The following is a 71,759-nucleotide window of genomic DNA, read 5'->3' as shown; positions in this document are numbered from 1 at the left end:
ATCTTAAAACCAACCATATGAGCACAAATCACTGTGACATCGTAAGCACTTAACCAACTTCACAACTAATGGAAATTTAGCACAGCTAGCGATTTTTAATTGCCTGTGTTTAGAAGGTAGGAGAAAACCAGAGAACCCTGAAGTATCCCACTCAGATGGTAACGCTATGCTCCTGGATCGAACCAGGGTCCACAGAGCTATAAGACTGCAACGTTGCAGCTCTTGTGTCACTGTAGCTGTTTTCCAAACTGTAAATGTTACAAAGATTATTGAACCACAAATTTTCTGTATTCTTATTATTAATCAAAGAGGAGAAAAAAAGTACAGAAGAACTAATCTTTAAAATGTTTAGTAAATCCTAGCAGCATGTCTCTACACTTAAAACCTGTATCCTGCTAGGAAGGATTCCAAGTAGAGTTGTTTCTTGGAAGCTAAGTGGCCCTAATTATTCTGTAAACACTTAACGGCGATATTTTATTTTATAAGTACCAAAGAAAATACCCCATTTTAAGCAAACCTATCAGCTACAGCACATATTATTGATTTAATTTTGATGTTTTACGGTTGTTGTTTTCTACTGCTATTCTGTTGTTATGAATTAAACACCAGCAAACTGGGGACAGGATCGTGGGCCCAAAGAAAAGCCAGTGCAGCACAAACCGCCAAAAGGTCAATCCTGGATATGTTAGAGAGGTATGAGAACACTCAGCGCACCATAACCTTCTGTCTTAAATCTAAATTTCAGTGCAACCGAGTATCCACAGAATGCATCAGACAAACAAATACAATCCATGGAGGCCACACCCTGCAACCCACAGCACCCAAGACACCACAGCACACCCCCTGGAGGTCCTGTGGAAGGGACCAGAGCTGCCCAAATGGCACGAGGGAGACCTAAACAATATTGTGCTTACTGTACTATGTTTTAATGTTCTTATAAACCTTCTTTTTATAATAACATGTTCTTTCCCAGTTTCTTCAGCAAATCCTAATTTCTCTTTTTACAGCTTTCACGTGCAAATGATCATTAATGGTACATAGTAAATATTAAAAAAAACAACCTATGATGACATCTGGCAATTTGTTGTGACTTTGTAAACGTGTTATATACAAGAATGCCACAGTCCTTTGTTTTCTCACTCAGATGACGTGCAACAGAGATTAAACAAATATGTTTTTGTGCAACATCACATCTAAGACAGTAGTTCCTACTGTAATGTGAATGTTTATACGTTAACAAGCAGGTTAAGATTAATATGCTTACTGTTTTCATAGTAATAGATTATACACAGGGACTTTCATGTTGAAGGCTTTACACAATCCAAGACTACTAAATTTATATTTAGACATTTGGCAGACGTAAGAAAATAATAATAACTAGAATATAATAACTATATATATATATATAGTAATAACTGATAATTAACATGTTTAACTTTTAAAAATTGTAAAAATGTATAGAAGATAACAGTTATGATCTCAGATGTTATCCCTTTGCAACAGTCACTGTCAGTGTCTTAGAACAAGAGAAATTCTTTAGGGCAGAAATTTACTCTCTGGTTTCTTGGTAAAATTACAAAAACAAAAAAAATGTTTTTGAGAGAGAGAGTGAGAGACAAAAGCTATATACTGAGGAAAGAACTGTTTATTGCTGTTATAAACCAAGTAAGTACAATAGCTATCTCCATAACATTACACAACATTAAATGTTAACCATAAATTGTTAAAAATGCATGACGTTTTTTATTCATAATTTCAACACTGTACTCACTAATAAACTTCTCTGGAATAAGTGGAATAACACTCTCCAGACTTTAGGAAGCCTGTGGAGCTTACTTCAGGGGACACTGGTTCACCCTGGACTAAGTGCCAATCCATCGCAGGGCACTCACTCACTCTCCCTCTACAGGCAATTTGGATGCATCAGTCAGCCTCATCTGCATGTCTTTGGATGGGTGGGGGAAACCCGCCAAGTACGGAGAGAACATGCAAACCCCACACAGACGCCATAAGGCAGGATTCAAACCCCTGATCGTGGAGATGCGAGGCACAAGTTCAAACCCTTACTCTACCGAGCCACCCCCCAGACTGTACTGTTATACAAGCTTGAATTATTTCTATATAACCACACTACCTGTCTATGTGTTGTCTGTACTGTAGAACCTTACACGATCATGTTCACAGAATTGTCTTGATCATTTACATATTTCAGTCAATATGAAAATGAATCAATGATAGTATCTTTTCTCTTTTCATTCCCCTTGGCAACGCTGTCCACAGCGTGCATTCTTTCATTCCTGTACCCCACCCACAACTTCTCTTGCACAATCATGAAAAACGTTAAATAAAACGCAGCGTGTACAAATGGGTGGAGCCATTATGAAGACGCGGCTTGGGTTTGTGACATCTTCACGCATATCCGATCCAGTGAGAATGCCTCTGACCAGACATGTGCTCGTGTGTAACTGTTTAATTAAACTGAACAAACTCTCGAAAGAAAGTGAGGGATCATAAAAATAACACCCGAGGTAAAAGAATCTACACTTTTGAAAAAAGAAAAGGTAGTTGTGTATACAGTGACTGTAAGTGTTAGGGGTGTGGATCTTTACAAGGTGTTTAAGGTCATCACATAGCATTCAGCCACCTTCTAATGGACTTCCTGAAGAAATGAAGTGCAGTCTGTCTCACTTTCGTTTTGATTGTTAACCCTGTAACCTTGGAATATATTGTATATCACAACTGCCTTCCCTTCCCCCAGCCATTCACACACCCACCCACCCACCCACCCACCCACACACGCACAGTCCCAATGAGGCCACTTTAACTGCTTCTGATATGGTTGCCATAGAGATAAGGCACCAGAGATCAAAAAGAATAGTTCCTAATGGCCTGGGTGTGTGCAGTCATAGACTAGTTTAGAGCTTTTTAGAGACGTGTCTGTCTGTGGCATTTTCAATCTCTTTACTTTATATGTCATTTAAAATTTACAATTATTACATTTAAACCTTTTTACGGTATGGGACATACATGAAACTGCTTAGTTACTGTTCATTGCTTGTCACTGCTTGTACAATCATCTGTCCTGAAGACTTTCCACTTGTGAAGATTCACAGACTGTTGCAAAGTTCTGACACTGGAGACTCCTTCCATAAATGTTACATTAATGTATTCTAATGAAAAATTCACCGCATTTACAATTATGCATTTTACTTTATACCACATATCTGTTGAACAGCAGCTCTAAAAGAAGTGTCGTTCAAATCATGACTTTATCTTTTCCCGCATTGGAATGTTTAATGTGAGAAGAACACAAAAGAGCATATCTATTGTTTGCTCTGTCAGAACACATAAAGCTAATAAAAGGCTATTTTCGGTGCAGGTTTACAGTTAGAGGCCTGAGGGGCTGCTGATTCTGTTCTGCTGTAGTGAACTTTAAACATTCATGCAAGATCCTGAACTGAACAACAATAGCGAGTAGCTTAGCAACAAGTTAGCCAGTCAACAACAGTGAGGAGCATAGCAACAAGTTAGCCAACAAACAATGCCCATGTTTGAGTGGTCCAATGTAGTCCTTACCAGCGCTCCAAAAGAAGCTTTTGGTCACTGAAGGCAAAATCAGCTTCCATCACTCAGGGTTTTTTTACATTCGACTGAAGTAAAGGCAAATTGCTTCTCTCATTTGGAAATGAAAAAGTTTTGACTATTTTTTACAGTGACAGTTCCCCCAGCCCTGTAGCTTTCTTCAACTTGTCGCCACTTTTGAGCATTAGTATTCACTTCTACTGACTGATTCATTGTAGCATTATACAGTAAATCAGTTGGTTCTGACCCAGTAATCTGATTGGACGAGATATATTCCATGAGTGGTGGTAAAAGACAGTAACACCACTTGGATGTTTAACTATATATATCACTCCAGTACTGAGGAGAGAGCGGCTGCCTACCAAAACCCACATTCACAAACCAGTCACAGAAGCACTTTCAGCAAGCATGTCAACTTAAACAACGCTTTGTCTCTATAATAACTGCTTCTGTGTCATTCTGAATTGCCTCTGAACCACCAGTGTTCTTTTATTTATGGCTACAATGCTAACTAGCTTCTAAAAGATGGCAATATATATATACAGTATATATATATATATATATATACTGTATTTACATCAATCACGGGTCTACATACACTACTGTTCAAAAGTTTGGGGTCACTTGCAAATTTCTTTGTTTTTGTTTAGTGATATATTTTCTACATTCTACAACAATACTGGGGATTTCAAAACTATAAAATAACACGTATGGAATTAGGTAATTATGTAACGACAAGAAAAACGAACAGTTAGTTGTTATTTTAAGACACAGAGGTCAGCCTTTCTGTAATAGTTCTTGCAAGAACAGTATTGTCAAGTGCATTTGCAAAATCCATTAAGCACCATAATGAAACTGGCTCTCATGAAGGCCGTCCCAGGAGGACGAGACCAAAACCTACCTCTGCCACAGACGAGAACTTCATTTAGAGTTATCAGCCTGAAAAATGACCAATTAACAGCACCTCAGATTAGAGGCGTTATGAAGTCTTTACAGAGCAGAAGTAGCAAAAACATCTCACCATTAACTGTTCAAAGGAGATGCATCTTTTGGATGCCTTCAGCATTCCTTTACAATGTAGAAAGAAATAAAAATCAGGAACCATCAGTTAGAAAGTGACCCCAAACTTTTGAACGGTAGTGTGTGCATGTATATCTCCTCTTAACAGTTGTTCTAGAGATGGGTCTGCTCCTAGAACTCTGTGTGGCATTTATCTGGTCTCTGATCTGAACTGCTGATAACTTGCGATTTCTGAGGCTGGTCACTCGGATGAACTTGTCTTCAGAAGCAGAGGTTACTCTTGGTCTTTCTTTTCTGGGTCGGTCCTCATGTGTGCCAGTTTCATTGTAGCGCTTGATGGTTTTTGTGACTTCACTTAGGGACACAATTAAAGTTTTTGCAATTTTCCTGACTGACTGATCTTTATTTCTTAAAGTAATAATGGCCACTCGTTTTTCTTTAGTTAGCTGATTGGTTATTGCCATAATATGAATTGTAACAATTGTCCAATTGGACTGTCGGCTGTGTAGTAACCTGACTTCTGCACAACACAACTGACGGTCCCAACCCCATTGATAAAGCAAGAAATTCCACTAATTAACCCAGATAAGGCACAACGTTGAAGTGAAAACCCTTTCAGGTGACTTCATCTTGAAGCTCATCGAGAGAATGCCAAGAGTGTGCAAAGCAGTAATCAGAGCAAAGGGTGGCTATTTTAAAGAAACTAGAATATAAACCATATTTTCACTAATTTCACCTTTTTTTGTTAACTACATAACTCCACATGTGTTCATTCATCAATGCCTTCAGTGAGAATCTACCAATGTAAATGGTCATAAAAATAAAGAAAACATTGAATGAGTGAAGGTGTGTCCAAACTTTTGGCCTGTACTGTATATATTGACCTGTGATTGATGTAGTGGTGCGTGCCCACTTCATGCACCCATCATGGAGCCACCAGTGATCAGACCACAAATGTTGGATTGGACCATTTTATTTTCAGGAAATCATGTGGTACAAAATAAAGTGCCCATGAATCTTGTGTTTCTGGTGGTGGTGGGGGGGTTGCACCACAGCACCACCTTATTGTTTAGCCCTGTCTAGTTTGTTGAAATCATTATTATAAATCAGCAACATTTATTTGAGGATGAATAAATGAGGTGCTTGATCTCTTGCATTATTAGAGATGTTTGATAAGCTAACAGACAAAAGGAGAGCCACTTTCGAACATACAATGTTTTATATGTTTGTTCAAACACCCTGGTGTCATGTACATCTGTTACTTCAAAGAACATTTTATCATGTCCTGGTGAAACCCGGGAGAACAAAGAGTGGAAGTTGTATAAATGTCTGTCTAGAGACGAACCAGGAAGTGTTAGCACAAAGGAGGAGAGAGAAAGATAGGGAAAGAGACAGAGAGAATGAAATAGAAAATGTGGGAGTGTTAGCATGTTAATATCAGAACCAAGAGGAAGACATATATATGTATATATAGTTACACATGTCGACAGTGTGCCTGGCCAAGTAGACCTGAGGCCACTCTGAAAAGGAACTGGGAGGTGAAGACTACCCCAAGTCAAATATTGAAAATTGCGATGGTGTTTTTTTCATCTGTACGTAAAAAAAAAAGAAAACTCGCAAGTTCACCTTAGACAGGACTGCAGATTGTCAATTAAAACTAAGTCTATAATGAAGACTTGAAAAACATTTTTAAATGATTGATAATTTAGAAAGCTGAAGCAACAGCAGCACAATGAACTACGGATTGAAATAATATATTTATTTTTGAATCCAAAGATTTAAATACAAAGAGCAGAAATTTAATTTGCCGCACCTGAGCAATACGCTGACTCCATGTAAATGGAGTGATGTGTAGCCATAGTCCACTGTGAGAGAGAGAGAGAGAGAGAGAGAGTGATAAGGTTTGGCTTCTGAGACACACATGTTGTAGAGCATGAACTTGAACTTGACACCAAGAAAGCTGTGAGTCTGGGATGGACTTTTTTTGGTTTTGGTTTTGTTGAGTTTTTTAAATGGTGCTTTTAAAGTGTAGACTAAATAAACACAATAGCAAAGTTGTAAAACTATAAATCCATCTGTCTCCTAAATATTCCTCCAAATACACACAGATGTTTTCCGGTTCCCTCCCACAGTCGAATAATTACCTGTACTAATTGTGTGTGTGTGTGTGTGTGCGTGTGTGTGTGTGTGTGTGTTTGTGTGCCCTGTGGTAGATTGGCCCCCTACATACGTACATCCACCTAATGATGATCAAATGAAGATTTATCATTATCTCACAGTATACAATAGAAGTTGATGAGGGCTGATGCTACTGTTACATTAGTTAAGGAACATCTTTGATGCTTTTTTAAATCAAATTAAACGGGTTCTCTTCCAATTCCCATTATGTGAATTTTGATCCTGAGGTGGTATCACAGAGAATGCGCGTTCTCATGTTGGTTGACAGGGTTTTTGGCTGGACGTACTTCCAAAAAATGGATACTTTGACGCAAGCGTTGAGTTTGTCTGCAGGTGTTTCTCATGGGATAAAGGGTGGCGTTTGACTAGTCTCCAGTGAGCAGGACAAAAGCTCCTCCGAGATCACGCATCATTTGGCAAGTCTCATTTTCTACCTCAAACTAGCCTGATACCTCTGAATCTATCTTCACCTGAATGGTTCTTCTGTCCAAAACATCTTTAACCCAATTAAACAGGTTCCCTCCAATTCCCAATTTGGTTCAGGATTCCACCTAATGATGATCTGGTAATCGAACTAAGATATATTTTTCTATATAACATCAATTGGAATATATAATATATATAACATCAATTGGAATTGAGTAGGTTGGTTAAATTCCCTGTCCTTTAAAGCTGTCTAGTATTTTTCAAAAACAACATTAAGTGCTTCCTTCCCTCATGAGTGACTCCCCATTCTAAAAAATGCATAACGTTTTCCCTAGTTCTTGGACCTGTGCCACCTTATTTAGCCTCTCCTGCATATATTTCCTGCACACAGTATGATAAACGTTGATGATGACCCTGCCTACTCTTACGGAATGCCTGTGATAGGAACTACCTGCGCAAACACTGGCCAAGTGTAAACATCGGCTACTGCTGTTTACCCACGGCTTCACCCATGTACATCCACCTAATGATGATCGGGTAATCAAATAAAAATATCTAATTTCCTCACAGTATGACATAAAAGTTGATGACAATGCTGCCTACTGTTACATTCATGTGCTAACATGGGTGAAACATTATTTTATTATATATAAGAAAGATTGAAAGTAATCTACAGATGAGTTAATGTACACAGGAGCATCTGTGATAGTTCTGAATGTGAATACTGAGCCATCTTATGTAAGAGACTAGAGAGTACCTACTCCGCCTGCATGCATGCAACCATTACCTGTGAATGGTGTGCACGGTCAACTCACTCACGTTCCTCATGCTGTTTAAATGTTTCAGCAGATATATTATTACCTCACAAAATAAAATAATGGTGATATAAAATAATGAAAAAAGTGATGATGACACTGCCTACACTGGCCACCTGCAACACCAGCCACCGGTGGTGACAGGCCAAGCAGAATTTCTGTTTATATATATAGATTTGAGAAAGGGCCATTGGTGGGTCAGTGGTAGGTATCATGTTGGCCATGTGGAAGGCCCGGGTTCAATTCCCAAACTCCAGCCACTGGATGCAGTGCCAGTCCTAAGCCCGGATAAAATGGGAGAGTTGCATCAGGAAGAGCATACACCGTAAAATTTATGTCAAGTTGTTGTGCGGATCGGGTGGTCGACTGTGGTGACCTGTCGACAGGAGCAGCTGAAAGACTAACATATACAGATTAGAGATTCTGAGGATTTGGATATCTCCATTGGTGACTGAAACCAATCCACTATGGATACCAAGGGAATGTACTTAGTAAGCAGTGCCAGTCCTTAGACAGGATAAATTAGGAGGGTTGCGTCAGGAAGAGCATTCACAGTAAAATTTGTGTCAAGTTGTTGTGGGGATCGGATGGTCGACTGTGGTGACCCCTTAGACAGGTGCGGCTAAAATACTAACATATACAGATAAGAGAATCTAAGGATTTGGGTATCTCTATTGGTGACTGGAACCAATCCCCTATGGATAACAAGGGAATGTAGTTAGTAAGCCATTAGGTAGCTTAGATGATGAATAAAAAATAGATAAATAAACATGGTTTTCTGTTCTGGGAAATAAATTATGGGAAATTATACTTTAGGATCTTGGAATTTTCCTCTAACTCAATTACGTTCCTGCACCAACAATGCTTTTGAACATTCCTATATTGTTTTATTTCAAGAACTTTACAAATGTGTTTATACATGATATAGACAAAATTATTTGGCCAAACGTGCAGTGACATTGCATTGTATCCACACCACCCCACTTCTCCTAAAGATACAGAAGCATTCAGGCACGCACAGCCAGACTGTGCAACAGCTTTATAACTAGGCCAATAAACAGCTAATAACTAGGCCTCTTAGTTAGCTAGTTTAGTTTTTCTGTTAATTTATGTTGTAAATTAATGTTGCATATAGCACCTAGGTCCTGGAGGAACGTTGTTTTGTTTCACTGTGTACTAACTGTATATGATTGAAGTGACAATAAAGCCTAATTAAACTTGAACTTCTCCACTCTCAGTTCTAGCTTCCTGTAGCTGCCCGCATCAAATTCAATATGGAGTCGGTCCCCGTTTTGCAGCTATAACAGGTTTTACTATTCTTGAAAAGATGTCCAAAAGATTTCAGGGTGTTTCTGTAGAAAATCATGCCCATTCATTCTGTAGAGCAGTGGTCTCCAAACCTTTTTGCACCAGACCGGTTTTATGCAAGACAGTTTTCCGTGGACCGCCCATTACGCGCTTGAAACAGAGCATATAATAAATTGCATAATATATACAACATACCATAACACAGAATACGTTTGAGCTCTGAGTCTATTTTTCTGTAACGAGGTGTTACCATTTAGGAGTGATGGTACCGGTCTGCGGCCTGGTGCTGTAGAGCATTTATGAGGTCAGGCACTAATGTTGGACAAGGAGGCCTGGCTTACAATCACCCATTTCAATTCATCCCAAAGGTGCCCGTTGGAGTTGAGATCATAGGGCTCTGTGTTTGAGCCCGTCAAGTTATTCCCCACCAAACTCAATTCAATTCAATATTTTATTTGTATAGCACTTTTAACAATGGCCACTGTCACAAAGCAGCATCTTTACAGAATCAAAAGAAAATTATGAAAATGTGTATGAAATAGGAGAAAATGTATATGGACCAAAATGATCAAATTACCTCTGATGAGCAAGACGAGGGTGAGGGTGGAACGGAAAAACTCCCCGAGATGGTGTAAGGTACTATAATCAAATGTGCCCTCAGAACAGCTCCTCATTATGCTTCCTGACTCCTTATATGTTAACAACTTCCATGGCCTGTATCCAGACGAATATACATACAAACAGCTCTTGTCCGCTAGAAGCCTTTTGTTTACCCAGGAGAATGCAAATGTATTTCCCATCTCCTGTCTGTCTCTGGATCTTTCTATGACTGACATGTTATTGACTGGTTCTTTTGACGTTTGGGACACAGCACCTAACCCAATGCTTTAAAAGTGCTCTCTTTGCTGAGATCTTCAGACATCATGCCTGCGTGTACACTATCGTTCGAAAGTTTGAGGTCACTTGCAAATTTCTTTGTTTTTGTTTAGTGATATATTTTCTACAGTCTACAACAATACTGGGGATTTCAAAACTATAAAATAACACATATGGAATTAGGTAATTATGTAACAACAACAACAACAAAAACAACAGTTAGTTGTTATTTTAAGACACAGAGGTCAGCCTTTCTGTAATAGTTCTTGCAAGAACAGTATTGTCAAGTGCATTTGCAAAATCCGTCAAGCACCATAATGAAACTGGCTCTCATGAAGACCATCCCAGGAGGGCGAGACCAAAACCTACCTCTGCCGCAGACGAGAAGTTCATTTAAAGTTATCAGCCTGAAAAATGACCAATTAACAGCACCTCAGATTAGAGGCGTTATGAAGTCTTTACAGAACTTTTCAAAGGTGATTAATGCATTTTTTGGACGCTCTCAGCAGGAAATAAGAATCAGGAATGATCATGGAGTTAGAAAGTGATGCCAAATTTTTTAATTAAATATGTTTATCTCTCCTGGTTGATCGGGCCCTGACCGGTAAGTGTATCAATGTGCGGCCGACACAACAAGGAATAACGCTTCTTCTCTTAATTCAGCTTAAACCTTATTTCAGACGCTCTACTTCTTTTTACACCTTATACCCCTATCTCACCTACACGGTTTCACGCAGTGGCCATAAGTTGAAAGGAACCAGACTCAACAGGGAACCCATCCTCATTCGGGTGATAACGGATAGCAGTGATTTTTGTGCAGCTTGGAAGGTGTTTATGCCGAACGCAACGAATCAAACCATGTCTTTATAGTCCTTGCTTTGTGCACTGGGGCTACAGTCATTTTGGAATAGAAAAGGGCCTTCCCCAAACTGTTGCCACAAAGTTTAGTGAAGCCGTAGCATTGTCCGAGAATGTCTTGGTACATACAGAATGCTGAAGCATTAAGGTTGCCCTTCAGTGGGGACACGGGTCCTGATTGAAATTCTGTAATTGACAGGTTTTGGCCAAATCCTTTTTGTCCTTAGAGTGTGTATACTATAAACGTGTGTGTGTGTGTGATTCAGTGTCGTGCTGCGCTGATCCGATTCCCCCTCCTCCCTCCCGCCGTGTGGAGTTCGAGGAGAAGAGAAGAAAAAGGGAAGAGAGAGAGGGAGAGGGGTGGGAAAGGGAAGGCTCGCGCGTGACGTCACGCGACGTCAGGCTCGGTAGAAGGGGGGGAGCGGGGCGCGCGGACGGGCGGAATGGCGACGCGGTGCTGCAGCGCGAGGTGTTCGGCGGAACGGAAAGGGTTCCGGCGCGAGCTCGACTCCTGGCGGCACAAACTCATCCACTGCGTCGGTAAGACGGAGAGCTACACTGGGTACACGCGGAAGCACGTAAACCGCGCAGCGTCCCGGTATTTGCGGTTTTTAATTTTGTTTTTAAACACGGAAAGCGGCGGCGTTGCCGCGGAGCGCGAATTACATCAGCGGCGGATTAACGCTTTTTCTTCTTCTGTTGCTTGTTGTTGTTAATGAGCTCGAGTGCTAACGTGCTAACAGGCTAACGGGCTTGGCTAATAATAACGGCTAACACGAACGCGACGCTTATTAAAGCGCTAGAAATCATTGAATCCGGTTTCGACTTCGGCGACACGTAATAATGCTAAAGCTGTGTCGTGTTGTTAAAGCGTTATTAACGCGTTATAACAAACACTAAGGCGGCTAATGCTAGAATAGCATAGCATAGCGGCGCTAGCTAACAAATAAAGGCCGCAGCTAGCTCCGGGTGTGTGTGTGTGTGTGTGTGTGTGTGTTTGCTTGCTAGCTTGCTAGCATAACCGCTAATTAGTTTTCTTTAGCATAACCGGCATTGTAGATTGGTTAGGATTAGCGATAGTTAGCTTTAGCATTAGCTGTCCACTGCTGGCTCCATTTTCTTTTGTCCCTCGGCTTTTGATCCTCTGATTGAACAAATTGCATTTAAGTCGTTCCTAGAACGGAATGAATTTAAGCACTGCGTTTTATCAAAGGAGTTCTGGATCCAAAGTGTTTTTAAACATTAACAGAGTGACACCTTTGGGAATATATATATATATATATATATATATATATATATATATATATATATATATATATTCTATTTCCCTTTTCTTTGCTTTGCTAAATGCTACTAAATGCTCAGTGCTGTACAGTTTAATATTAACTTCTGTAATGAGGAGCAGAAATTAATCTCCATGCATTTATCTAAAACTTTATACGCCTTGCCTGAATGTGTTAATGGCTGAAGGCAGTGTTATGTCATGTTTCTGTTTTTATTAGGGAAATCTATACGCTTTATGGAAATATGAACATGCAACTTTAAAACATTAACACGCAGTTTAGTTTACCGGAGCGTCGCTTTAAAAGCATCATTAGGTTTTATTATAGGTCTAATATTTCACACCTCAATCTAAAATATCTATATTTCAAATGCTGCAAAAGCTATGACACACACACTCACAATGCAACATTGTGTAAAAAAATATATAGTTTTAATAATATATTTGGGCTGATGTGCACAACATCAACAACAAAAAATAATAGGAAATTTAAGGAAATGGAAATCTTTCCTAAAAATCTTTAATAGTTTAGTTTACTGCAGCATCTCTTTAAAAGCATCACTAGGTTTTTCTATTAAATTTCACACTTAAAATATCTATATTTTAAACGCTTTAAAAGCTATAACATAGACTCACAATGTGACATTGTGTAAAAAAGAAAAAAAAAAACTGTTTCAGCAAAATATTTGGGCAGATGTGCCTACCAAAAAAAAGAAAGAAAGAAAGAAATTAAAGGAAACGGAAAATTTTCTTAAAAATCTTTCATGGCGTATATATATATTTAGTTTTTTTACCATTATTTTGTTTTTTCGTTATTACAATCTGATATGAAGTAGATATAAAGAAAGAAACAGACTAGCGCATTTTAAAGGAAAGGTAGATTTAGTTTGCGTTATTTTATTTTCAGTATTGTTGTGTTCTTCTGTGTCTTCAATAGCCGTGATGTACGATAAAGTTACAAGTTCGCTGAAGAGAGTAGAACCTTTGTAGTGTTTTTAAGAAAAAAGATATAGATGGAAATTCAACTAAATAGTTATTTTATTTTATGAGCGATAATGTAACTCTCTGGACTTTACACCCAGGTCCACCCCAGGTCCCCAAATGCTAAATAACCCAGAGGTGTTATTACACTTTAATAATGAAGTAGAGTCATCTATCTATTTTCTATTTATATCTACTGTATATAAAACAGAAATCCTCAGGTGTTTTGTGCCGGTAGCTCCGTCACAGGCATTGTTTCTCGCTGAATGTACAGTAGGCAGCGTCGGCAGACTTTTTTGCCGTATTGTGTGTGTGTGTCACAGCCGTTCCTCACCGAATGTAACAGTGGGCAGGCACACATAGGTGTCAGGACCTGCCACCGTGAGATGAACATCTTGTATTTTATATATATGATGTTTCAGGTTTGTGTCTTAAATTAGTTACTTTCTATACAGTATGGCATGTGGGAGAAGACCGGGCACATGTACGTCTTTACTTTACTTAAGTACATATTTTATATAGCTATCTGCACTTTACTTGAGTGGTTTATTTTAGCATATGGTATCTCTTACTTTTACTCCACTACATACTACAGCAAATGTCTGTACTTTCTGCTTAACCATACTTCCGCATAACGTTGCGTTACATATCGACAGTGGCGTAAAGTATTTGGAGGAGGAATTTTGCCATAGTGTAATTGCGTTACTTGCTTTTCTTTTAGGAAGTGCCTTATAGCATAACGGGACTTCATAATCAGAAGTGGAGTGGGACAGCGTAGACAGCAATGAAAATATTAGTATGTTCGCAAATGCGAAGCAGAGAGAGATTTTTTTTTTAAGGCTACTATGAGTTGATACAGCCCCTTTACTTGAAGATTTGTACTTGAACTTGAGTAATATTTGCCCTAGGCAATCTCTACTTTTACTCAAGTACATTTGCCCACCTCTGGTGTTTACCTCAGATCATTAAATGCTTAATATTTTGTTTTGTTTTTTTGTGCACAATTTTTTCCCCCTCTTTTTAAGCTCAGTTTGGATTGGATTAGTTTATCAGAGGTGATTTCTGCAATGGATGTTTCTAATCTGTCTTCTTAGTAATAAAACTCTCACATCTGGATAACAAACTTGGATGGTTGCATTACATGGTCACATGATCACTTTTAGTTTGCAACTAAAGTTGAGAAAGGGCAAAAATGTGCTTGAGTGCACAAGAGATGCTGTTATTTATTTTAGTTCAAAAAGAAGCAAAGTTTTGGCTACATTTTAAATGCACAATAAAACACTAATCACAAATCATATCAGCATCCATATTTGTTTTTCTTTTTTGTCCAGCTTAGGAAGTGTTTAACATTAACATGCTACAAGACTTAATGCAGGAAAATAGTATTTAGGGGAAGAAGAAAAAAAATCTGTGTAGATTTTGGTGAGAATCCAGATGTGACTGACCATGTGAATTTTCTCATAGTAGGATGTAGAAAAACTGGCTAATCTGGGTGGAAATAAATTAATCAGGAGCTGGGGTAAAATAGGAGATAACCCCAGGACTACTCTCTGTGCATTCACACTCATTAAAAATTCAGGGATTAGTGTTGCACAGCTTGTGTGTGTCACTTGTTAGTTATTGCTAAAAATACCTTCACCTACATGGCAGGTTGTTTTATGGCTTCAGAAGAGACTAAGACAAATCGTGCACGGTATGTTATTACCAGCTTACTTTGTTTTATTGGACGATAATCTTTTAGAGATATAAATGTAAAAAAAAAAAAAAAGGCAAGTCTTGTATAATATTTTTTTGTGGCTTTATGTACGACGTGATCCTCGACGTGTACTAGATTTATGAAAGTGCTGAGAACGTTTCTGTTTTAGATTACCAAAAATAATAAAATAAATTTAAACACATTTGACGTTAAACTTAAGTTGACCAACGTGGTCACAATCCTAAAATAGCTGCAGACATAGAAACAGACAATAAAAACAGACAATGATAAGAAAATAAAATATAGAACAATAAAAAGTCCACAATCATTGTATAAATTGAGCAAATATAACAGTAAAACAATAAGTGAATAAATAAGTGGTATTAACATTTTTTTACGTATGTATTCAACACAAAAACGCGCAAACAGCAAGTGTAGAGCATCATATTGATGGACACGCCACGTTAACTGTGGACTTTTTTTTTGTTCTTTTCTATTTTGATTCCTGACTAATTGTTACCGTGGTTACACTTAGCTTGCTAATTGACAGTGTGTGTCTGTAACTTGACTGTTAGTTTCAGGTAATATCTGAACATTTTTTTTTTGTCTCCAAATGGCACAGTATGTAGGAGGAAGGGTCATTTTATATCCCTCTTTATTGTATTTTACATATGTGTGTGTGTGCGTTTCAGGGTTTGAAAGTATACTGGAAGGAATCTATGGGCCGAGGCTGTTGCAGGATCTCAGCATATTCGACAGTGAGTTTTATTCTTTAAGTATCGAACGTTACCTATTATACTATACGCATTAGACACGAGAGCTCTGTTTGTCTAATTTGTCTTGTTTCTAATGGCCTCGTCTGCTTCCCGGCTCGGCGTTCTCTTTGCTGCCCCTCTTAAAGGCTGTTAAATGACTCGAGTCAAGTCCATCGGATGAAGAACTGAAAACCTAGACCTAAAGAGCACTTATAGAAGTTATAATCGCTGTAGTTTGATGCTGTTCCTGTTAAATGCATATATAGAAGTAAGAAAGAAAAATAACAGTTTTTAGTTGTAAACCAAAGCATTTAATTATGTCTTTCTCAGATTCTGTAGAGCTGTAGCTCCCCCCACCACACCCCCCCCCCCCCCCCCCCCCCACACACACACACACACTAATGTGTTAGTGGTCAGACTTTTGTTTTTCTGCTCTGCTGTCTCCTTCCTGTCACACCCTCTTCCTCATGTGATGGAGACTTAACGAGTTTGTTTTTTACTGTAAAGTGACAAACGTTACTGAAACGCAACAAACAAACAGCAGTTGTACTTAAGGGAGAAGAGTCTCTCTACATTGCTATTTTTAACATCGGCGAGTGTGTCTCTGTGGGTGTGTGTTTGCTTCTCAGATTGTGAGCCTGAAGCGACTGCTGATTGGTCGACAGATGCGCGCTGCTCCTTCTGTAACTTACAGCTCGAAAAAATCAGTGTAAGTGTCTAGTAAATGTCACACAAGCACTGGTGTGTATTCCCTTCCTGTGTCTAGTCTGTAACGGAGGTGGCTGTGAGTGTGATAATCCTTAAACGACGATCCTTAAACATTCCTCTCCAATCACGCTCATATGCTGTAATATATTACCATTTTTTTAGTTTATTTAGCTGAGTGAATTCTATATATGTTATGTATTGTTTTTTTTTTTTTTGGGAACAGGACCACTTGCCTGACTCGCCCCCCCATGCCGAACCCCCCCCTCAGGGCATCAACACCTCAGACACACTTCAGTGCCAAGCAGACCAATTTCTGCATGCAGTCTTACACAAGAAAGGTAACACACACTTCATTTTGATACACGAACACTATGGTACACCTCAAAGTTGCTTGCTTGCTAGATTAAATACAGAGCATGCATGAGGGAACGACTAATTTGTCAAATAGGTAAGAATAATGTAGAACACTCTAAGTGTTGCAATGTGATTTCGATCACGCCTCCCCTGTCGATTTGCGATGAAGAGAGAGAGAGAGAAAGAGAACGGGACACCCCTCAGGTTGAACAAGATTAACTATAATAACAATTGTTGTGGGGGGGAAAATTCCCGCCGAAGCTCTTGGTGCAGAACATGTGCAGGTCAAAAGCAGGTATTTTGTGTCCATTTGCAGCCACAGCAGGGATTAAGCTTGAACATGACTGCCAGCTCTCGCTCTTCTCGTCTGGAGCTTGACAACTGACATCTTTTTAATAGCAGACATAAAAATAACTTGAGTTGCTTGAGTTGTCATGGTGATGAAATAATAATATCTCAATGCCCTTGATGTCACAGACTCTTGGCTCAAGACTAGCAATTTTTTTTAATGTTGCAGTCAATTTTGTCGCTGGAGAACCGCCTCTCCTGCAGTGTGAATGCACGTAGCGGTTCGCGATCACGCAGAACCTCCGGAAGCGGCAGCCGCACCTTGTCTCTTGGAAGAGAGCTTAGTGTATTGGTGATGGCGATGGTCTCATGACATGTTTAAAATTAGAACGAGGCAGACAGTTCCACATACCAGAGGGTAGAAAGTAGAGGGTGAGGAACAACAAGGAGAGAACAGATAGAAAGATGTTTCTTTAGGGCTCAGGACTACTATTCATTGGGGATTTACACAAATGTAGGGAATCATTAGAGTCTGACCTCCAAACGAAACCATGTCTTTTCCAGGGCCACTCGCATGTCCAGGTCCCAGTTCAAATCAAGTCCAGGTCCCTCTCCAGGGCCACTCGTACTTCCAGGTCCCTCTCCAGGGCCACTCAGACATCCAGGTCCCTCTCCAGGGCCACTCGTACATCCAGGTCCCTCTCCAGGGCCACTCGTACATCCAGGTCCCTCTCCAGGGCCACTGGTACATCCAGGTCCCTCTCCAGGGCCACTCGTATGTCCAGGTCCCTCTCCAGGGCCAGCACTTTTGCAAATGTCCATGGTCTCTCATATCTTTAGGTCCTTCTCCAGGGCCACCCACTTATGTCCATAGTCATTCATACGTCCAGGTTCATCTTCAGGACCACATGTCCATGGTCACTCATACATCCAGATTCTTCTCCAGGGTTACTCATACGTCCAGGTTCTTCTCCAGGGCCACACACTCACATGCCCATGGTCACTCATAACGTCCAGATTCTTCTCCAGGGCCATACACTCACATGCCCATGGTCACTCATACGTGCCAGTGAAATAAGACAGTATGTAAACTTTTCTTACTGTGGTATTCCTCATGATAGGAGTGTAAATTGTGTTTAGTTTTTTTTTTTTAAATAACTCCCATGTCCAAGGCCACTTCTTCTCTAGGGCCAATCGAATGTTCAGGTCTTTCTCTGGGGCCCACTCATATGTCCATGTCCTATCCTTTTCCAGGGCTACTTGTGTGTCAGGGTCCTTCCTCGTGGTCACTTGTGTGTCAGGGTCCTTCCTCATGGTCACTCGTGTGTCATGGTCCTTATTTAGGGTCACCCGTGTATCAGGGTCCTTCTCCAGGAGAGATCGAAGCACTGCATTTGGCATGTGAAAGTGAATACTAGCAAAAGCACTTCAGCACTTAGTTAACCCGCACTTGCTGTTTTAAAAGCAAAAGAAAGTACAGTATTTCCAATGTGATACACACTACGCTTGATTCTCAGGGTCCGAGAGTCACTTGAGACCTTGGGGAAAGGACTGGGTTTTCTGAGTGAACATGAGAAAGGACCAAGGCCCTAAGTTGACAATAGGGAAAAGATTCCTGGAAAACGACCAGACTGACTGATGTACAAAATACTGAAGAGGGCCTGTGGCTGACACCCCCAAAGGGGCGACAACATGGAGTACAGGATAATTATTTTTTTTGAATCTTGAGTGCCTTCTGGTGCTGATACAGGGTGTTACAGTACGCATACAGTTTTTGAAATCCCGTTGTAACTGTTAATCAGTATACTCTAACTGACATTCTGTCCTATTTTACCCAGAATTCCCTGAGAGCTGCGACCCCATTATTCCGTTGGCTGCGCAGGAGTTGATGAGGAAGATGATTCGCCAGTTCGCTGCTGAATATGCGCATAAAATTCAAACAGCAGAAAACCAGAACGCCATCACACAAACAGAGCCAGACGGACCGCTGGACCTGACGCTTAGCCGCAGCACGCAGTGCGCACAAGGTGACTGGCGCGCTCACATAAACGTGGACGCATTTTTTTTGTACAGTTTGAATAGCACGTCTCTCCATCTTTATGTGCAATTTATACTGAATGTGCAACTACGCACGTGTGACGAGGTTAAGTTTCAGGACTTCTTTTTTGAACACGCTTGCACGTGTCTTAATAATGATGTTCTCTTGTCTCAGCAGATGGCGTTCTCGACCTCTCAAAGAAAAACACCACGTCTCTGAACACGCTCGCGCAGCAAAGACTATCAGGGTGAGTCAAGAAACGCTAACAGATGTTCAACTGTTTGGGTGTGCGAGTGTGTCATAGTGCTATGATTATGCCTTTTAAACTGAGTGTGTGGTAATGCAGAGTTTAGTGTTGTGTTGCACTGAAGGGTTGACTCTTTTCTCACTTGTTGGACGGTAACGTCACGTGTGTGTGTCAGGGCTTCAAAGGGCTGCACAGTCAAAAAAAGTTATCGCGTTTACTCGTTATAATTTTCAGACTTAAAAAGCCAAACTCACACAAACATACACACACAGATGCAAACATACACACAGACGCAGACATATACATGACACAGGTCCATACATATATTGTACGGCCCAAAGTGAGGCTGTGTGTTAAAACACACAAATAAGAAGCGAGTGATGTTACCAAAGACAAGGCGGTAAAGGAGTGGACCCTGAGTGCTTCCTGTCGTTCGTCACCTCACTCGTGCCTTTCTCGTCCTCCCACCCACCAGGAGACCAATCAAGGACGAACGTCTGGGCCGCAGCACTCAGTTTGCTGATGGTTTGCTCTCTAAAGCCGTGAAGGATGTTCGCTCTGGTGCGCTGGACCTTCACAAAGCTGCCATACTATACGGAATACCTCAGAACACACTACGCCTCCACGCGGATCACACACACTCTGGTGCTGCGCCTCTCGCGCTCGCCAACCACAACGGAGTGACAGCGTCACGCACAGCTCTGCACACAGGTGAGACCAAAACGACGACGTCCTGGACTCGGCCCCGGTCCGACCAGTCGGAACGCGGTAAACCGTTGGCCGAGAGCGCGGCCGCGGCATCGCTCCTCCACCGCCTGGTGTGTGAGCTGAGAGAACGTGGCGATGCGTGCAACACTGCGGCAGGGGGCTCCGCGCTGCTCCGCATCCCTCAGGTGCGTTCGGGTGTAACGACTCCGCCCTCTGACCTCAGCGGCCTTGTTGACGCCGTTTACCTCAACAGCAAGACCTCAGATCGCGTCAAGATCCTCCTTCCCAAACACACCGACTGTAGCTCCGCCCTGGAGTCTCGTCCGCTGCAGGGGGATGTCCCCCCGCCGTGCGTGTGCGCCCGGAGCGCGGGTGGGAGCGCGAGTGCAGACGAATGTTTGGAGGAGAGCGAGCGGCGCGACAAACAGCCGCGGAAGAAGCGCGGGCGCTACCGTCAGTACGACCATGACATCCTAGAGGAGGCGATCGCCATGGTAATGGGCGGGAAGATGACGGTGTCGAAGGCGCAGAGCGTGTACGGCGTCCCGCACAGCACGCTGGAGTACAAAGTGAAGGAGCGTATGGGGACACTGAAGACTCCGCCCAAAAAGAAGCTCCGCCCACCAGAACCAGGAACCTCAGGGACACCGCTGAACGGCTCGAAACGGTTTTAAACCTCAGTACTGCGATTAACCTCACTACTGCCTGCACACACACACACACAAAACCCTCATGCACCCACACACACACACAAATAAACACATACACAAACGCCTCGTACAAGCTAAACCGTCAGGAACTTTAATGACGTAAACTTGAATATACATATTATTTACACACACACACACACGCACACGCCTTTATTCAGGGTTTCACTGTGCAGATCTGTAAGATATAAATTGTTCTATTTAAACTGCAAAGCACTGTTCAGTTAGAACTGAAGGATTGATTCAGGTCTGATTTTTAGGGAAGCTAATCTGCTACTACTTATTGACATGGCATTAACACCTGCACACTGATCGGTGTTAATCGCTCAGAGATTGTATTTAATTATGTAAATTATTTATTTCCCCACAAAAAAAAAACACAAACATGCTCTTTAACACAGTGTGTGTATCTGCTGTTCAGGAAAAAAAAAAACCGACACAACGCTTCGGGGGAACATATATCAAACATTGTTGGTGTGACGCACACTCGGTGTAACATGCGCCGAGTTTAGTGTGACACACTCAAGGTAGTGTAACACTCCTTTCAATTAAACAAACACACAGCTGAGTGCTGTAACACGTTCAGGTTTAGTTTGACACGCCCAGTTAAAGCCGTAACAATCGGTTTAGCCTAGCGCATGCTTTAGTGTAACACAGTTTTGTTTAGTGAAACACAAGTTTTAAAAGAAATATGAGCCGAACTCTCTGTTTGGTGTAACACTCGGTTTTAAGTGTGACACTCAGTTTAATGCAACACACGTTTAAGTTTAGTGTAACGTAACCAAAACAGTTTAGCGTGCACGTTCGAAATAGTGTAGAACACTCGGTTTAAGAGTAACGTACTCTTAGTTTAATGCAAAACTATTTTGTTTAGTGTAACACAGTGAGCTTAGTGTAACACTTGTTTTATGTAACACACTCGGGTTGAGCGTAACACACAATGACTTAAACGTAACTTACACACACGGTTGAGTGTTACACTGTTTCATGTAACAATTGGTTTAGTGTACCACACAGTGTAACACACACTCAATGTGTCGATGTTATGTTTGGTTTGGCGTAACACACACTCAGTTTAGTGTAACAAAGTCTTATGTAACACATTTAGTTTAGTGTAACACACTTAATTTGGTGTAACACACAATGTAACGCCCAGTTTGGCGTAACGCACACTCAGTTTTATGTAACACACTCAGTTTGGTGTAACACACACTCTGCTTAGTCTAACACACAATGCTCAATTTTCGTAACACTCACTCAGGTTTATGTAACGCACTCGATTTACTGTAACACACTCAATTTAGTGTCACACAATGTAACACTTGGTTTAGAGTAACACTTTTTAGTTTAGAGTAACACACTCGGTTAAGCGTAACAAGACAGGCAGTTTAGTGTAATATCCACTGAGTTGGTGTCATTCTCAGTGTAGTGTAACATACACAGTTTGGTGTAACACACAATCGGTTCAGTGTAACTTACCATTTTAGCGTAACACAAATAGCGGGACACGCTGTTTAGAGTTAGACGTTTTTGTACAACACAGTAATTTAAGGGTAACGCGCTCAGGTTGTTGTAACACTAATTTACCGCTCAGTGTAATGTAACACCCTGGAGAAGTGTGTGTATGGTGTATAATACTCAATTTAAAGACGTGCGCGTGTGTGGGTGTATAGCATAAAACACACATTTAGTGTAACACAGCGGAAGGGGAGGTAAGAGAATTGTGTGTAACACACACTTAGTTTAGTGCAACACACTTTTCTGCTGTGTGACATTTAAATGTGGTGAAAGTTTGTGTGTGTGTGTGTGTGTGTGTGTGTGTGTGTCATGTAACAGCCAGTGTAGTTAAACGCAGTCACGGTTTAGTTCAACACACACTCAGGAGGTGTGTGTATTGTGTCTAACACAGTTTTCAGAGGTATGTGTGTGTATTATGTAAAGTACACTCAGTTTAGCAAAGTGCGTGTGTGTGTGTGCATTGCGAGTTGTGGTGAAGGTTGAAGAATCACATCTGGTAATCGTTAAAACGGTTAATTTATTTTGATTAATAAGTGATGTCATCAGTAGTGATGCATCGTGTAAGTTATTATTATTTATGATTAGATAGACGCAGATGACGCGGTTTGTGTTAATGACGCCGCGTTAACTCCTTTAACAATGAGCATTTAGGCATAAGATTTTTTTTTTATTAACACTTAGGTGCGAATCGGATTGCTCTGTGTGTGTGTGTGTCAAATTTTTTAAAAATTTAAATATTAATTTAAGCACTGAACATTGACGGAAAACCTCACTAAGATAATTAACATCGCGTTAAAATCATGCTGGGATAAATATTATTACCCCCCACACACCCCCGCAAAAAAAAAGAAACATCACTGCTATAATTAACACCACCGAAAAACCTCACCCATCTCGCTGGGACTATTAACCAGCAGGATTGTTAACAACACCTCAAAACCCTGTCTGGACAAATTAACAACACCATAAAACATCACCAGAATCATTAACACCACCATAAAACCTCACTGAGACGATTAACACCACTGTTAAATCATACTGTCATAATCAACACCACATCAAAGCCTCACTTGCATAATTAATAGCATTGTAAAATCTGAAACTCAATTAACTCCACTATAAAACCACACCTAGACAATTACAATCACCGTAACAATTAACACTTCTGCAAACCATTTCTATCATAACACCACATTAAAGGCTCACTTGGATAATTAATTAATGTCAATGTAAAACCTCACCAAGGCAATTAACACATATATAAACAAAACTGGGAAAGTTAACTGTAACACCTCTCTGTAATAATGAACCTCACTCAATTCCCAGCAAAATACAACCTCACGAGGACCATTAACAGAGCTGGGAAATTACACCTCCGTCAGCTTCACTGTTGTAAGAGAATTAACCTCACTGTAAAATCTCACTAAAATAATTAACATTAAGACCTCATTTAGCTAATTAACACCATCGTTAAACCTCATTTGGACATTAACGCCACTGTAAATCTTTTTTGGGGATAATTAATATCACTTTACAACCTCACTGGGAAAAATTAGCACCTCAGTAAACACTGTAAATCATTTCTGAGACAGTTAAAACCTCCTTTAAACTACCATAAGACCTCACTTAGATAACCAACACCACCGTAAACCTCATTCTGATAATTAGTTACACTGTAAACCTCACTTGGATAACTAATGCCACCGTAAACCTCACTCAGACATTAACGTCACTGTACATCTTTTCTGGGGTAATTAACATCACTGTAAAACCTGACTAGAATGTGTAACATCTTTATAAATCCACCATAAACCTCACTCGGATAATTGTGACACCACTGTAAAGCCTTTTTACTGCTGTAAAACAGTGCTGGAGTGATGAAAACCCTGTAAAGCCTCACTTTGACAACTAACATACCTATAAAGGCCACTGTAAAACCAACCAGTTAACAACAGTGTAAACCTTACTGGGATCATTAATACCTTCACCAGATTAAAAACATCATCAACAACACCACAAAACCTCAACTGGATGATTACCACCACCGTAAACCTCTTTCAGACAACGCCACTGTAAAATCTCATTTAGACAACTAGCATCATTGTTACTAATTAAAACTGCAACTAAATTTCACTTTGATGAGCACTTCATTAAAACCTTAGACAGGTTGCAGTAAAAGTAGTGATACAACTAACACTGTGTTTAAATCTAATTAACACTGCAGTAAACACCTAATTGAGACACTTAACACTGCAGTAAAAAAAAACTTCCTGCAAATAGGGATAAGAAACACTGCAGTCAACGCTAAGAGATAATGAACACTGCACTGGGACTGTTCACACCGCAGTAAACACCACAGTGGGATAATTAATGCTCCAGTTAACCTCTGAAAGAGCTAACACCGTAGTAACACCTCACTGGGAGAGTTAACGCTGGAGTTAAACCTCACTGAGAGAGTTAATGCTCGAGTTAAACCTCACTGGGAGAGTTGACACTTGAGTTAAACCTCACTGGGAAAATGAACGCTCGAGTTAAACCTCCTGGGAGAGTTAACACCGCAGTAAACCTCGCTGGGATAATTAACGCTCCGGTTAAACCTCACTGGGTAATTCAACACTGCAGTAAACCTCACTGGGAGATTTAACGATCGAGTCGAACCTTACTGGGAGAGTTAACGCTCAAGTAAACCTCACTGGGAAAATTAACACTCCGGTTAAACCTAACTGGGTAATTCAACACTGCAGTAAACCCCACTGGGAGAATTAATGCTCCAGTTAAACCTCACTGGATGAGTTAGCACTCCAGTTAAACCTCACTGGGTGATTCAACACTGCAGTAAACCTCACTGGGAGAGTTAGCGCTCCAGTTAAACCTCACTGGGTGATTCAACACTGCAGTAAACCTCACTGGGAGAGTTAGCGCTCCAGTTAAACCTCACTGGTTGATTCAACACTGCAGTAAACCTCACTGGGATAGTTAACACTCCAGTTAAACCTCACTAGGAGAGTTAACACTCCAGTTAAACCTTACCGGGAGAGTTAACACCGCAGTAACACCTCACTGGGAGAGTTAACACTCCAGTTAAACCTCACTGGGAGAGTTAATACCGCAGTAACACCTCACTGGGAGAGTTAACACTCCAGTTAAACCTCACTGGGAGAGTTAACACCGCAGTAACACCTCACTGGGAGAGTTAACACTCCAGTTAAACCTCACTGGGAGAGTTAACACTGCAGTAACACCTCACTGGGAGAGTTAACACTCCAGTTAAACCTCATCTAATTAACGCTGCTGAGTTTAATGTTCATGTTGATGTGATTGTGATTTTTCTGCTGTAACCAAATGAACCGTTCAGGGCGACCTCATTTCGCACAACGCTGCTGTACTGACGTCTGTAACACACCACTCGGAGTGTGTGTGCGTGCGTGTATGCGTGCGTGTGTGTTTTATTCAGGGCTAATCTGCAGCGCTGCTCTCATGTCGGATGTGTCTTTTATTAGTAGTCGTTTTATGCTCAAAGATAGCGTTCATGTATTTAACACTGTAACATACATACACATGTACACACACACACACACTTTACACACTCGGTCATGGTGTGTTCACTGCATGAACCTTTTTACTCTTTCTATTAAAAGTTTGAATTAAAAGTTGTAAAACGCTCGGAGGGATTAGACTCGGTTGCACTTTACACAAGCTACATACACAAAGACCTACGCATGCACGTGCACACACACACACACACACACTCACACACACACACATCTGTGTTCAATGCTAAACGGTTTAAAGTGCAGCCGCGAAAATGAAATGTGAATTTTGTGATTCAGGAATGCGCTGTTAATGAGATGTTAATGACGTGTTAGTGTTAGTGTTTGTGAGAATCGTGCGTTTTACGTTATTTATAAAGAAAGCCACTCGGTTTCTGCCATGTAACCTGAATGTTATGACATCAGTGCCTGTTACTGACGCTTCATCTCAAAAACAGCTTTATAAGTGTGTATCAACACCGCGCAAAGGGTGTTAATGTTGTCGGCACGGGCACTGCATTAATTTAGGAGCAGATGATGAACTTTTTTTTGTTTGTGATTTTATCTGTAAATTGATTTCTCTGTCCATCATTAACACGCTTGATTTTTTATTTTTTATTTATAAACGATCGTGTTAAAATCAGCGGGTGTGTGCCGATAAACAGGTATATGATATATCTATGTATATATTGTGATATCATTATCACAGGTGCGACTGATTGCGACGGGGCGGGTTTCAGCGCCTCCGTCAATCCCGTAATTCCTTCGGCGAAGCCAAAAGCGATTTGGTGCTGAGGGTCACTATTATCAATTGAAAACATCCGGCTTTCAATCGCCATCTTTAAACGAAGTATCGGCACGTCCTTAAATCTGGTTTGTTCCAACCAGAGACGTTATTTCAGTCTGTGCTTTAAAATCCTCTTTATTTCAAGTGTATATTATCTTTTTTTTGTACTTTGACTCAGCTTTTTAACGTGTTAATGATTTTTCTGTTTTATAATTTTATTTGGACCACATTAATGTAAACGTCGTTTCAGTGACGATGAATTCAGGTAAAGAAACCAAATTTGATTCTTGAGTTTGGTTAATGTAGCCATAAAAAGTAAAAATCCTCAGGGTGAGAGAGTACAGAGACCAGAGTTAATAATAAAACCTGCCCGCTTCATTTTTATTTTATTTTTTTTCTAATGTGTGTTTGTATGTATGTATAATAATTTAATTCTAATTTAATTTCAGTGTTGTCTTGTATTAATTTAATCTCAGTGCAATGTAAGCACTTGGATTTTTAGGATAGCGTATTAATTTAATTTCAAGGTTTTTGTAATTTAATATATGTTTTGTGGGGTTTTTTTGTTTGTTAGTTTGTTTTTCTTTTACACTCAGGGCTTGAAATTAACCAACCGTTAAACAATTGTAATGCAAAAAAAACAAAAAAAAAAAACAAAGAAAAGTCTCCTGGCCACAGCACAAACTCCGTCTCTAGTTCTCATGATGACTGAAATGAAGTGTTATTATTACTCTTACTGCATATATGTTCTTGTATTTATTCTCTCTGCAGTGAAAAAACGTTTTTTGAGAAATCTTGAACTTTTATATCCTGACTGACGGGACTATTTCCGGAATATTCCTGTGTTTTCCGGTGTGACTACAGACAAGAATTTTGACATGTTTCTCAGTATGGAGTTAACAAACTTGAAGGATGTTTGTTTATTTATTTATTTACTTGTTGTTTTTCAGGATTGCGTGTGGTTTTCTTTTCTCCCGCGCACCCCCTCCCGGTCCCCTCCGGACACGGGGCTGATTGATCCCTAAGTCAGTTATGATTGATTGGTGAAGCATGAACGCTGATTTAAAGGGTTTTTTTTTTTTTACATTAGGCACAGACTCATTTGTACTGTGCCCAGGAACGATTGGTCCCCAGTCTTCTGCTGGCAAGTGTCCATATAATTTTTATTCCCGGTGCTCGTTTACACTTGCATATTTTCATCCTCCAATACAGCAGGTGGGGGTGGGCACCTGTTTGGTTTGCAAACCACCATTAAAACACAAAAAAAAAGGAGAGAATGAGAGAGTCTATTTTCTCTTACTGATGACATCGCGCCTAAACAGTGGTTCACTTCTGTGCGGGGATGTTTGGCTTATCTGTTTCGATCCATACCCGAGTACCGCCGTACCGTGCTTGAGCCCACCACTTCAAATGAACTGAATCACATAACAAAGTTGTTTTAACCTGGACACAGAAGTGAACTGCTGTTTAGAGGTGACATCATACATGTGTCTTTTAGATGATCAAAAAGAACTGGACTTTGGAATCCCTTATGTAAAAAACACCCATAGTCTGGGAGCAGTCCAGAAATTCGAAGCGTGGTCCTCTTGATAACACGGTCCTCTTGGAAACGTTGCCGGCTTGCGCCAACATAAACACATTGTGGAAGTGATGGGATCGGTTCAAATCATCGTGTTGATGGCGATGACTGAATTCAGTTCACAATGAGGAATCCTGTCTTGTGTAAATGAGAACGAATTCCATTTGAGCGTTGTTAGTTTTAAAACTGTCTTGGGTCTAAAATAAAAAGCAAAAAATATTAGAAGTAGGAAAAATGCCTATGGACCCATAGGCCGACCTGTGTGGTGCGAATGCCAGACTGGCACTCCTGCCTTAGAACTCATATGAGAATGGCTACCTCTGTGTTTGCACGTGCACTGTATCCAAAAACAAAACACATGCCTTGATCTTGGCTTGGTTGTTGGCACCAGGGGAATCGACGCTGGCCTGCGATTATGAGCGCAGAATCATTTAAGCTTAAAAACTTACTCGGATTGAATTTAAACGAAACGTGTCAAAATTCTTGTCAGCAGTAACCACACACTACAGCCAGTATGGACACTGATGGAGATTAGATTGGAAAACACTGGATGTTTGCTTTTTTTTTAAAATGCCATCATATTTGTACGTACGTATTCTCATGTATTGCGTATTCGGCCATGTGTGCTGTTTTCTGTTCTGTACGGTGCACTAGAGATGCGCGGAAATGCACTTGACCACCATGGTTTCTCCCCAGCAGCCATCACGACGGCGAGTTCAAACGGCTGCTACGGAGAGTCGCCCTTACCATCGCGTTAATTTCGAGCCCTGCGATGTCAGTCGCGATGCGACTTTCGTTTTCAGTGTGAACCGTCACAGCTTTTTCATTCGAACAAGGGACAGAATAAAAGTCGTGATGACTGGGTTTTAGTACTCGGGGAGACAGAACTACGGTCGGATGATGAAATGATGATTACGTGATGTTTAAATCAGGATATGCGTTAACACCGCGTGTGACGGCGTGGTGCTCGCGCGGTGCGGGATGTAATCTTTTTTTTTTTTTTTTTTTTAGAAATTTCTTTTCTGCACTTGGTTTTGATTCAGATTTTCCTCTTGAAATGTTTGTGTATTATTTCTGTGTTAATCAGGAGAAGACTTTACTGTGTTGAGCTTTAGTGTGTTTGAATTTGTGTTGAAGCACTTCATTGTTTTTAAAATGTGAACCGTGTTCTGCATGCTTTTATTCTAGCTCTTTATAAAAGTTATATTTCTCTAATTGTGATGATTAATTATTAATTGCATTATTATTATTACTATTACCATTATTATTATGATTATTACTAATCAGAGAAGGGCTTTTCGCTCAGCGAGTCCACTGAACACTCCCAAATCTTTAACATTTAATTTATAAAAGCTGATAAATAATTCTTATCGATGTTAATGTGTAATGCTCGCTTTGATTTTAAATCATTTAAAAAAAAGTCTTTTCAAAAATGCTATGACAATAAAGTACATTAAAATCTTTGTGTATCTTTATGTTCTGGTTAATTAACACCTGAAATGGATTATTACATTCATCCTGCACCTATTTGGATGTTTCTCCTGTTCTAACGTTTCCTGAGGTTGCTATGGTGATGTGAAGGACTTCTTTTTAAATACCACTGAGGGGGAATGTGCACAATTGATCATACTTTAAAAGTGAATTAAGAAGTGGCATGTTAAAGCATGTTAATCAATCAGTTATAGGAGTTACAAATAATGGAAAATATTATTATTAAAGTAGATTTGGGAATTCTGAATAGACAAGAATACACAAATCTTCTGTTGTCTCGTGTCAGGTTTTGTCCTTGCTTTAACTATTTTTATTATTATTATTTTCAAGATTGTATTGGGAAATCCATAGCTATCGTTTATGTGTACCATATTGCTACCCTTTGATACAGCAAAAACACTAGCAAGAAAACAAGCGGTTTTAACATTGTATTTTTCACAAAGTAAATTTCTTGCATTTCAAACAAATATAATATACCAAGTACACTCCCTGGCCAGAAAACAAGTCACACACTGTAGGTTTTTTTTCAGTCACCTTTTTTTGATTACATACAAAAATTACATACATGTGGAGTCCAGTTCATGTGTGATAATAATTCCTTATGTTCCCAGAGCCACTTTTTTATAATCTGAGTCCTAAAATATGGCCGTGCCATCAGGGAAGAAAAACTCCATAGATGTGATAACCTTATTCAGTACATTCAGGTCGTCAGCTGACTTGTACAGTTGACACTATGCATGATCGCTTTCCGTCTTACCTTGACATGCCCATCACTCTGGAATAGGCTCGATCTGGACTCATTATGACCTTTTTACATCGCTCCAGTGTACAGTCCAATCTTTATGCTCCCTAGCAAACTGAAGAAAAGCAAACTTTTTTGGATCAGTCTCACTAAGAAGTGGTTTTCTTATGGACGCACAACTGTTTAGCTCCAATGCTGTGAGTTCTTTTCATATTGTGTGTGTCTATGCTTTTACTTTCACTATTAAAACATAGCTCTGTTAATTTTTATTTTTCCCATGCAACTTCACCAAGTGTTTAAGTGATCTCCATTTATTTGTTTCAGACCACATTTCTTCCACAAAGCTGGCGGTTTAGCCCTTTACTGAGTTCTTAACCCAGTTTAAGTAATTTCAGATCTCCTTAAATGTTTTCTTTGCTTAAAGCAGCCCAATAATTTGATCCTTCTAAAATTGTGACTTCTTTTTGGTCAGGCAGTGTAATTTGTCCTTAATCCTACTCTGTACCTAATTATTAACTTAAGTATTGTACTTAATAATTCTATGTTGATGAATTAGAGGTTAGCTTCCTAGAGTTGATACTCAGTAAAACCAATTTATATAGTCTATAATTAATTACTGGCAATGTGAAATGCATGTCTCTCTTTAATGGAAATGATCAACTCTGTGAAGCTAACATCTCAGTTTTTGGCATAGAACCTCCCCTTTACATGTAACATACCCTGACACACCTTCTAATCCCATGGCCGTTCCTGATTTTTATTTCTTTCTACGCTGTAAAACAAAACTAAAGGTGTTTATCTAAATTACACAATAATCTCTAAAATTAGAACAGTTAATATTGAGATGTACAGTGGTGTTCAAAATAATAGAAAAAAAAGTGAGTAATGCTCCATATCCCTATAATAACTTTTAATTTAAAATCACATAAATGTATTGGACAGCCTGTACATTCTATTCTGAATCACAACATGAAGAAAAATGTATTATTAGTTTAATGTAAGTGAAGAAAAACAAATATTAGTTTGTTAAAAAAATAGCAGTGTCCTCATTCATCTTTATAAAGTGATGAATTTACCGTTTAAACAAAAATGCTTAAAGTTTAATGTTTCTTGTGCATCTCTAATTATTTAGTTGTATAACCATGCTTTCTGAGAACTGTGACAATTGTACTACACGCCACAATTCCTCTGCATTTCTTGGTTTTGCCTTAAAAACAGCATTTTTAATGTCAGGCCACAACTTTTCTATTGGGATTAAGGTCTGGGGATTGGGCTGGCCACTCCATAACATCAATCTTGTTGGTCTGGAACCAAGATGCTGCTCGCTTACTGGTGTATCTGGGATCGTTGTCTTGTCTCTTCGGCATAAGGCAACATGACCTCTTTTAAGTATTCTGATGTATTTAAATTGATCCATGATCCCTGAAATGTGATAAATATGCCCAACACCATAGTACGAGAAGCTTCCCCATATCATGATGCTTGAGCCTCCATGCTTTACTGTCTTCACAGTGTACTGTGGCTTAAATCCAGTGTTTGCGGGGTCGCCTGACAAACTGTCTACGGCCGAAAAAGGACAATTTTGCTTTCATCAGTCCACAAAATATTGCGCTATTTTTCTTTAGGCCGGTCAATGTGTTCTTTGGTGAACTGTAACCTCTTCAGGACATGGCTTTTTTTTAAACAATGGGACTTTTTGCTGATAGCCTGGCTTCATATAGTCGTCTTCTAATAGTAACAGTACTCACAGGTAACTTTAGATGTTCTTTGAGTCAATTTTGTTATTCTTCGATCCATTAGAATGGTAGTTTTCTGTTTTCTTCCACGTCTTTCTGGTTTTGGTCTTCATTTTAAAGCTTGAAAATTATTTGGTATCATTTTAGCAGAGCAGCCTATCATTTTCTGCACTTCTTTGTATGTTATCCAATCTCTAAGCAACTTTTGAATCAAAGTACGCTGTTCTTCTAAACAATGTCTGGAGAACACATTTTACTCTGATTTTCAGAGAGAAATGCACAGGACAACCTTTTCTGCATTTATCCTTAAATAAGGGGAACTTCTTTAACACCTGTTTTTCACATAATTTACCTCTCTCCAAACTGCTTTTTTAAACAGGCTAATATTTGTTTTTCTTCACTTGCATTAAACTAATAATACATTTAGCACATTTTTCTTCATGTTGTGATTCAGAATAGAATGTGGAGGGTGTCCAATGCATTTATGTGATTTAAATTAAAAGTTATTATATGGATATGGAGCTTTACTCACATTTTTTAACACATTGCTATTATTTTGAACACCACTGTATCTGCTACTCATGCTTAGTAAATCCTTCATAATGGCTCTAATCTAAGGTGCTGTTTGGTAATTGTTGATTTCTGAGGCTGGTGACTCTAAATGAACTTCTCCTCTGCAGCAGAGGTAAGTTTTGGTTTTGCCTTCCTCGGAAGGTCTTCATGAGAGTTTCATCATTGAGTTTGATGGGGTTTTTTTGTGGATGCACTTGACAATACTGTTCTTGAAGGAACTGTTTTAAGGTCACTGGCGGTCGTACAAGCATTTCACTGCATATCGTACTGTGTATGACTGTGTATGTGACAAATAAAATTTTAATTTGATTTGTTCCAGAATAGCTGACCTTTGTGATAAAAAGATAAATTATTCATTAATACTTAATTATTCAATGCCATGTTTGTTTGTTTTTTAAATCCAGTAAAAAAAAAATCCAGTATTGTTCTAGAGTGTAGAAAATAAATCACTAAACAATAAAAATGAATTAGGTGTGTCCAAACTTTTGCCTGGAACTGTTACTTGCACACCAAGGTCTTTGATCTGCAAGACTTTGATCAAAGCGATCATAATGGATAACATTTCAACCAACTTTTTTTTTCATGTAAAAAAAATTCACTTGTTCACTTTAATTTTCACTTGCAGCAAAAAATGTATACTCTCAAATCTTTTTATGTTTAAATTAAAACGACAAAAATTGATGCCATACTATAAAGTAAACTGCACAAAACCTTTACATTGCAAGAAGCTGTTGGTTCTTCAGATTACATGTACAGCCCAGAGGTACATGTCCTTGAGCTAGCAAATGAATGCTCTAACGTGTTAGCACACGCTAACTGTTAGTAGCTAATCTAGTGTAATAAAGTATGTTGAGTAAATGATCTTATGAGTTATGCATGAATACAGACTCAAACAAGTTTATAAATGATTGTATGGTACAGCATGGATCGTGTTCACAGTAACTTGTCTATGATTGGTTTATTATTATGTAAATAATCATTAAATGACTTTTTATTTAACACTTGGGCTGCTTCTACAACATAAACCCTGCACCGTTTTACAAATAAAAGTGTGCTGCACAAAACTTTTTTCTTTCTTTTTTGTTTTATTATTAGCATGTTACTGATATAATATTTAGCGGGTCAGTGATGAGTTGTTTTTTTTTTAACATAAGACGTTGTTATAAAACTTTTATAAAATTTATAATTGTATGTCATGATCAGATATAGCCATGTAGCCACGAGTGTGTGTATGCTTGACTGTAAATCTGTGACCAGTTCAAAAGTCTACCATCGCAACCTCTTTTCCAACACATGCAGTTGTGATTAATAATTAGCAGTGCCTCCATTTTATCATGTTCCGAAAGGAAGGCCGTCACCCTACTATCTCATGCTTACAAGGCTGCAGGGTTAACATTTACCTAGATGGATTTATTGTACGTAAAGTCTGAACATGGCTGCCTTGTTACATTTAAGTTGCAAAGTAATAGAAAATAAAACTAAGTACAATAACGTGATTGGAAAAATAAGCTAGTATCATGTTTTGTACGTAAATATGTTGTATTTGTGCTGCTGTAACATAAACATGGAAAAAAAATAGAGATTCTTGCTAGTCAGTCAAGTGAGAGTGTTGAGTAATGGTGTGCCCCTCATTCCCTCATGTAGTGTTTTGGAGACAAAGAAAGAAGAGTGCAGGACAAAAGAGGGAGAAGAAGAACAGAAGCGAAGAGGTACAGTGCTTGAGGAAGTGATGATGTCGCTTTGTGCTCACCACAGAGTCCTGCTCCTGCACATCCTGCAGGAAATGACATCATTTCGGCCAAAAGACGAGCATGGGGCACTGGAGACTTTAAAGGACGTGCACGGGACAGCAGGGACTCAGAGGAGCGCACATGGTGGCCATTGCTGTCACTCTGATGAATCGCTGTGTGTGTTAAGTAGCTGTGTAGCAGCCGGGTGTGTATGCCAGTGCAGAATTGGTGTGTGTGGATCGCGTTCCATGTGTCCGCCTGTGAAGAGCTGTAGCAGCTTTTCCTGTCGGAGCATCACACTCGGGTGTGCCGGCTGCTGCGCCCGCTCTCAGATATTGGTGTGCCAGCACACACACAGCAGTGACATCACACACGTTGCACAAACAGGTAGCATCACACTCTCGCGCTGCCACAGTCCATCCCCTCCACCACTGTCTCCTCCACCGTTGTCCCCGAAACCGCAAGACGCAGAGAACAACTTTGATCTGGACATGCCCACACTGAACACACACACCCAGAATACCCAGCCTCCACCTCTCCTTCCTCACAACACCCACACTGAGCAAACACCGGCGCCCGAGACAACTGCCAAGCCTGAACACCTTATAGACTTAATGGACAAGTTCACTGACACACTTATGGAGGCATCGGAGCGAGAGTGGAGCATGCACACGCACACAGGTGACAGTGTAAAAGCGTGTGACGACACACACCTGACCGAGATCATCACCACCGTCTTACACAGCAGCAGTGAGAAAGACTACAATCTAAAGGAGCTCTTCGAGCAACGCCTTGCCTCTGAGAAACGTTCCCCTCAGACTCGCTCACAGAGGCGACAGGAAGTGATGCAGGCCATCAGCAGGTCACATGATCAACCTAAAACACGCAGGCAGCACCTACAGAGCAAACGTGACCTTGCACGACTTAAACTCGAAATTACTAGGAAGAAGAAGAGGAGGACACACCCGATTACCCATGTCACTCACAATCAGAGTCCAGACACCCCCTCCTCACGCACCCAGAGTCCAAACACGCCCATTTCACCTACTAACCACCCAGTCACGCCCATTTCACCCACTAACCACCCAGACACGCCCATCTTACTCACTCTCAGCCCAGGCACTCCCATCTCACACACTTACAGCTCAGACATGTCCATCTCACCCACTAACCACCCAGACACGCCCATCTCACTCACTCACAGTCCAGACACGCCCATCTCACTCACTCAGATCCCTGAAACGCCCACATCAAATGCTCAGAGCCCAGACATAGTCATCTCACAAGCTCAGGCCCCAGACAAAATCATCTCACAAGCTCAGGGCCCAGACACGCCCATTTATCAGAGCCCATACAGACGTATTTCAACACCCAGCACACATAAGCAGACCCCAGACACACCCAAATCACTCAATCAAACCTCAGACTTGCCTAACTTAATTGTTGAAAGCCCAGACAAAACTGACTCTCAAATTCAGATCCAAGACACAGCCAGGGCATACACTCAAAGCCCAGACACACCCAATGCACAAAGTAACAAAGAGACATGTACAGAGGAAACAGAGCCTTGCAGCACTGTGAGGACACGGCGGAATATTGTTCGTCCTCAACGCTGGTCTTCATATGTCACCGAGCCAAGAAAGATGTATTACACTGCCTGTCGCTCTGCTAAAACTAACAGCACCCCTACGCTTGCCACCGACATGACTAGTCCTCCACCCAGTGCTGTGACAGAAGAACTCAAAACTCCACCCGTTTCACCTAAAAAGAATAAAGTCTGTAAGGATGAGAATAGCAAAGAGGCTCATGTTGAACGGCAACTGAGAGTAAAGACACGTTCTGAAGATAAAACACGAACCCCAAGTCCTGTCGTCACTGACGCTACAGACACTGACGACCCCAAGTATGTCAGTCCCATAAAACTCATGCTGGTATCAACTGTTAAAGATGAAGATGGTGTTAAGTACACAATCAGAGCTGCACAACCGCACAATGGTGAAGAATCATTCGATCCATGTGTGGAGTCATCATGGGCGGGAAACAAAATTAAAGAACAGGCCAAGAATGAAAGTATACAGACAATGAGCGTTGAGTGCACTCATAAGCGTTCTACAGAAGAGTCTGCTAACATAGAGGGTCCAAGCAACAGCGCAAACATTGTTGATGAGACCGAACCAACTATTAAGAGGCGCCCTGGACGTCCCAAAAAGTTAAAAATTCTAACTGAGAAAGCAGTGAAGCGTCCAATCGGCCGACCACGAAAATCAAAACTGGTGGACACAAATGGGGTTCCAAGTGAGGACACTGAAAAGCAAAGTGGGGAAGATCTGTCAACTGGAGAGGATGGCAATAAAAATCTAAAGATCACTATTACATATGGTAGGCGGAAAGCAAGAAGGATGGTGTGTGAAGGACAAGTTCCTACAGAAGAAAGCAAGGGCAGTGAAGCTTCAGCACAAAGCGTCAATGCAGAAGAGAATGTACAGTCCACTCAGGCACAAGCCAGCATGAGAAAAGATCAGTTTAGCCTAGTTATGCCTGTGGAGGACAGGCGAAATCTCACACATGCAATCATGTGTCCAAAGCAAAATGATGGAGCAGGGACAAGGAGACCAGGACGACCAGCTAAGGTCAAAATCTCAGGAATTTCCGTTACTGTTACCACGGTTTCACCACGGCAGCGCAAAATACACATGAGGCGAGACACGAGAGAACCAGCGGTACAGCGACGGGCACTGTTGACTGAAATGGAACCTAATGAGGAGCAGGCGACAATCACTAACGAAACGCAAGCATCAGTCAGACACTCAGTCAGAGAAAGAAGACCTTCCGTCCATCTGCTGCAGTGTGTCGCTATGTCACGTTCTAACACACTAACGCCCAGGTCGCGCAAACAGCTGCTGTACAACGCTAACATGACACAACAGCATGAGCCTAAAGATGCTAAAGACACCAAGACCATACCAAACACTTCTCCACAGAATACTGTCCATTTTTCAGCAACTTCTGTCGAGTCCCTATTTAATGCAAATCTGCAGTGGTGGCCAACATCAGCATCACCTGACAAGATAAAGGAAGAGATGAACAGACGACTTAAGGTAATGAAAGAGACATGGGTTTCCGACACGAAAGACCTAACCACACCAGATGATAACAGCTCTGCTCCAAGTTCATCTGCGGTCAGGATGCTGTTTGAGCGAGACTGCAGCATGGAGACTCTTTGCTCCTGGTTCATGCAAACAACTGAGACTCAGTCTCTCGCCATCGTAAAAAAGGCCAACAACCGAAACCCATGTGAAGTTTTTCAGTACAACTCTGGCCAGTCAAGCGATAGACCAAACGTATGCTCAAGTCCGCAAGCAGAGCGGCTCAGAAAATGCGTCAAGAAATTCGCAACAGTTGTCCCTAAAAGTCCGACAAAGCTTCAGCAAGCACAAGCAAAGATCCATGGTGCACAAACTGGTTTCCCCAAGCAACCTATATTCAACACCACAAACAATACTGAGAAATCACAGCAGTGTAGAGCATGGCATTTTTATAGAACTGCACTAGATCGAGCAAGATCACGATTTAAATCCAGGACCAAGAGCACCAATATAGACTATAAGAGCCTTAACGAGCAGAAGGAGAGCGAAGTTCAGCCTGTGAGTGTGTCTGAACATGGTCTACTAAACACAGTACAGAGCGAGTCTCGCAGGACATCAACTCAGCAAAAGCAGATCACCACTAATGCCTGGAATGCACACACACTGAAGGAGTGCAAAGTGTTCCTGAGAAAATTAAATAACGTGGACCCCTGTTCACTGTCTGAAAAGTCTAACAACTGCACGGTAAGGTCCATCAGATCCCCTGCTGTAGGTGAGTCAGTGAGACATCAGAAGCAAGGGGTTGGAAAAAGCATTAAGCTGGAGAAGACGCCTCCAAACCGTGGCCCTTCCACACGGCAGCAAAGTAAAGGCAATAGGAAACGCAAGTACAACCACACAAATGTGTTGCCCCAATCACAAAAACAGCAGCGCATCAGCAGAGGAGTGATGGCAGCCAAGTGGTCTGACTTTATACTCGGTGAGTATTTTACACTCCATGTACACCCCGTCGCACCTCAGCACTCTACCGACTCTACCCCATCACACCAGCGCGTCACTCTACCATCTCTACCCCATCACACAGCTGCATCACTCTACCATCTCTACCCCATCACACAGCAGCGTCACTCTACCTTCTCTACCCAGTCGCACCACCACGTCACTCTACCTTCTCTACCCCGTCGCACCACCACGTCACTCTACTCCCTACAAGGTCACACCACGATGTCACTCTACTCTCTTTACCTTGTTATGCCACTGCATCACTCTACTGATTATACAATTAAATTACTGGTAAGAGATTAACGACACTGCCAAGTTTATATAAGAAGATATTTTTATGTTTATAAATGGTTAAGAAATGACCAAAGAAATCTTCCTTTGAAAGCCTGTTTGCATTCTGCTTTGTTACCAGTGTTGGGCGTAACACATTACAAAGTACTTGGGTAACGCGTTAGGTCCGACATTTAAGTACTCAGTTTAGCTATTTTTTTTTAAATGTAATCCGTTATTTAAACAATTTATTTAATCAGTGAGCCAGACAGCAGTCATTCCTAATCCGTTATTGTGTGTGCGATAACCCATCCCCCTCTGTTACTCCTGTTGTTATACCCCTATCTCACCTTTGTGGTTTGACTATGCGAGGACCGACCCACGGAAAGATGGAAACCTAATCACAGCGCCAAAACTCACGGCGAATCATGATGAACCGTATTTTTGGCAACCGCACGAAACCGCGTAGATGAGATAGGGGTATTATTAGTTAACTGATCATGGGCCAAACTTCGCTGAGTGATGATGGTGGAATAATTATAAAGGTCTTGACTAAAACAACATGCATGAAAAATCACAAAGGAGTTTTCATTTTCTGTAATGGAAAAGTACTCGAACTAGTTACTAAATAAAGTAATTAACGCTGTAATGTAACTGATTACTTTTTAAAGATAGTAATTTTGTAATTTAATTAGTTACTTTAAAAAGTAACGTCCCCCAACACGGTTTGTTACACACATTTGTCACATCTCTGTCTCACAGGTCCAGCCAGATAGCAGCATCATTCCTCACACTCAGTGCCTTTAAAAATGATGAGCCGGGGAAACAAGAAGCATTATGGCACACACAAACCCGGCAAGCATCACGTAGCAACAAACTTTATGAAAACTTGCACTATTTTACTGCATTGTTTCTTTATTTTCTCTCTATATTCGAGTCACGCTGTGTTGGAATTGTTTTTTTTTTTTTTATTGTTCGTTCAAAAGAATGAGTGCACTCTGTGATCTCGAAATGTGTGTAAAACAGTTCGAACCAGCACACTGATAATTCTTGTGTTTATCATGTAACACCTGATGCACTGCTCTCAGACAGAAAACTGCATTAATCAGTCTTTTGTTCAAAATGAAACCATATTTAATTTTCATATTGCACTTACCTTTAATTTTATTATTCAAAATTAGATTGTAAGCGTTCTTCTAGAGTTCCAAGTCCTTCAGGCTTTATTTTTCAGGAAATCACATTCTTTTAAAAAAAATAATAATAAGGGCCCTAAGTCCATCTGGTGCTGCTGTCTAAATAGGAGAAAGCATGCTGCCTTCGAAGAGTCTGCAACACAGAGGGAAGGTTGTAAAAGAGCCACAGCTCTTGTGTGGGGGAAGATTGTGCAACATTAACTGGGACAGCTCAGTGCTTAAGGCATTTGCCAATGGTTCAGAAGGTCCCCGGTTCAAATCCCACGACTGCCAAGTTGTCCCTGGTGGGCCCTTGAGCAAGAACCTTAATCCTCCATTGCTCAGAAGTATAATAAAATACAAAAATAAGTCTCTCTGGATGAGGTGTAAATGTAACAGTCATTCTCTGAGCTCAAAAAGATTTTATTCTAATATTCAGGTGCGACATAAAATCTAGTCATTTTAATCTTTTTTAATAACACTAACAAGCTCGGATTTGATTAGAGGAACTTCGACATAACTGTGGAGCTTTTACAATAAACAAATCAGCTAGACATTTACCTTCGAGACTTTTTAGAAAAATCGGTTTACAAAATTACAAAAATTGATGGAGCTGATTCGTTTTTCACTTCAAAACTGAAAGATTTGCACCCCTTTACATTGTGACATTATATGACATTATAAGATCCTCAGTCCATTCATGTATGTGTATATATATTTTTACATTCCATATATACATATATACATTTTTACTTTGAGCAGCATTAGATTCTGGAGGACTGATAAAATCTTTTTAGCATACATGTGTGGGATTGGCCTTTTAAAGCATTAAAACCTATGTTTTGCACTACCAAAAAATATAAAAATGATACCTTCTTTATTACTTTATACAACCCCCACAGAAATATACTGCTGCAATAGTGAGCAATGATTAATGGTTCTTCTGAGGAGCAGCTAACCTTCATGAAATATCTTTAAACAAAGTGTGTTGCTTGCTGGATTTGCAACGCACCATGACTACATATCATAGGATGTAGATGGGGTGGGGGGGTGGTTGGGAATCAGTTCAGTTATGTATCGTGATTATTCATGATTTATTCAATCCAGGTATTGTCACACTGACTTCAAAATTATTATTAATTTTTAAATAAAATTTTGTTTGGAATTGAGGTGGCAAAATGTTTATGTTCCTCTATAATCCTACTTGTGGCGCACTTTAGACTTTTCACAGGTGGACAGGTTGCACTAAACGAACATGGTTGCAAAGTTTGTTTTGAATTGTAACTGGAAAAAAAAAAAAAAATCTTATCGTACTGGGTGATCCCTGGTTATTCCCATCTCTAACAGGCAGCATGTTTAAGGCCAATAAATTTCACTTAAACTTACCCTTTTAACTCCAGGAATTCCTGCTCGTTTTAATATAATTTTAAAACACTGATGAAGAAAAGAAAAGCATTAAAAAAAAAAAAAAACATAACTTTCCGTCCCATATTGAAGCTTTGTGTGCCTATGTGCATTTGTGTTTGTGGCTTCCACCTCCTCGGTTTTACTGCAAACAATAAACGTACTTTCAGTTCCCAATTTTCTCAGCATCATAACTATCCGTTCTACTTGCAGTAAAAATTTCTATGCCTGGGTTTCACCACTTCATCCATATCCAATGTTATTTCCTTAGATGCGAATTTCCCGGCAGTTGTTAAATCTCCATCTGTAGATTTATTCCGTTTCATTTTTTTTGTCACAGTAAAACACAAGGCTGAGGCAGGACTGTTCTGATTTCCGAATTTCTGAATTAGAAACAAAAAAAATAAATAAATCTGGATGTTTGTTACCTTTTTTCCTTATTTCTTTTATTTGTACTATCCATGTGCCATCAGATCCTGGTTACTACACCCCAATGATTTCTAAGGACAAGAACAACTTCTTTAATTTCATTACTCATTATTTAAAGTAGAGGAGGCATCCCTTTGGTCACCTGCACTAGTTTATGTCCCTTTAGCCTGTTAGTGCACTATAGTGTGTGCGCGTGTGTATGTGTGAAAAAAGTGGCTTTCAAAAAGTGTGGACGTGTTCTTGTGTTTTATCATCAACAGCTTTCTCGTCAAACTTGTAAACGTTAAATATGTTTTCGTAGCTGTATTGGTGTTCTTGTTAAAAAAAAAAAGGAAATTTTAAAATATCATTTGAGTGTTTTTTTTTTTGTTGTTGGTTTTTTTGAAGGGAGTGTTGGTTACAGTGAGAGCTGAAAGTATCCACATGGTGCTAAACACTGTACAGAGAGATAAATATACACACTTTTATCTTTTCTAATGTGATTTGAACATGTAACAGAAATGTCCTGTTACTAGACCAATAAAAGGTGCTTCCTTAAAAAAAAAAAAAATAAAAGTCTGGGGTTTTTCTTTATGTATATATAAAAAAACAGGGAGTGACAGAGAGAAAATGATTTATTAAGGTTTAAAAATAAAACACTTGAGAATAAAAGAACAGTTGCTCGGGTTTGCGAGTCGAGTGAGTTTTGCTGATAATGTATTGAGCACTTTACCAGTTGTCTCTCTCTCCCTCACCGTGTGTGTGTGTGTGTGTGTGTGTGTGTGTGTGTGTGTGTGTGTGTGTGTGTGTGTAAAGGTCAAAACTTGAACATGGAGAATAAAGGAGCTACACCCTGCAGTGATGATTAATAATAGAGAAGAGTGAACATTGTACAGCAGTACAATGAAAAAAGAAAAAAAAAAAGAAAAGAAAAAAATCACAGCAAGTGAGCGTTTTTAGCGGACTATGAATCATTACTAGCGGTGTATTAGTAAGCTGTGAATATTCTTTAAGTGATAGCGGCTTTATATGAATTAAATATCACTTCTGAACGAGTGGTGTGTGTGTGTATATTTAATGTTAAACATGTATACAAGACTGAACATGTTATCATTGTGCATAATGTTTTCCCCCACACACACACACATACTTACACACAGGGTGTGTTTGAAGATGTTTTAAACTAGCCCTGACCTACGCACTGGCTTCGTGATTCATCAGCGATGTCAGGTCCTGTCTGGTTTTATCCAGAGCTGCCGTTTTAGCGCGCCGACTTGGGCGCACCGACGGAGCCTCGGCGGCTTCCGGAACGTTCTCTTCGTCGCTGCAAACACAAAAACGCGCACGTGCGGTTAGCTACCAGAGCATACAATATGTGTGGAGCAAATGTGAGCCAATATACGAGTGTGTGTGCGCATAACCCCAACCTTTCGTCAGAAGACTCCTTCGATTTAGACTGTTTTTTCACGCTGCGGGCAGTTGTGGCTTTCTTCTGACCTGCACATTACATCGCAAAAATGTGTAACACATGAAAAAGAACCAAGAAATATATTTTTTAAAATCTATATAAAAAAAAAAAGCTGTACTAGTGCACCTCTTCTGGGGCGTTTAGGTGGGCCGTCATCCCCATTCACGACTTCTGTAATGAGAAAAAAGGCGCTCGTTTTACACAATAACAACACAAAAAAAGTGCAAGAATGTGATATCCAGGGAAAGAAAAAAAAAAAAGTTACATTTTAAATTTGAAAGAGAGTTATAAATGTTGGATGTCAAAGTGTGTTTGTTCAATAATCAGGTACACAGTCTAACACACAGAGGGCTGCATAGAAGTGTGTGTGGTGTACCGCTGGCGTTTTCATCCACGGCGTTCAGCACAGCATCCTGGGTGTGTGTTACTCGAACACACTGCTCTCCTTGAAGACGAGCGAGCACTTTCTCCAAGGCCTTCACGCAGTGCTTATCCTTCACCTCCTACATATCCCCCCATACACACACACGTATATATAAGAACAAACGTGATGAAAGGTTTCTATAGAAGCAGGAAAAAGTTGCACACCATCCTTTAAACCTACTTTATATATTGTTGTGCAAGTCTACTAAAAGACATTTACCTTGAGCATGTAAAAGAATTGTGTGTGTGCGTGCACTGTATGTACATCCACCTAAACATGTCGAAATTACAGTATTTATGAGACGCCCCAGAAAACCCACTCAAATAGCCTTTTTTCGGACTTGGAAATGAGTTACTATGGCAACAAACTGAGCCTCGATGTATAGACGCGATACAGTTACCGGCGCACTGGGCTCTGTACATGTTTAAATATCTAAAGCGTTCAAAAAGAGACAAAGGGTTTAATTTTTGTCTTCAAAAACAACAGTTTTTCCTTCATTTATCTTACATCTTCTAAATGTGCAGATTATTCTACAACTATAAATCATATGTTAAATATATATAATGCTGCTAAAAGGAAGCACAATAGATTCTAGACACAATGATAAATATTGCTTATGAAATTTGTCACAGCTGTAAATCCCTAGTGAGCACAAACTGGCCTGTAAAGGTTGGATCGGTGGCAGTGCAGTCCTCCAGGTACGTATGGCTTAAAATATATCTCCCCATTCTTTACTTAGCATTTAATGCTCTCCATGATTCTTTTTTTTTTAATTATTATTATTTTAACCACATTTCTTCTACTAAGGTGAAGGTCCAGCAAAGTCCTTACAGGGTTTAATAATGTGTCGAAGGCTTAAAAGGCTAAATAGTTTTCGATAAAAATTTGACCCTGCTGAAGTGGTGAATTTTTTTGGACTGTATTTTATTAATTTTTCAGAAAGAAATATAACTGAACATAAAATGTGTTATACTTGATTTATTTATATTTAAAATAGAACCATATCGATTATTGCCTGTAAGAATCGTCTTATCATTTAGTTTTTTCCGCCGTATTGACACATCCCTTGCCCGTCACCGGCAGGTTTGCACTTCCTTTATAATCAGGAGTAAATGTCTGTGTGTTGGTTTTTATTTTCTCAGGTTTTAAAAACGTGCAGTAGAGATGAGTTTGAGTCACGTCATTAGTCATAATCAATATTAGTCCTGAGAATATTAATGAAAGCTTGTGGGAGTGAAGATTCTATGTCGCGCGTGTTTGTGACCCCCGTGTTACCTGCAGGATGGAGATGAGGAGCTGCTGCAGCTCGTTATTGGCAGGTCCCGGCTCGGCGCTGATCTCCAGCGCGGCGAGGGTTTTGCTGTACAGACGCACCTCGGGGGCAGAAGCGTCTTGCAGGATCTCGTTACACACTCGCACAGCCAGAGACTCGTGCACCCTGGCACCCTAACAGACACACACACAAAGTGAGCCGCCCCACTCTGTAAACCATAAAAAGTGATGTTAGCGTGTTAGCGTACCTGAGTTTGCGCGTTGGACCGTGTCAGCTCAATAAAGAGCTCAGCGACGTTGTTGGTGTCGATCTCGGACAGCGGGGACGTGGCCGGTGCGTTGAATAACGTTCGCATTGTGGGAATGAAGCTCTCCTCTACACACTCCTGATGAGTCCTGAGGGACAGACGAACAGCACGCTCGTTCATAATTCAAATACACAAGTGTTCTCGGTCAAGCCACTCCCCCCCAAGTCATACCTGTGAGCGTGCGTGTAGAGCTGCAGGAACACTCCGATGCAGTGCCTGAGCTTCTGGTCCTCCTCGGTCAGCGGGTTGTACCAGAGCAGGATGAGGCGAGTCAGCAGCTTCACGCTCACGATCCTGCCACAGTACAGCAGCTTGCACACACACTCGGCCGTCTCCGTGCGCAGCTCACAGATCTTTAAAAACACAACGTGTGTGTGAGACGGGAGTCAATCATAAGTCACTACATTAGTACATCATGACCTACAAGAATGCATGTTCACACACACACACACACCTCGCTGTCCAGGAACTCGGCTAACAGTTTCAGGATGCTCTGTATAGGATTGTCCTCCTCTTCGGCTGGACGATCCGCCGGTCCATCGCTGCTGTCTGGCCAGTCGGAGGTTTGCGTCTGCTGGGAGGCGGAGCTATCGCCCAGGATGTCTAGGCCGTTCAAGAGCAGCTGATCGACCACGGCTCTGAGAGCGCTGATCCTGATCTTAGGCTCGTCTAGCTGGGTGATCTATGGAGACACGCGTACGCAGCTAATGTAACACAAATCTGTCCAGGTTTTCCAAATAACGTGTAAGCGTGCGAGTGTATGTGCGTGCGTTACCTGCAGCAGGAGCACCAGGTGTGTCTTGGCGAGGTCTTTGCTGTGGAGAGCTGCGGTGCCCAAACACACCACGGCCATGTTTCTCACTGCGGCGTTTGAGTTTGACACGCACGGCAGCACCTACGGAGCACATGACCATTAGTACACACACGAAAACAAAGACACGCCCGCCTGTATATTTACGGTGTGTACCAGCGAGTCGAGGAGGCCGTTGATGGTCGGACAAATCCCGCGCTTGATGTTCATCTGTTTCAGGGCTTCAGTACACATCGTCAGACACTTCAGTAACGTCTCTGGATCATTCTTTTTTAAATAAATAAATAGACATTTAAAAAAAAAAAAAAACACACCCAGACACAGCACAATGAATTCCTAGAAGCACCAAAGCGCCACATGATAAGCTAGCCCTCCAAATCTGTTACATTCTGATAGAAGGCGTGAGCTCTAGCAAGAACCGGCGTCAGGAGTATTTAACTCAAAACAGATCAAGCTGATTGATTGATATGCAGTAATTACACTCGTTCTGACAGCAGCGAGCTAAGCTAATCGCACTCGAATTAAAAAGGCCAGAAACGTTCTGAAGCGTGGCTGTATTTCACAACAAAGGATGAAGGTGAAAGCAGAGGAATGCAGCGTGTTTAAGAGCTGGAAGTGTGTGCGTGTGTCTGGCCCCAGTCAAACCAACCTAAGCAAAGTCAGACGAGGTGTGGTATTTTTGCCAGAATAAGGTCATATTTCAGCTGAAATGGGAAAAGCTGGTTTGTAGCGCTCCAAGAATACCAACAACCTTTTTTTAGCTGTTATTGGTGTTAAACTATTGTAGTGGCATTAGGTAGTGCGTAAATTAGTTGTGTTTTGTATCTACTTATATCTATGTATATCTTTAAAGTATATGTTTTTCAACAAAAAGCTGTTCTTCAGTGTTATTCTGCATTTTTATGGTGTTCTTTTTCTTAAGTATCCATTCAGGCAACGGTTAGTTATTAAAAAATAATAATAATAAAAAAAAATTCATACACAAACCCTAGGCATCGTCAGTCTGCCCTTCAAAGTTTAAGCAAACCTGCAAATGAACCATCCGAGGGCAGGTAGATTATTTTCAGCTAGAAAGCAGCTTACAGGATTAGCTTGGAGGCGAGCTCAGTGATTGGTTTTAGGATTCAAATGTCTTGCCTATTTTATTTAATTTTTTTTTAAAAAGCTATATGGCTAAAGGTTTGTAGACACCCTTCCATCACACCCTTGTGTGACCATGTTTTACCATAAATACTGTACATTTAAATCATTACATTCCAACTCTTCTGGGAGGTCTTTCTACTAGATTTTGGATTTTTTGTAGATTTGTGTTTATTCAGTTACCAGGGGATTACTGAGCTCAGTGTGATGATGTATGCGGAGGCTCCAGGTCCATTCCATCCTCATCCACTTCCGTATATTTTATTATGATGTATATATTCAAAGCTCTGGCGTGTTGGAGTTCTTCCACTCCAACACGCCATGTCGTTATGGAGACAGCTTTGTGAAGGTTGGTGATTGATGGTCAGGGGTGCACATACTTTTAGCCATATAGTTGTGGCTATATATTAATTAAACTTAAAAGCTTATCCGTTAGACAGGGATTTGAGACAAGGTCATTACTTGGATCTACCTTGATAAAGCTTAGAGCTGAAACGTTGGAGAGTTCTAGACCTGAAACCAAGAACTGAGCACAAATACACACATGTCTTTTAATCACACTGCATTATAATTCAATTAAAACTTAAAAACGAATGGCACAAACAAACATGCTGAAGTAGTACTAAATTTACTATGGTAATAACCGCCTAATTAAAGATTATACACTATTTCCATGATAGTGTAGGAAAAATGATTAAACGACATATAAATAAATTGAGTGTGTGTGTGTGTACGTACCTTCTCTGCGTGCTGCTCTTTAGCAGGCTCGGTATGTGTGTTCTCCTGCACTAACTGGTTCCTCAGATCCTCCAGCTCGGTGATGGAATTCTTCAACTCGGCAGCGCGACCGAAATCCTGAGCGCTGATGCAGTCTTCCAGCTGCTGCTTACACTCCATGATACACACCTTCACCTCTGCCAGCTGCAGAGACACACACAGAAAGAGAGAGAAAAATACACACAGATTGAGAATAGATAAAGCGTTTAAAAGATGCCTGTTGGATCGCGGCACACGTGACTCGTTTGTGTAGAGACTCACTCGGACTTGTCGTTTGCGTTTCTCGTTCTCGTCCTCGGTTTGCGTCACGGGCACGATCGGCTCCCTCACATCTGAGATGATCTCGGCTACCTGTTTATCACAAATGCATTTATATTTAGCACTTTATAAACGCACCTGTATATCATTTAAAGAGTGACATCACAGTCTAATTTTTATTTTATTTTAGCTTAAATCATTTCTCTCTCTCACACACACCGTTGTGATGCGCTGCTGATCATCGTGGATGATTCCCATGAGCCTCTGCACCAGCTGACTGATCAGAGACAGGGGCGTGTTCGGCAGCACCAACATCTCCTTCAGGACGGCGAGCACACGCTTTCTGATAGAGGAGTTATAAACAAAAAAAATAATAAGAAGAAACTGGATACAGGGAAGCGGTTCAGATATTCAAACACTGATTTAAATGTCCTGTATTAGACCAGTTTCAGCAGGAATTTGTTAAGTTTGAGAGTTCACCATTTGTTAATGGGACGACCTTGAATTTAGAGTAGAATTCATATGACTGTTCCTTACGAGTACGGACCTCATACCTTAATTGCAGTGTTTTTCACACATAGATTATACTCCGACAGGACGGCCAAGTATATTTTCCCACCCTTTTTAAAAACATGTCTGAGAGAACGTCATCCGGCATCGATTAACTAGTAGCGGACAGTTTCCTCTCACGCACAGCTCTTGTACCCGTTTATTTTGTTATCTGCCAGCCGTCGTAAAATAAAAAAGACAAATAAGTTAAAAAAAAAATTTTAAAGAAGAAGGATGGTACAGATTCACGGAACCAACACAACGATGGTCAATGATAAAAAAATATAAAAATAAAAAAAAAACATTTATTATAATAATAATAATTGGGATTTTCTGCTTTACAGCAAGTCCCCAACTTAAGAACGAATTCTGTTTTGGGAGCACGTTTGTAAGTCAAAGTAATTCCCAAGTCCTAGATAAATTTTTATTTATTTAATTATTTTTTTTTACGTCCACTTGAACGGATGCCATCTTGTCTCGGTGCTGCATTAGACTGCGAACTTGTGAATTTGTCTGCATCTATGAATGCTCGCGTATATAAGGTCTGTTCCTATCTGCGGAAATTTGTAATTCAAATGGACTTACAGATAAAATTAGTGTTTGAAAGTTGTTACTACTTTTAAAACGTAAAATTCCAACTGCATGGAACGATGATGCTTAAATGCACAAGAACAAAATGTGTACATTATTATTATTATCATCACAAACAACTGAAAACCATAAAATCTCCCCACAATCTCATGAATTTGTGCTATTTATCTCATTTCCTACGTGACCCCCCCTTTACATAAGAGTACGTAGATGGAGGAGAGGGTTAGTTGGTTGGATGTCTGAAATGTGAAATTAATAAAAATATCAAATAAAAGCGTTACCTTCCCCCCTCCTCTGCAGTGTCCAAGCAGTCCACCAGCTGGATGAGCTGCTGTGAGATGAACTCCTTCATCATCACGGACTCTAGCTGAGTCAGATCAGCTCGGTCGTCGTCGCACATGGCTGGAAGCGTCTTCATGAAACTGTTCAAAAAAATTCCACAATGAATCATATCCTTATTGCACACAGGCATTCTGGATCCTCCATCACACGCGTGCAGTGCGGTACAGTACAGGTAGATGTACAGTGTACTGTGTGTGTTTTACCTGTACAGGTACTCTGCAAACCGAGCAGGTTCGGGTAGCAGCTTGTCCAGAAGCTCCTCTCCCTCGTCTCCTTTACTCTTTACAAACTCGCACAGCGCACGCCAGTATAGCACGTTCTCACACGTCAGGGCGTCTATCGGGATCAGCTTTCTATACACACACGCACACAAACACCATACAATAGAATTTGAAACATGTTAAAATGTTGAGGGAACACTGTCCTCGTCCTCCCACACACCTGTCGTCCAGTTTGGCTGCGCTCAGGAGGTCATCGGGGGTCGTCGCCATAGAGAAGTGGGCATGCAGGACGGACACCGCGGTGTCTGCGCAGTTTTCGACGTCCAGTCTGTGGAGTAACTGCAACACGTCTCCCTGAAGGAGGCGGAGCCAGGAGGGAATAAGGGTCTGCTTTACCACTTCCTTCACCGAGGCTAAACACACAAACACACTTATTACACTGACGTGTGTCAGGCAACCGATATGGCGGTTTAATCAGACACCCCGGAATATCTGTTCTCAAGTCACATTGATGCACGCCCACGCTCACTCACTTACACACACACACAACTGACCAGCAGAATCGTTGAGTCCTTGCTGTAGCAGGCTAACTCTCTGAGCGATGGTCAAAGCTCGGATATGGACTTTCTCGGCAAGCACCTGAAATCACATACAGAAATACAAACACGCCTTAAACTTGAGCTAACAAAATCTATTTGTACTGGAAATCTGAATATTATATATTTATCGTAATTGCTAAAACTTCACCGAATGCAAGACAATTTCTTTATTAAAAAAAGAATAAAGAAATATCGATTTAAAACATTAAAACGTTGATCTAAACCTGATTGCAGGTAGTCCCCCACGTATGAACAAAGTCAGTTCCAGGAGCATGTTCGTAAGTCGGATTTGTTCTTATGTCACTGACTCTTATACGCCTTTGACAAAAATATACAACGTAAAGCATACCAATCCACTTGCTAAATCTCTGTCCCCCTTTCGCCCACCACCATATGGCCAAAAACCGTAATCAAGCCTAAGGACATGAATCTCACACGTCTCTGCATCTTCAAATCGCGAGGCAAATCCCGGTCACCATTTTGTCTCCCAGGACTCCAGGATTTTTTTTAGAAATTAGGATTATTCACCATTAGGACAGTTTAACAGGACAGACATTTTCTATCATCCTGCTCCCGGACTGATTCACTGAAACCAGTGAAGCCGATTCATTTCTCACACACACACACACACACACACACACACACAAAAGATACCGGAATTCGTAACTCAAATGTTCGTCTGGGTCTACCTGTATTATTTATGATTGTTTTTACTTGTGTTGAAATTGTGCGTGTCTGTGTGCGTACCTGATAGGCCAGTTTGCGGACTTTCTCCTTAACATCTCGTGTACGTCTGTAGATTTTAGGGAGTGTAAGGGCGGAGGGTGCTATGCAGGACAGGACGGCTCTCCGCACCTCAGGGTTTGAGTCGTTCTCCAACAGCAGCATGTAGGCTTTAAAGACATGTTTATACACACATTAAATTTAAAAACTGATCCAACTTTGATGGCATTTAACAGTGTTCCTGCAATAATGGCACAGAAACAGCAGGTCATCATGCCAACAAGACCGAGCATTGTATTGCTAAAACAGACAAGAGAGAGAATGTATGAAAGAGAGCATGCACACACTGATCCACCTAGTGCTTAGTAAACCTATCGATTCTTAGTAGGTGGAGCTTTATATTTAACCTCTTTATCAGTCCAGTCCAAAAACTGTTAAATGTCCTCCTGCCCATAAAAGCAGTGAAGATGGTAGTACTGTATATGAGGTTTTGTTTGATGCATGTTCCTTTTGCCTATGCTGTTTTTTATGGGTGTAAAAGATGTGTTATGGGGAATTTAACAGTTTCTTCAGTTCACTGGCATTTGATAGCTTTCATTAAATCAACTAGCTGGTTAGCTGCTAGTCTAGGATCAGATTTCCTGTTTATAAAATAATTTATTCAGTGTTGTATCACAATTCTTTTGTAGGACAATTCATGAATCTCCACACTGACTCCAAAATCAAACTTTAAAACATATATTTTTTAACGTGTACAGTGGAACCTTGGATTGTGACAAACAAACACACGCAAACAGGCACGGGTGCACGCACACAAACATTTTTTAAAGGTAAAGGGCAGGTTAATTTGTTTTATTTTTACTTTATATGTTGTATTAATTATTTTTATATAAATATTTTTGGGTTGTGGGATGAATCGTCTGAGTTTCCATTATTTCTTATGAAGGAAATTCGCTTTAATAGACGAGTGTTTTGATACACAGGCTCGCTTCCGGAAGAATCATGTTTCACACAACCCAAGGTTTAACTGTAAAGTCTTATTTTTCTATACATTTCTAATTGTGAGTGGTAGCTTTGACAGATATTTGTGTACAATAAATACATCTTTTTAATTCTTTTCTTGCTTTACACAAGAAAAAATTTTTTCCTGTACATGTAAAACCTCACACACTTGTCATCGTACCTTAAAATAATTTCTAGCTGAAACACTGTTAAAGGAGATTCATAAACGGTTTACACAATTCACTGGTAATTAAACAAAAGCTAAAGCGCTATACGATGTTATACATCTATGAAGCCGGAGTGTGTGTACCTTTGACCGTGGGACACTCAGGGTCCTCGGGGTCCTGCAGGCGGGCCATAGCGAGCGCGGCCTGGATCCTCACGTTGGGGTATTTGTCTGTGACGCGGATCAGCATGGCCTCGTGGATGCGCTCACACAGCCCGTCGTCGATCTGCGCATTCTCGCTCAGGCTGCCCAGTAACTTGTTCACCAGCTGACACACCCGGAAGCGCACTGCGTGGCTGCTCACTCCATGACACTGCAACAGACAGAGAAAACCACACGTACTGTATCTATCTGTTAAGGTTTGCGATATCCATCACTGTTTACATCATTGTTTTCTTAAAACTAATTTATTTGTCCTGTGTCTGTTCATGTACAGTAGATTACCTCCAACAGGAAGTTGAATAGGAAGTTCAGAAATGTATCCTCCTCTTCGTCGTCTTCCTCCTCGAGCTCCTCCTCCACAGGTGTCTCAAAGCTGGCGGCGAACTTCACCACGAAGTCGATGATGTTTTCGACCGCCGGTTCTCTGGTGTAGACGATCAGCGCGTATTTTAGGCAGCGCAGAAACTCCTGGTGGAACGCATTCTTATCCTGTAACTAAACAGCACACAGAGGGATCTTCAAATGAAGCTAATAGATAAAAAATAATTTTTTTAAATGGCTTAAACTGCCAAGAACAAAATTTTTTTTGTAAATAATCACAGCACTTTACCTTGCCGTATGTGTTGTTCAAACTGGCCACCAGCTTGGCCTTGTTGTTGTGCGCTTTCTGAGCACGCTGGAAAGTTTCACGGATCTCCAGTTCAGAATCAGCAGTCATGTTAATGCTCCTGAAACAAACACAGACATAAATCACTTAATCTATACATTCACTATTATCTGTTAAAAACCAGTGGAGACCTCAAAACAGAAAAGCTGGATGGAGACACACAGGACGGGAGGGCTGTAATATTCCAACATGAAACGTGTAAACTTCAAGTGTTTAATGCTAGTGATCCAAACACACACACATACATACATACAAACTGGCACAAGACCTGGACATGCAAAGCACCTTTAAAAATAAGTAAAGTGCCCTGCATACGAGGTTAATTTATTAGTCAGAAGGATGAAGCGTTCCAGGAGATTACCTGATCTTTCCAAGTCCCATTGAATGTAAATTTCTACTGATGGGGAAAACATGACCATGTTAGTCCACAAACTGTGTTTGTAAAGGACATATAGTTTGTATAGGACATATATAATCGGACATATAGATCGGGTTAAGTTTGGTTTTAACCCTAACAGGAAAGCTGACACAGAGTGTGTTCTTTCAATTCTCTCGTCACATCTTGTAGTGATGAATCACGTACCATCCCTAATTTCAAAATAGATTTTTTTTTAATTTACATTTAAAATAAAGATGGACCAGTCAATTGCCAGTGAGCAGAATTGTCTAGTTTTTGGTTTGATTGGCCACGATAGGTGCGCAAAAGCCTCCAAGTGGCGCAACAGAAACGCATTTTATTAAAAATCATGGGTTAAAAAGCCTCCAATTGAGTTTTGAAACATTGGTGCCCCTTTATAATCCCAAACTCTGAACTATTTACACCTTATCACATTTTTTTGGTAGGAGTGAATTAATCACCAAGTTTGCTTAGAGATATTAATCATGGTGGATAGTAAAACAGAGATGCTGCTTTGTTAAATGTTAAACTCTTGTATTTGAAATTAGTTTGTATTATATGAATGCTGCACTTTGTTTTTAAGGTGGACAACTAATGTTATAAGGAACGGAATAGATTTAATTAATCGTTAACATTTTTTTAAAGTTTAAAACTAACAAAATCTGGGGATTTTTTTTATTTCTCTCACATCAGGATACCGTATTTATAAAATCATGATATTTAGAATAAGAATACAAACCAAGGTAGGATGATAATATTATAATCAGGAGATGACTGGTAACTCCCATCCCTAAAGAATTCAATAAATCATAACAACAGTGTCCTACGTCTAAACAATGTCATTTTATATATTAATGTATTTAGATCAGCTGTATTAACCATTAATGAAAGTTACAACTAGCAGTAATATGGATAATAATCAATAATTTCTGCACTGGTTGACTAGAAATAATGCAAAAGTTAGAGTAATGAACTTGGCTATACAAAATTGTTGTAGCCAAAAACAACGAATCAGCAAAATTAAAATGAACCGATTCACTTACCGAACCGAACTAAATGAATCGATTCACTGAAAAGGACCGTTTTTGGACATTTACTATTTAGTAGCGAACTGGCTAAAACAAGACACACACATAACTAACCTCAATTGTTATATAAGTGCAGTAAAGTGTTTGCATTTTAATCTTAATATTGTTTTAAACCCAAAAGTACACATTAACTGTACTAAACCGTACCCGAAGCGCTGTTAGCCACATAGCTAACGAAGGGAAAACAACGCAAAAAAATGAACAAATTCGCCCATATAATGTTCCATAACCTGGGTCAAAATTATCACTTACATTTATAAAACACCTTATGAGGTAAAACAACTCAATACTTTACTTTTATATGTCAGAATATAAAAAACAAAACGCAGAAGGTACCTTTTCGCTGATTCTCCTCTTCCGAAAAAAAAAATCTAATCAACCGCCAGTTTTCAAATTCAACTCTCGCGTTATAGCGCGTTTGCTGGGCGAGACTACACCACTGAGCATGCGCAGTCAGCCTATGGTTAACCTGCGACCACACGCCCGCCATATTGGAAAGGTTTGGGGTTACCATTAGGTTTATACAAGTTTCTGTGTTAACTTTCACAAAATCATCTGTGCTTGCTTTATGTGTCACAGATTTTCACTTTTTTGTTGCAAAACGTTCCTGCATTTTAGAGGAGATGTATATAAAATACTAATGCATTGGCAATATTTTAATTAAGCCTATTTTCTGACAATGCAGCAAATCAGTCCTAAAGTAGGTTGGTCTTAAGAGATTTCCTAAATCATATTCCCTATAACATATTTAATAAATTATAACTGGGGTAAAAGTTATTGTACTAGTATGTAATGTGTGTGTGTGTGTTTGAGAGAGAGAGAGAGAACAAACAAAATAATTTATCATCTATACTGCTTTATCCTGTATACAGGGCTGATAAATAGTGGGGCCTGAAGCCTATCCCAGGAGACTTAGGGCATGAGGCGGGGTACATCCTGGATGGGGTACCAGTTCACCACAAGGCACACATACACATATATATATAAACACAAATCCACATTCGCACACTATGGGCAATTTAGGAACACTAATAGCCTAAGCGGCATGCCTTTAGACTGTGGGAGGAAACCCATCAAGCACGGGGAGAACATGCAAACTCCACACACACAGACCAGAGGTGAAAATCGAACCCCGACCTGGAGGTGTGAGGCCACAGTGCTAACATCTCCACCATGCCGCCTACTGAGTGAACACTTGGCTCTGGTTCTCTGGAAAATCCATTAGCACTCTTCAGTAGTTCAAATTCCATCATAAACCCTAAAAAATTCCCATAAACTCACTCCACTTTCTCATAAACTGCAAATGTGAATCTGTTGTTTGCATTTACATTTATTTATCCCAAGTGAACTGTGTGTGTGTGTGTGTGTGTGAGTGAGAGAGAGAATGTGAAGTGTCCACCAGGGAGCAGCAGAGGTTAAAAATTTTCCTTTAACTGATATTTCACCTGGCAGCCAGCAGAGGGCGACAGATGATCCACTAAATATTTCATATTGACCTTATCTATAGTCACAAACTGTACACTCACTATCCACATACACAGGGCACTTGATCTACTCTGCATGTCTTTGGACTGTGGGAGAAATCCAGAGTACCCGGAGGAAACCCACCAAGGATGGAAACTTCATACACACAGGGAAGTGGAATCGAACCCAGACTCGAGAAGAGAGAATCTGCAGTGGTAACCACTATGCCACTGTCCCCTTTAATCGGAATCAAGACTTTCCAATCTGGGGGCACTCCTATATATAATATTGTGATGTCATTAAGAAAAACTCTGCACTTATTCTGCTCGATACGCAAACTGTTTTGCCTTTTTAGAGTGTCTAGAAGGTGGTCTCATGTAGCTTTTTGTAACAAATCGTAGCTTGAAGGTGGTCACATTTAGTTTAATTAAATTTTATTCACATAGCGCTTTTAACACTGGCCATTGTTGCAAAGCAGCTTTAAAGAATCAAAGAAAAATGATGTAAATGTGTATGAAATGTGAGAAGATGTGCATGAATCGAAATGATCAGATTGTCTCTGATGAGCAAGTCGAGGGCGACGGTAGCAAGGAAAGAATTTGTGAGATGGCAATAGGAAGAAACTTTGAGAGGAACCAGACTCCCATCCTCATTTGGGTGATAACGTGTAGCAGGGAGTGATCTGCATCATACTGTGTGTTAGGCTGCTGGAAGTTCAATAGAACAGATAATATGGAGTCCAGTTCATATTGGAGGCTCAGGAAGACTGTAGGAAAGGCAGGGTGGTCACATGATCTTTTTCCAACATTATGAGATGTAGTCCATCCATCCATCCATTCATCCATCCATCCAGGGACCTCTGTAGTCTAACTAGGCCAATGGTGACCACTATATGTGTTCCCATCTTGTATGACCGTGGTAGGACCTCCGGTCAACCATCACACGCACATTCACACACTACTGCCAATTTGGGAACGCCAACCTAATCTTCTGCGTGTCTTTGGATTGTGGTAGGAAATCAGAGAACTGAAAGGAAAACTCACCAAGCACGGCGAGAACTATTTAGGTTTGTTTTGGCACCGATGTTCTTTTTAAACCCCCCCCAAAAAAGGTACTATCGCCCCCTGCTGGTGTGGAGAAGAATTTCCTCCTTCCACACAGGTGTACATTTACATTTAGGCATTTGGCAGACGCTCTTATCCAGAGCGACTTACATTTTTATCTCATTATACATCTGAGCAATTGAGGGTTAAGGGCCGCGCTCAAGGGCCCAACAGTGGCAACTTGGTGGTTGTGGGGTTTGAACCTGGGATCTTCAGAACCGTAGTCCAATGCCTTAACCACTTAACCACAGTGCTTTTTCACACCAAAGAAAGAGCGCAGGCGGAGTCGCCCCGGTTGGCTCTCGCTCTTCGACCTCAGCGTGGTGTGTCTCGGACCTCAGCCATTTACAGTAATACACACTGTGGGCAAACACACACACACACACACACACACACACAAGTGACTAATATCTGCCAGTTGTCCTAAACCTCAGTCTGGAAAGGCACATTTGTGTCTATAAACACACACAAAATGTGTGTGTGGGTGGGTTTGTTAATGGAAAGGGTGTGAGATTTTTATTCCACAGCGGCGATCAAGAATAAACCGTCCATCCTGTCAGCCGTGACCCCTGCTGGCTAATCACCCCGTGGGATTTACACTTCATCAGCACTGCACACATATACAGTATGTACTGTGTGGCTTATACGAGCGTGTATGTTTATAGATGTATGTATTTGTGTGTTTGTGTGTGTGTGTGTGTGTGTGTGTGTGTTAGTCTGGGACCCATCAACAGGGATAAGAATAAGTGTTTTACGATGATGGAAATCTTGGTGTGTGTTTAATGTGTGTGTCTGCTGACAGCTGTGTGATTGATGGGTTCTGAAATTAGAGCTACCTCTCTGTTACACACACACACACACACACACACACACACACCACCACCACCACCACCACAAAGCATTCTCTCATGATGACTTTCCACATGTGTGTCTTTAAACATGGCTTCACACAAGAACTTCCTGTTTGTTTTTATTATTACAGCTTATAGCTAATGGCATTTTATGAAGATAAAGTTTGTTCTCACACACACACACACACACACACACACACACTCATAGATCATAAGAGAAGACTGTATCTTTGTGTCACAGCCTGACTTGCTAAAAAAGAAATATCCTAGCTAAAAAAAAACAGCGCTAATTAGCATTTATCATGCTAGGTTAATTCCGCTAAAAACAACAGTTAGCCCTTTTTCCACACATAGTATACTCTAATAAACACTAATAAACTCCATCCCTGTGGTAAACATGCGGTTTAGGGAGGAGTCTAGCAATCACGCTAACCATGGACGAACTAGCGATCTTCACTAGCCAATTTTTTAGCGCAAACACAGACTAGAATTTATCGCTAGTCAGACCTTCAGCGGACATTTGAGTACGAGTGCTAACGACACAAGACGCCTCATTCCTAGCATTAACGTGCTATTTATGGCTCTGTGCCACGTTAGCTAGTTTGTTAGCCGCTGGGATTGATAAAGGAATGCGTATGGTGTTGTCATGGTTACAGATACAGCAGTACAGTAGGACGGTAGAGTGTAAGGCACCAGGCATGTCTCAGGTGATGGAGTGTATCCGAGTCCCCGAGGGGGGGGGGGGGGGTCGTTTCCCTAAGGAGGAACGCTACACAGACGTGAAGTCTAGCATTTGGGACGGAGCCAGTTAATCCAGAAGACTTTAATCAGGGGAGATGAATATGATAATGATTAAATGTAACAGTCTCAGTGTGAACACAAACACACCCAAACATCTGGATCTGATTATTAACTGAGAGAGAGAGAGAGAGAGAGAGAGAGAGAGGCATTTAGACATCAGACATCATCACTTTATCTCTCTCTCTTTCAACCTGTCTCTCACATCTTCCCTTCCATCCCTTCCTCTGTCTTTATTTATCATTCTCTCTCTCTCTCTGTCTCTTTTATTCTCATCCACCAAGCACGGAGAGAACATTCACACTTCATGCATACGGGCCTGAGACGGGAATCGAACCCGGACCCTGTAGGTGCAAGGCGACCAGAAACGATCTGATCAGTCTGATTATCTTCCCATCTTTCTCTCTCTCTTTCGCTTTCTGTTTCTCTCACTTCTCCCTTTCCTTCTTTTAATCTCCTCCTCTTTCATACTTTTTTGGATTCTCTTACACCTTCCTCTCCATCCCTTCCTCTCTCTCTCTCTCTCTCTCTCTCTCTCTTTATCCTCTCCTCCTCGTCCTCTATCTCTTTCATTCTCCCCAGTTCTATTTCCTGTTCACTTTCTGTCTCTTTAACTTCGTCCTCTCCCTCTCTTAATCTCTCTTTTTTATTCTATGTCCCTCTCTCACACTTTTTTCTGCCTCTCACGTCTTTCTCTCTTTGTCTTCCCCCCATCATTCTCTATCTGTTACTTTTAATTCTTCCTCTCCTTCTCTTTATCTCTCTTTCATTCTCCATCTCATGCCTTTTCTTTCTGGCTCTCTCACCCTGTCTTTTACTTCTTCCTCTCTCATTTTCATTCTTTCTTTCTGTACCTGTCTCTTCCAATGCTCTCTCTCTCTCTCTCTCTCTCTCTCTCTCTGTCTGTCCCCCATTAGTTTTATGATGGATTGTGTCTCTTGCTTTAACACAGTGCCTATTCATTGAGTTATATATTCATCACTGTGTGTACGTGTGTGTCTTGGCTATGAAACCAGAAACCAATTTCTCTCTCTCTCTCTCTCTCTCACACACACACACACACACACACAGTAACAATTTATCAGGACCTTTCTCCGCACTATCAACATAATCACATTCAGATCGATCACGCGGAAGATCACCAATCACCTAATACTAACATTTAATTTCACACTTACACACTCATTTATCACCACTCTTCCTTTCTCTCTCTCTCACACACACACACACACACACACACACACACCAAGTGTGTTTACAGTCGCTTTATTAGTAATATGTTATTCCCACAGCAGGTGTTAAGACGTTTGTCTTGTGAGTGATATTTCACAAGAGGAATATAATCAGCGTAAGTGAAATTGTCGTGATCAGTAGGTCATGTGACCCGAGTTACAAGGCAAAACTTCGCTCTTTGGCACGCGAGGTCACGTCATCGACAAAAGCAAACCGCCAAAACACAAACTCACTCACGGACATTACAAAACAAATCGCTAATTTTAGACAGTCCAGACTGGACTGATTTAATAAACAGAACCGAGACGACGGTACTCAGACAGTCCAGATGTTCGATTTTTTTTCCCTGACGTTTTGTTTATTCCTGCTCTCGATTGGGTCAGCTAACTTGCTAGCAATCATCTCTTAGCAGGAAGTGTAGATCCCGTCCCAAACAAAACCCTAAAACACATTTTGCTTAAACAATCAATAATTGATTAATCATTAATGATTAGGGATAACACAATTAACATCTGTTCATAGTTTACGGCTTATGTGAACAGTTCCAGCGGCAATGAATTCTGATCTGTCCATTCTCGTTCAGGTCGCAGGACCGCGCATGGGATACGTATCACAATACGAAAAATGATCTCAGATCTGATGTGAAAAAAAATCAGGTTTAAAAATTGATCTGTCTCAAATTACAGTAAAATTTTAAAGATTTGAGTCGGTTCAGACTGGTAACGTGAACGTAGCCTCAAAATATGCAACACTGCTCAGAGATTGAGCTGCACGTGCGCCCTCTTGTGGTGTACAGAATTAAAATCAATAGATGCATGAGCTATGGAGAAATATTACGCAAAACATTATCGGTTTATCAAAAACTATTTTTTTTTTTTTTTTGTTTCTCCGTACCACTTGTTGCTGAGGTTTTGAACACACACAACAAAAATAGCTGGTTATCATTAACATCCATATCACATCACATAAATGACTCGCTTTATCCTGGGTTCTTCTGGACGCAATCAGAAGGTCAGGAGCTCAAGCCCTTTCTGTTCAGTATTACATATTTTACGGTACTTCTACATGAGAAAACCCTTCACACATTTGGACATTTTGTACTTTACTGTATATAATTCTGAATTATTGTCCAGTCCTATCATCACAATCAAGTGTTCGAGTCAAACCAGGATTTTGCAGAATAACAGAGAGTAAGAGAGAGTCTGAGAGCAAAAACTCTGACTGTCTGTCTGATTCACGTCGGCCTCCCAGGAACTCCTGTACATGTGGAAATGGATTGGAGCGAAGTCAGGACTGTACGGGTAGGTGGTAATGACTCCATGATGAGTTCCTGTAATGTGTAAGTGGTGTAAATAGATAATGATTGTGTGTGTACAGTTCCACAGACAGATCTCAACCTGATCTTGTCTGCAGCACGCTCCGAGCCCCGCCTCCGCTGGGATCGTTATTCACTGCCATCTTTAAACTGTTTGCATCACGTTTCCGCCTTCATTCATCAGAAATGCTAACGATACACTGTCTTCAACGTCCCCTTTGCATCTTATATGTTTATTACTTTTCACAAACCGTTGCCACAAATTTCTAAGCACATGATCGTCCGGAATGTCTATGAACGGACTGTATACAATTCAACTACTTCATTCGGGAACTTCGTAGTCATGATTACGAATCCGAACATCAACACACTCGACGTCCAGGCTCCTCTCTGCACGTCTGACTTCGGTTCAGGTGACAGTGAGAGCAGAGGGGAAGGATGAGCATGGGCAGTGGTCACCACGGCAACCTCCCAGACAGCAACCATCGCCACAGCAACAGCCGCTTTGATCTTTTGGAATCCCGAGAAAGCAATGTTTAACCCTCTCTCACACACACACACACACACACACACACACACACACACAGATACAGAGTTCACATGCTCTTGTTTAAACTCAAATCAACTCTAACCAGCTGCTTTGCTTATACCCGGTCTCACAAAAATCCTAACACACACACACACACACACACACACACACACACTTTCATCCTTTGTTTCTTTTCTTCTTTTTTTACTTTTGTTGCTTTTCTTTTAGAAAAACAGATGGCTGGACAAATAGATGGATAGATATCAATCACCCCCCCATTTCACTCTCTCTCTCTCACACACACACACACACACACACACACGCATACATGATAAGATGGGTTAGATTTCACACAGGCATTATACGACTCCAGCACAATCTCTCTCGCTCTTCCGTTATCAACATTCATAACGTCCTATCTCTTTCCCTTTCTGTGTGTGTGTGTGTGTCTAAATGTCTGACGCATTAATTGGCACTTGGTTAGATATTTAAATGAGTGCGGTGAGAGTATTAGCCACTCTGACAGCATGAATTAGGAGAACTGTCAGTAAACATATACACACAAACAGACACGTATATCTCAACTGCAGTAAACAGATATTTGCCCGTACCATGTATGTGTGTGTGTGTGTGTGTGTGTGAGAGAAAAATCTGTCATGTTAAATTAGAGTCTCCTGCGGTGTATTCTGTGGAGGAAGAAACCTCAGGAAGAATAAGGACCCATCTGGACTGCGGTGTAAATCATTTACAGCTAATAGACCTCAGGATGGCACAAGCACTAGGGTATAGACCTCAATGTGGCATAAGTACGAGTGTATAGACCTCAGTGTGGCAGAAGTACGAGTGTATAGACCTCAATGTGGCAGAAGTACGAGTGTATAGACCTCAGTGTGGCAAAAGTACGAGTGTATAGACCTCAATGTGGCAGAAGTACGAGTGTATAGACCTCAATGTGGCAGAAGTACGAGTGTATAGACCTCAGTGTGGTAGAAGTACGAGTGTATAGACCTCAATGTGGCAGAAGTACGAGTGTATAGACCTCAGTGTGGCAAAAGTACGAGTGTATAGACCTCAATGTGGCAGAAGTACGAGTGTATAGACCTCAGGATGGCACAAGCACTAGGGTATAGACCTCAATGTGGCAGAAGTACGAGTGTATAGACCTCAATGTGGCAGAAGTACGAGTGTATAGACCTCAGTGTGGTAGAAGTACGAGTGTATAGACCTCAATGTGGCAGAAGTACGAGTGTATAGACCTCAGTGTGGTAGAAGTACGAGTGTATAGACCTCAATGTGGCAGAAGTACGAGTGTATAGACCTCAGTGTGGCAGAAGTACGAGTGTATAGACCTCAGTGTGGCAGAAGTACGAGTGTATAGACCTCAATGTGGCAAAAGTACGAGTGTATAGACCTCAATGTGGCAGAAGTACGAGTGTATAGACCTCAATGTGGCAGAAGTACGAGTGTATAGACCTCAGTGTGGCAGAAGTACGAGTGTATAGACCTCAGTGTGGTAGAAGTACGAGTGTATAGACCTCAGTGTGGCAGAAGTACGAGTGTATAGACCTCAGTGTGGCAGAAGTACGAGTGTATAGACCTCAGTGTGGCAGAAGTACGAGTGTATAGACCTCAATGTGGCAAAAGTACGAGTGTATAGACCTCAATGTGGCAGAAGTACGAGTGTATAGACCTCAATGTGGCAGAAGTACGAGTGTATAGACCTCAGTGTGGCAGAAGTACGAGTGTATAGACCTCAGTGTGGTAGAAGTACGAGTGTATAGACCTCAGTGTGGCAGAAGTACGAGTGTATAGACCTCAGTGTGGCAGAAGTACGAGTGTATAGACCTCAGTGTGGCAGAAGTACGAGTGTATAGACCTCAATGTGGCAGAAGTACGAGTGTATAGACCTCAATGTGGTAGAAGTACGAGTGTATAGACCTCAGGATGGCACAAGCACTAGGGTATAGACCTCAGTGTGGCAGAAGTACGAGTGTATAGACCTCAGTGTGGCAGAAGTACGAGTGTATAGACCTCAGTGTGGTAGAAGTACGAGTGTATAGACCTCAGTGTGGCAGAAGTACGAGTGTATAGACCTCAGTGTGGTAGAAGTACGAGTGTATAGACCTCAGTGTGGTAGAAGTACGAGTGTATAGACCTCAGTGTGGCAGAAGTACGAGTGTATAGACCTCAGGATGGCACAAGCACTAGGGTATAGACCTCAATGTGGCAGAAGTACGAGTGTATAGACCTCAATGTGGCAGAAGTACGAGTGTATAGACCTCAATGTGGCAGAAGTACGAGTGTATAGACCTCAGTGTGGCAGAAGTACGAGTGTATAGACCTCAGTGTGGCAGAAGTACGAGTGTATAGACCTCAGTGTGGTAGAAGTATGAGTGTATAGACCTCAGGATGGCACAAGCACTAGGGTATAGACCTCAATGTGGCAGAAGTACGAGTGTATAGACCTCAGTGTGGCAGAAGTACGAGTGTATAGACCTCAGTGTGGCAGAAGTACGAGTGTATAGACCTCAGTGTGGTAGAAGTACGAGTGTATAGACCTCAGTGTGGCAGAAGTACGAGTGTATAGACCTCAGTGTGGCAGAAGTACGAGTGTATAGACCTCAATGTGGTAGAAGTACGAGTGTATAGACCTCAATGTGGTAGAAGTACGAGTGTATAGACCTCAATGTGGTAGAAGTACGAGTGTATAGACCTCAGTGTGGCAGAAGTACGAGTGTATAGACCTCAGTGTGGCAGAAGTACGAGTGTATAGACCTCAGTGTGGCAGAAGTACGAGTGTATAGACCTCAGTGTGGCAGAAGTACGAGTGTATAGACCTCAGGATGGCACAAGCACTAGGGTATAGACCTCAATGTGGCAGAAGTACGAGTGTATAGACCTCAATGTGGCAGAAGTACGAGTGTATAGACCTCAGTGTGGTAGAAGTACGAGTGTATAGACCTCAATGTGGCAGAAGTACGAGTGTATAGACCTCAGTGTGGTAGAAGTACGAGTGTATAGACCTCAATGTGGCAGAAGTACGAGTGTATAGACCTCAGTGTGGCAGAAGTACGAGTGTATAGACCTCAGTGTGGTAGAAGTACGAGTGTATAGACCTCAGTGTGGCAGAAGTACGAGTGTATAGACCTCAGTGTGGCAGAAGTACGAGTGTATAGACCTCAGTGTGGCAGAAGTACGAGTGTATAGACCTCAATGTGGCAGAAGTACGAGTGTATAGACCTCAATGTGGTAGAAGTACGAGTGTATAGACCTCAGGATGGCACAAGCACTAGGGTATAGACCTCAGTGTGGCAGAAGTACGAGTGTATAGACCTCAGTGTGGCAGAAGTACGAGTGTATAGACCTCAGTGTGGTAGAAGTACGAGTGTATAGACCTCAGTGTGGCAGAAGTACGAGTGTATAGACCTCAGTGTGGTAGAAGTACGAGTGTATAGACCTCAGTGTGGTAGAAGTACGAGTGTATAGACCTCAGTGTGGCAGAAGTACGAGTGTATAGACCTCAGGATGGCACAAGCACTAGGGTATAGACCTCAATGTGGCAGAAGTACGAGTGTATAGACCTCAATGTGGCAGAAGTACGAGTGTATAGACCTCAGTGTGGCAGAAGTACGAGTGTATAGACCTCAGTGTGGCAGAAGTACGAGTGTATAGACCTCAGTGTGGTAGAAGTACGAGTGTATAGACCTCAGTGTGGCAGAAGTACGAGTGTATAGACCTCAGTGTGGTAGAAGTACGAGTGTATAGACCTCAGTGTGGTAGAAGTACGAGTGTATAGACCTCAGTGTGGCAGAAGTACGAGTGTATAGACCTCAGGATGGCACAAGCACTAGGGTATAGACCTCAATGTGGCAGAAGTACGAGTGTATAGACCTCAATGTGGCAGAAGTACGAGTGTATAGACCTCAGTGTGGCAGAAGTACGAGTGTATAGACCTCAGTGTGGCAGAAGTACGAGTGTATAGACCTCAGTGTGGTAGAAGTACGAGTGTATAGACCTCAGTGTGGTAGAAGTACGAGTGTATAGACCTCAGTGTGGTAGAAGTACGAGTGTATAGACCTCAGTGTGGCAGAAGTACGAGTGTATAGACCTCAGTGTGGCAGAAGTACGAGTGTATAGACCTCAGTGTGGTAGAAGTACGAGTGTATAGACCTCAGTGTGGCAGAAGTACGAGTGTATAGACCTCAGGATGGCACAAGCACTAGGGTATAGACCTCAATGTGGCAGAAGTACGAGTGTATAGACCTCAGTGTGGCAGAAGTACGAGTGTATAGACCTCAGTGTGGCAGAAGTACGAGTGTATAGACCTCAGTGTGGTAGAAGTACGAGTGTATAGACCTCAGTGTGGCGAAGTACGAGTGTATAGACCTCAGTGTGGCAGAAGTACGAGTGTATAGACCTCAGTGTGGTAGAAGTACGAGTGTATAGACCTCAGTGTGGTAGAAGTACGAGTGTATAGACCTCAATGTGGCAGAAGTACGAGTGTATAGACCTCAGTGTGGCAGAAGTACGAGTGTATAGACCTCAGTGTGGCAGAAGTACGAGTGTATAGACCTCAGTGTGGCAGAAGTACGAGTGTATAGACCTCAGTGTGGCAGAAGTACGAGTGTATAGACCTCAGTGTGGCAGAAGTACGAGTGTATAGACCTCAGGATGGCACAAGCACTAGGGTATAGACCTCAATGTGGCAGAAGTACGAGTGTATAGACCTCAATGTGGCAGAAGTACGAGTGTATAGACCTCAATGTGGCAGAAGTACGAGTGTATAGACCTCAGTGTGGCAGAAGTACGAGTGTATAGACCTCAGTGTGGCAGAAGTACGAGTGTATAGACCTCAGTGTGGTAGAAGTACGAGTGTATAGACCTCAATGTGGTAGAAGTACGAGTGTATAGACCTCAATGTGGTAGAAGTACGAGTGTATAGACCTCAGTGTGGCAGAAGTACGAGTGTATAGACCTCAGTGTGGCAGAAGTACGAGTGTATAGACCTCAATGTAGCAGAAGTACGAGTGTATAGACCTCAATGTGGCAGAAGTACGAGTGTATAGACCTCAACGAGCAGAAGTACGAGTGTATAGACCTCAGTGTGGTAGAAGTACGAGTGTATAGACCTCAATGTGGTAGAAGTACGAGTGTATAGACCTCAGTGTGGCAGAAGTACGAGTGTATAGACCTCAGTGTGGCAGAAGTACGAGTGTATAGACCTCAGTGTGGTAGAAGTACGAGTGTATAGACCTCAGTGTGGTAGAAGTACGAGTGTATAGACCTCAGTGTGGCAGAAGTACGAGTGTATAGACCTCAATGTGGTAGAAGTACGAGTGTATAGACCTCAGTGTGGCAGAAGTACGAGTGTATAGACCTCAGTGTGGCAGAAGTACGAGTGTATAGACCTCAGTGTGGCAGAAGTACGAGTGTATAGACCTCAGTGTGGTAGAAGTACGAGTGTATAGACCTCAGTGTGGCAGAAGTACGAGTGTATAGACCTCAGTGTGGTAGAAGTACGAGTGTATAGACCTCAGTGTGGCAGAAGTACGAGTGTATAGACCTCAATGTGGCAGAAGTACGAGTGTATAGACCTCAGTGTGGCAGAAGTACGAGTGTATAGACCTCAGTGTGGCAGAAGTACGAGTGTATAGACCTCAGGATGGCACAAGCACTAGGGTATAGACCTCAATGTGGCAGAAGTACGAGTGTATAGACCTCAATGTGGCAGAAGTACGAGTGTATAGACCTCAATGTGGCAGAAGTACGAGTGTATAGACCTCAGTGTGGCAGAAGTACGAGTGTATAGACCTCAGTGTGGCAGAAGTACGAGTGTATAGACCTCAGTGTGGTAGAAGTACGAGTGTATAGACCTCAATGTGGTAGAAGTACGAGTGTATAGACCTCAGTGTGGCAGAAGTACGAGTGTATAGACCTCAGTGTGGCAGAAGTACGAGTGTATAGACCTCAGTGTGGTAGAAGTACGAGTGTATAGACCTCAGTGTGGTAGAAGTACGAGTGTATAGACCTCAGTGTGGCAGAAGTACGAGTGTATAGACCTCAGTGTGGCAGAAGTACGAGTGTATAGACCTCAATGTGGTAGAAGTACGAGTGTATAGACCTCAGTGTGGCAGAAGTACGAGTGTATAGACCTCAGTGTGGCAGAAGTACGAGTGTATAGACCTCAGTGTGGCAGAAGTACGAGTGTATAGACCTCAGTGTGGTAGAAGTACGAGTGTATAGACCTCAGTGTGGCAGAAGTACGAGTGTATAGACCTCAGTGTGGTAGAAGTACGAGTGTATAGACCTCAGTGTGGTAGAAGTACGAGTGTATAGACCTCAGTGTGGCAGAAGTACGAGTGTATAGACCTCAATGTGGCAGAAGTACGAGTGTATAGACCTCAGTGTGGCAGAAGTACGAGTGTATAGACCTCAGTGTGGCAGAAGTACGAGTGTATAGACCTCAATGTAGCAGAAGTACGAGTGTATAGACCTCAATGTGGCAGAAGTACGAGTGTATAGACCTCAACGAGCAGAAGTACGAGTGTATAGACCTCAGTGTGGTAGAAGTACGAGTGTATAGACCTCAATGTGGTAGAAGTACGAGTGTATAGACCTCAGTGTGGCAGAAGTACGAGTGTATAGACCTCAGTGTGGCAGAAGTACGAGTGTATAGACCTCAGTGTGGTAGAAGTACGAGTGTATAGACCTCAGTGTGGTAGAAGTACGAGTGTATAGACCTCAGTGTGGCAGAAGTACGAGTGTATAGACCTCAGTGTGGCAGAAGTACGAGTGTATAGACCTCAATGTGGTAGAAGTACGAGTGTATAGACCTCAGTGTGGCAGAAGTACGAGTGTATAGACCTCAGTGTGGCAGAAGTACGAGTGTATAGACCTCAGTGTGGCAGAAGTACGAGTGTATAGACCTCAGTGTGGTAGAAGTACGAGTGTATAGACCTCAGTGTGGCAGAAGTACGAGTGTATAGACCTCAGTGTGGTAGAAGTACGAGTGTATAGACCTCAGTGTGGTAGAAGTACGAGTGTATAGACCTCAGTGTGGCAGAAGTACGAGTGTATAGACCTCAATGTGGCAGAAGTACGAGTGTATAGACCTCAGTGTGGCAGAAGTACGAGTGTATAGACCTCAGTGTGGCAGAAGTACGAGTGTATAGACCTCAATGTAGCAGAAGTACGAGTGTATAGACCTCAATGTGGCAGAAGTACGAGTGTATAGACCTCAACGAGCAGAAGTACGAGTGTATAGACCTCAGTGTGGTAGAAGTACGAGTGTATAGACCTCAATGTGGTAGAAGTACGAGTGTATAGACCTCAGTGTGGCAGAAGTACGAGTGTATAGACCTCAGTGTGGCAGAAGTACGAGTGTATAGACCTCAGTGTGGTAGAAGTACGAGTGTATAGACCTCAGTGTGGTAGAAGTACGAGTGTATAGACCTCAGTGTGGCAGAAGTACGAGTGTATAGACCTCAGTGTGGCAGAAGTACGAGTGTATAGACCTCAATGTGGTAGAAGTACGAGTGTATAGACCTCAGTGTGGCAGAAGTACGAGTGTATAGACCTCAGTGTGGCAGAAGTACGAGTGTATAGACCTCAGTGTGGCAGAAGTACGAGTGTATAGACCTCAGTGTGGTAGAAGTACGAGTGTATAGACCTCAGTGTGGCAGAAGTACGAGTGTATAGACCTCAGTGTGGTAGAAGTACGAGTGTATAGACCTCAGTGTGGCAGAAGTACGAGTGTATAGACCTCAGTGTGGCAGAAGTACGAGTTACACTTTAATAACGGAAACAGAAATGGTCATGTAATAAGCATTACTTCATAATATTTGAAATAAAAACACACAGTGTGTGTGTTTGTGTGTGTGTGTGTTTGTGTGTGTGTGTGTGTGTGTGTTTGTGTGTTATTGTTATTGATGAGTGTACTGTATGAAGGATAGCATACACACACTCTTTCTCTCTCCTCTGACATGTTAACTCTTTGCTACACCACATTGTTGGGAAGCAGCTTTTGTTCTCGTGTTTGAATGACGTGTGTGTGTGTGTGTGTGTGTGTGTGCGCGCGCATGCATGTTTGTGCAGAAAAACATGTGTGTGTTCTATTTGAAGTTGCGAGTGATTAATAACAGCACACTGCCCTTTATGTAGCAAACTTGTGACTGATGTGTGTGTGTGTGTGTGTGTGTGTGTGTGTGTGTGTGGCAGTACTGTAATGTGAAAGCCTGTTGGGTTATAAACCATGCGATTCTGGCCTCTGATCATAATTGCTGCTTTGTCGACAAAGAGAGCGGGAGAGAGAGAGAGGGAGAGGGAGAGGTTTTTGTGTGTGTGTGTGTGTGTGCGTGTGTGTGTGTGTGTGTGTGTGTGTGTGTGATTGAAAAACAAAGAGGTGATCAAATCTGAGAAAAAGCACCTGATTTTGATTCTTTACTCTCTCTGTCTGTCTGTCTCACTCTCTGTCTGTCTGTCTCACTCTCTGTCTGTCTGTCTCACTCTCTGTCTGTCTGTCTCACTCTCTGTCTGTCTGTCTCTCTGTCTGTCTGTCTCACTCTCTGTCTGTCTCTCAGGTATTATGGTGTGGCTGTAATTGGTTCAGCTCTAAGACGATAGAATATATGCAAAAGAGTGAGACCAGACTGTATAGGGATTTCTGCCCTTTTCATCTGTTCTGTGTGTGTTCAGATTCAGATCTGATTAAAGGTCAGTGTTACAGACTGACAGACAGCATGGCTGTGCCAGAGAGACAGAGAACAAGACAGGCAGACAGACAGCTATCAGTACTGTCTCAGACAGTACAGACAGACAGAAATATTTTAGGCAGGCATCGACAGACAAACAGACAACAGGCCTGTTTTGGACAGACAGACAGACAGAAAGACAGAAACCAGTACTTTGTGAGACAGACAGACAAGCAGACAACAACTGCATTATGAATTATGTGAAAAATAAACAGACAACAGGGCTTTATTAGTCAGACAGACTGACAGACACCAATATTGTGTTAGACAGACAGCAGGACTACATGAGGTAGACAGACAAACAACATGACATTGTTGTCATAAAAAGACAGACCGACAGCAGTACTGTCAGGCAGACCATCAGACAGGCAGACAGACTGATAACAGGGCTCTGTTAGGCAGAAAGACAGACAGACATACAGAGACGCCAGTACACTGTCAGACAGACAGACAACAGGACAGTGTCAGACAGATGGCGAGACAGACAACAAATTATGTTAGACATACAGACAGACCTATCTTTACCTTTGACAGACAGACAGGTACCAGTATTGTGTTAGACAGATAGGTAGAGAGACAGCAGGACCACGTGAGACAGACAAACAACAGGACAAACAACAGTACTGTGTCAGACAGATAGGCAGACAGAGAGTAGGCAAAGAACATGACATTGTCAGACAGACAGACAGACAGACACCAGTACTGGTGACAATTCTCTTTTCGGCAGACAGAGAGACAGACAGTACTTTGAGGAGCTTGAATTAGGAGGGAGCTTTTTAGACAGAAAGACACAGACAACACGACTGACTTTTAGACAGACAGATGGACACCAGTAT

At 41.3% G+C, this 71,759-nt stretch overlaps 2 protein-coding genes across 6 annotated transcripts; one reads left to right on the top strand and one right to left on the bottom strand.

Annotated features, from left to right (window-relative positions):
* Nucleotides 1–11,462: 11,462 nt before the first annotated feature.
* lcorl (ligand dependent nuclear receptor corepressor-like) lies at nucleotides 11,463–41,520 on the top strand. 4 transcript variants are annotated; one of them, XM_053479366.1, is made up of 8 exons: nucleotides 11,463–11,603; nucleotides 15,715–15,780; nucleotides 16,407–16,486; nucleotides 16,709–16,823; nucleotides 18,966–19,154; nucleotides 19,343–19,412; nucleotides 34,428–38,578; nucleotides 39,634–41,520. In XM_053479366.1, exons 1-8 carry the CDS (start codon nucleotides 11,507–11,509, stop codon nucleotides 39,645–39,647), a joined length of 4,782 nt encoding a protein of 1,593 aa, XP_053335341.1. In that variant the 5' UTR covers nucleotides 11,463–11,506; the 3' UTR covers nucleotides 39,648–41,520. The 4 variants fall into 4 exon arrangements, with proteins under 4 accessions (XP_053335341.1, XP_053335340.1, XP_053335343.1 ...); XM_053479365.1 differs by having other exon boundaries at nucleotides 19,340–19,412; XM_053479368.1 differs by lacking the exons at nucleotides 34,428–38,578; nucleotides 39,634–41,520 and adding an exon at nucleotides 19,888–27,325.
* Nucleotides 41,521–42,639: 1,119 nt separating this feature from the next.
* ncapg (non-SMC condensin I complex, subunit G) lies at nucleotides 42,640–55,272 on the bottom strand. Of its 2 annotated transcripts, XM_053480350.1 has the most exons (23): nucleotides 55,217–55,272; nucleotides 53,339–53,456; nucleotides 53,011–53,223; nucleotides 52,651–52,879; nucleotides 51,363–51,508; nucleotides 50,571–50,655; nucleotides 50,237–50,429; nucleotides 49,999–50,148; nucleotides 49,735–49,875; nucleotides 48,533–48,656; nucleotides 48,317–48,406; nucleotides 48,017–48,199; nucleotides 47,751–47,804; nucleotides 46,295–46,405; nucleotides 46,103–46,222; nucleotides 45,782–46,009; nucleotides 45,499–45,680; nucleotides 45,268–45,415; nucleotides 45,023–45,193; nucleotides 43,700–43,826; nucleotides 43,450–43,494; nucleotides 43,283–43,352; nucleotides 42,640–43,179 (listed from the first exon to the last, which is right to left on the bottom strand). In XM_053480350.1, exons 2-23 carry the CDS (start codon nucleotides 53,444–53,446, stop codon nucleotides 43,050–43,052), a joined length of 3,048 nt encoding a protein of 1,015 aa, XP_053336325.1. In that variant the 5' UTR covers nucleotides 53,447–53,456; nucleotides 55,217–55,272; the 3' UTR covers nucleotides 42,640–43,049. The 2 variants fall into 2 exon arrangements, with proteins under 2 accessions (XP_053336325.1, XP_053336326.1); XM_053480351.1 differs by lacking the exon at nucleotides 47,751–47,804.
* Nucleotides 55,273–71,759: the final 16,487 nt, after the last annotated feature.

This window comes from Clarias gariepinus, chromosome 20 (assembly GCF_024256425.1).
Source record: "Clarias gariepinus isolate MV-2021 ecotype Netherlands chromosome 20, CGAR_prim_01v2, whole genome shotgun sequence".
Lineage (NCBI taxonomy): Eukaryota > Metazoa > Chordata > Actinopteri > Siluriformes > Clariidae > Clarias > Clarias gariepinus.
The sequence above is the reverse complement of the archived record's forward strand: the minus strand, read 5'-3'. Positions and strand labels throughout refer to the sequence as shown.

Coding starts and splice junctions, on each gene's coding strand:
- lcorl (XM_053479365.1), top strand. CDS start 11,507: ATGGCGACGCGGTGCTGCAGCGCGAGGTGTTCGGCGGAACGGAAAGGG. Junction 15,781..16,406: donor GGATCTCAGCATATTCGACA/GTGAGTTTTATT, acceptor TTTGCTTCTCAG/ATTGTGAGCCTGAAGCGACT. Junction 19,413..34,427: donor GCGCAGCAAAGACTATCAGG/GTGAGTCAAGAA, acceptor TCCCTCATGTAG/TGTTTTGGAGACAAAGAAAG.
- ncapg (XM_053480350.1), bottom strand. CDS start 53,446: ATGACTGCTGATTCTGAACTGGAGATCCGTGAAACTTTCCAGCGTGCT. Junction 52,880..53,010: donor TATTCAACTTCCTGTTGGAG/GTAATCTACTGT, acceptor TGTCTGTTGCAG/TGTCATGGAGTGAGCAGCCA. Junction 50,430..50,570: donor AGGACTCAACGATTCTGCTG/GTCAGTTGTGTG, acceptor TTGTGTGTTTAG/CCTCGGTGAAGGAAGTGGTA.